The sequence below is a fragment of the Simochromis diagramma genome, unplaced genomic scaffold, assembly GCF_900408965.1.
Source record: "Simochromis diagramma unplaced genomic scaffold, fSimDia1.1 OVJJ01000565.1, whole genome shotgun sequence".
Classification (NCBI taxonomy): Eukaryota; Metazoa; Chordata; class Actinopteri; order Cichliformes; family Cichlidae; genus Simochromis; species Simochromis diagramma.
The window spans coordinates 2,103,697-2,174,862 of NW_024387304.1; the positions used below are offsets into that span (position 1 = coordinate 2,103,697).

Sequence of the window (71,166 nt, forward strand, 5' to 3'; positions counted from 1 at the left end):
TCAGACTTTTTGATTACATGCTGATCACCTACAGACCCCCTGTTTAAAAATTGTTCTAATCTTCGATGTCCATTTAACGATCCTAGCCATGTGCTGAGATCTGATTGGTACGTCCCAGATTGTACAACAACAAAATATCAATATCAACAACAAACATGTGTAACAAATTTCAGTTTGTTCATTATTTCGCTGGGAAAAAAGGATTTAAATTAATATACTGAAACAAAAAACACACAAAAAGCATGAAACAGTATAAAAATCTTTCTGTCAAAGGTTTTTGATAATATTACTGTCGCGTGTATGTACAGTTTGTGCGTGACCACACACACGCTCAGTGGGTACGTTGGAACGTGATGACGTCGCATGTCTGTAGGTCGACGCAGGGTTAGTGGAGTTGTTTGGGCTGTGAGAGGAGAGATCCGTAGCTGGCAGTGCTGGGAGGGTTTCAATTGATGTTGTTGCTTCTGGGCCGCACGATTCCGTTGTCATTCGCCCAGAGTCACTACTTGCTGCCAATCCTCACTGTCGAGGCTCGTTGTAGCCAGATCCGTGTTAATAAAACTCAGAGCGATAGCCAGCATTACACACAGCACCGTCTTCGTGAGCTCAAGCAACCAAAATATAGGAACCATGCCCGAAAGGAGGCCCTTCGTACGGCTACCTACTGACGTTTACCCCGTCAACTATGGTTTGTCTTTGAAGCCTGACCTGATTGACTTCACGTTTGAAGGCAAGCTGGAGGCTTTGGTGGAGGTATGTTGACCACGACACCCCCGTAGATACACAAATGGATTTATCTGTGCATGGCGGGGATCTCGTTATGTAATCTGACCAGCTAACGTTACCAGTTGCTAGCTAATTACGACAAATTGTTAGCCACTAGCCCACTAGCTGTCATTATTGCACGCGTTAGCTAATGTAAGCTGCAACGTGTTAAATGTTCTGACGGGCTCAATTTGGCCGAATTAAACCAATGGATGAAAAAGAAACAACCACGTTATGTTTCTGTGACTAACAGTAAGCTGATCCGGACTAGCTAGCACAACAGTCCCGTGCCGCAGAGTTGCACTCTCATGTTAGCCTAGCTACCTGTTAGCCATCTGCCAGTGGCAGGCAGTGCGCTAAGTTGAGGAGCTTGGTGAATACCAGCGACGGTAACCTCTCGTAGTAACATCCCATTGCTTTTGAGACTAATACTTAATAAGTGGCGATTCGTGAATTTGGTAAAGCGCTATCTAGCACCCAGCCAATATTCACTAGTGTTTGCTAAATCATGGCAACATCGTGTAGCCCCCTCCCACCCCAGTCCCACTAATACGGTTGAACTAGGTGAAGTTGTACATTAACATAAACCGTGAGGACAGTAAAATGACAAAGTTTTAAGTCCTTTCGGTACGTTTGCTACTGTATCTTGTGCTCACTTGTATCTATCGATAAAATGGCTGTACTTTGTAGACTGGATACTATGTAGGACGGAAAAAGCGACTCTGTTTATTTAACTTGTGTATAAATGGTCCCATTGTCCAGACACCTGTTAGTTGAGTGTGCTAACACCTGCGCCTGGTTGTAAACAGTTACTTAACGCACATTTTCACAGCAATCAAGTCAGATCACAGACGCTGTCTAAACATGCACCATTTCCAAGATTAACCTTATATGCTTTATGATATGCTTACACCACTAATGGTAGTGTAAAGTGCTTCATTGTCAGGAAGAGTCATCTGTTAAAAAGATTAACAAGACACTGGTAAACCTTTGGTACAAAAGAGAACCTGGAAAAACAACACAACACATTTTTACATGATGTAATAGCCAACCATTAATTGTGCGCAAATTCTATAAGGTGTTGTTGCACAAGCGAAGCACAGGTACAGTTTTTTCCATGAAGAATCCTCGACAACTTGGGTTTTTATGCAAACTGATTAACTGTGACATGATTTGCCCATTAAAATTAGACTCCAAATGCCTTTAAAGAGTTTGCTTTTTTTTAATTGGTAAAATGACCAGTTCAGATTTGGTAGACAAACAAACTTGTACACAATTACTGTATGCTCTCAGCTTCCATGTATCTTAAATAACATTGCCACAAACTGTGAATGTTTGTGGTTTTCCCTCTATGTTGGGGATTAACGTCTGCTTTTTGCACACAACTCAGAGTCCCCTAGTTGTGTTTTTGTTTTCATTTCCCTTCACTAACTATTGTTTCCCTTCAACGCTGTATTTTTTATCTGTACATTAGATTTGCTGTGTTTGCAATCTAAACAGGTTCAATTTGAATTCACAATCACTGGTATGGTTTGGTCCATTGATGTAGTTCCAAAATTAAACTTGAACTCTTCCTGATACTTGGATGCAGCTGCTGTGATTTACTGAAAATGTAGAAATTAAGGCACAGCAAAGAGTCTTAAGTTGACGTGTTTTATGTCAATATTTACAGGTTACACAAGCTACAAATCAGATTGTGATGAACTGTGCTGACATCGACATCATCACAGCTTCCTTTGTACCACAGGGAGGAGAAGGTGGGGGTCAGACTCAGTGAAACCTTGTTTTTGCTTTTATAAATGGCATTGTTGTGAATAGCATTGTCACTTCTAGCCATCTTATTTGATTTCAGGATTGAAAATTCTTAATAGCATCATTCCCCAAAGCCAACAGCGTCAGTTCTCAACATGTTCTGATCTTCTTTTTAAAATTTGTCCCTTTTAGAAATTAATGCGACGGGATTTAACTACCAAAATGAGGATGAGAAAGTCACCCTTTCATTTCCTAGTGCTCTACAGAAAGGTAAGAAGAGACTGTTGGCTGTCCCTGCTTCTGAAGCAACCGTCTGTATGACTGTTAAGAACAACAAGGACGATCATGCAGATGATCATTACTGTTATTATTCACCTCCCCTGTGGTGATGGCTGTACAAACAGTGTGTCTCTCTCTGTGCACGTCACCCCAGGCTTCGGCACATTGAAGATCGACTTTGTCGGGGAGCTGAACGACAAAATGAAAGGATTCTATAGAAGTAAATATACATCTCCTACTGGAGAGATTCGCTATGCTGCTGTCACACAGTTTGAGGTGAGTGAGTGGCCTCAATGAAGAATACTTGAAGTCGTGTGTATTGCTTAACACTTTAGTTGCCTGTGTTGCAAAACAGAGGCATGCAAGTCACGTGGCTGTTTTTGCTATTCAGAGTGGTATCTCACAGTTTGTTCTATTTGATACGCTCTAGTTTTGCTTGTCAGAAGTTGGCCAATTAAGCACAGACACTGACCAGGACACCTTTATCAGAACCCACTGTGCAGGAAATCAGGCTGTAATTTACATGTAGGCTTTTCTTCTGCAGCGGGTGCAGCTGGAAGATAAAGAGGATCTTTCTTTATACAGATGCATTTTCGCAGATTATTAAATGTTTCTTTTTCACCTCAAAGTAAATGCTGTAAAAATGTCCTATACACTCAAAGTATTTTGTGCGTGCTAAGTTTTTCTGTATTTGCTGGTGATAATTTCTGCTAAACACAGTCACTGATCGAGTGAGACAACTATTGAAAAGCTCACTCAAGTGTGCTTTTCCTTGTTCTCATGTTGGGCTTAAGATTTTTCAGGAAGCAGTTCTTGCACCACTTACAATAACTTAACAAGTTGTCATCAACTCTATTTTCTTCACTTCACATAATTCTCACCTGTTCCTCTGCATGTGAGTTCGTGAGGAGCTACACTCACAATTAAAGAGAAAGAAAAAGCTGAAAAAGTGAAAATTTTCACACTCGGCTGAAGTGAAACAAGTGCAAAAAAAGCTATGCAGATCTAATTTCCTATTATTCAGCGTACCTATCTTGCTTCTGTTTGGATTTATTTTCAAAGAAATACTTATAGTGTATACGATATGCTTTAAGAAGATGGGATAGCTTAAGTAAAGGCCAGGGTCTCATTTGTGATTAAAATGATGACTCCAGTCAGCTGTTCACAAAAAGGGAGCAGTGAAAGTTGAGCTTGAGAGCGAAGTTCGACCACACTCGCTCAAATGCATCCATGCTTGTATACTTACGTCAGTCACTCCAACTGGCCAAGCTTGTTGGTTTGGGAAACATAGAACTGTCATTTATCTAAAAGAAGCATATGCCATAGGTATGTTTCTGTACATCAGGAAACAGGTTACATGACCACGCCAAAAATGTTCAGTTGAATTGTTTCCTGCTAAAAATAAGTGTAGGACCGAATGGAAAAATGAAGGCGTGTATAGATAATTATGTATGTTGGTTCAAGTTTCTATTTGTGACAGTTACTGGTAAACTTAATGTAAACATTAAGTTTACCAGAAGTGAAGTCTGTTGCAGCTGGTGTCACACAAAAAGACCAGAAGGTGGAATATGAGAGGCTGTGTGTGATCTGAAGGTAAACACAGCCTGGCCTCGTCTGGACCCAACACCTCGTCTCACAATCTGTCCTTTTCCCCTCTGCCCCTCACACCCCTGTTTCTCCAGGCCACGGATGCTCGCAGAGCTTTCCCCTGTTGGGATGAGCCAGCTATCAAAGCCACCTTTGACATCACTTTGATAGTTCCCAAGGACCGAGTAGCCTTGTCAAATATGGTACGTGTCATATGTCCACTCCTCCCTCCGAGGAAGTGACGACCCCACAGTGACCAAGTCACTCTCTGCTGCCAGGGTTCCTTTATGCATGTCTGTGTTTTCCCTCCTTTCTTTTCCCTCTCTTTTTTCTGTGTAGCTTACATAACAGAGGGCAGACAGTCACTGTGTACTCTTCCTCTGGCTAAATATGAACAGCTCTGTCTGAAGTCTAACTACTGTATACATACAGTTTTGTCACTATAAGGAAATTTTAGTAAGTATCATGTGTTTATTTTGTATACTGTTTTCTGCTATTTTAACTGATCGACTTTACAGCCTAAATTAATCAGACAGCATCATCTGGCTCTGATTATTTAAAACGCAGCGCCCCTCCAGGCTGACGCGGTCCATCTGAGCAGTGACCGTGAAGTTAAATTTGGCTCTTTCTGACAATTTAATACGAATGACATTAATGCACTCTTTCTTTAATAATGACATTTTTATGGCTTCTTTTAGTAGAAAGGGTAAAAAATAGTTATAAATAAATGGAAAGAAAAAGAAAGACAACTGTAATCATAGGACCCCGGATAATGGTATTAATTGAAAGACTAAAACTGTCATGCATATGAATTATGAACTGCGCACAGACATAGGCTACTCCATCTCGGGACCTTTTTGTGTTTACATGCCTGCTGCAGTTTATTTTCTGCTTTGACCTCTAAAGTTGTGAGAACAATGTTATTTCTGCAGTCGCTGTCAACTCTTGCAAAATGTGTCCTACTCAGTATTTATTTAAGACGATCGTTTATTTGTGAACTTGGCAATAGAATAGAATAGAACAGAATAGAATAACCCTTTATTGTCTTTGTACGTGTACAAAGAAATTGTAGAGTGTTAGGGTTACTTTTGGTATAAACCAAAGGGTTTTGATTTATACAGTCAGTTACTCGTTTGCTTCTATATTTTGTCAATCAGCTGGTTAAACGGAGTCATTTTCAGTACACACTTCAGCCATATTCACTTCTGAGAATATTTAGTTTTTTAATTGTGGATCGATCTTCTCTCCAGAATGTCATTGATCGAAAGCCACACCCAGATGATGAAAACCTTGTCGAAGTCAAGTTTGCCACCACGCCCATCATGTCCACATACCTTGTAGCTTTTGTCATTGGTGAATATGACTATGTGGAAAGCCAGTCATCAGATGGTGTAATGGTACGCGTCTATACACCGGTTGGAAAGGCTGAACAAGGGAAATTTGCCCTGGAGGTAAGGCTGTTGTTGAAACATACCACATTTACAGAGCTGAACCCAACCTGTCGCTTTATTCACTGCATAATTTCTTTACCTTGAAGTAAAAAGTTTGTCCGTAAGCAGAATGAGAAAACAGACAAATTAACCAGCGTTTATATGACGTGGATCTGCTGGATGGTTACTGACACAGAATCAAACACAAGTGCTTTTCCTTTTTATTTTATTTTATCTTTTATTTTCTGTCATCTTTTTATTGCAGGTTGCAACTAAGACCTTACCTTTCTACAATGACTACTTCAGTGTTCCTTATCCGCTGCCTAAAATTGATCTTATAGCTATTGCTGATTTCGCTGCTGGTGAGTAGCTCTAGGTTCTTACATGTGGAAGTTTGGAAATGGTTAAAGTCAAACTGAAACACTTTCTTCCTCCTCCCATTCAGGTGCCATGGAGAACTGGGGCCTTGTTACCTACAGGTAAGCTTTACAAAACACAATAAGATATTTTAACTTGGCTAAATTCAGAGTGAGTGTGTCCATAGTATTTATAATGAATAGGCATGTAATAATAGTATAACTACAAGCAGTTTCCACCCAGGATATAATTTCTAGAGGCTGTGGCTCAGATGGGAGATTTTCCATCTCTCTGTTTTCTGTCATTGTAAATGTAATGTCTTTGGGTCTTGGGCTGTTAATTAGAATAAACAAGCACTTGGAAAATGTTTCTGTGAAGTCTATGAAATTGTGGTTTGCAGCCTGCTCTGACATTTATAAACTATGTGATTAAACATGAGTGTAATCAGGCTTTAACAGTTGTTAGACTCATTGAGAAAATGGCACATTTTTCTTTATGGATGACGGCCCTAATGGCTTTTTAATTGCTTTGTGCTTAGCTGAATGTGCCACCACCTGTTAGGTATTCAGCTGCTATCTGATTAGCACAGAGCCGCATTCATCTAGCATCCTCAAATAGATTGAAGTGCCTTGATAAACTGCACAGAAGGCGATGGGACTGTAGACAGATGAGCGAGGGCAAAGGTTGCAGACGAATCGTCGACCTTCAGCCGTCTTTGTATTAACCTCGAGTTTCTGCTGTTTTCAGGGAGACAGCATTGCTTATTGACCCGAAGAACTCCTGCTCATCCTCCAGGCAGTGGGTGGCACTGGTGGTTGGACATGAACTTGCCCACCAGTGGTTTGGAAATTTGGTCACCATGGTAAAAAAAAAAGCTATAAACTGACACCAGTTACACACACGCAGAACAGAAAATTATGTATTCCTGTTTGAAAAACATTTGTTAAAAGCGTAACAAATGTAGTAATAACAAAACAAAAACACGAACTGGACGATATTTTATAAACTAAGTTGAAGAAGACAAAATGTAAATCTCTGGAGAAATCAGTCAATCTTATTTATTTGGTCTTAATCTCTAAACTGTCCTCAGGTGTTTGGTTACACAGTCCTTCAATTCACGGCATTAAGAAAATGTCTCGATGCTGCACTCTCCATAAGAATGTGAAACTCATATCAAGTATTTGATTTGTATCTCAAAATATTAGAAAAAGTAGTGCCTGACTTATTTTTTTTTGTCATGCTCTTTATGCATACTGTATAAATAGATATGCATATGACTAAAATATCTGTATATGTAATGTGTTTATAATACATTAAGTCATTTTTACACCATTATATAATATTATCATTTATTTTTCTCATATCTTTATTGTAATTTTCTTTTATACAACAAAAAACAGATATTTAATGAACATAGCTGTCACAATGATACAAAAAAAATCTTGCAAGTAATAGGGACAAGATTCCCCCTTTTTTCATGAATAACCTCCGCCTCCAGTCCGTATGTTCATCTATGGCTTCCAGATATTCAGAAAGTCCCGTTGTTTGCCCTTGGCAGTGTATATATAGGCTACGTTCACACTGAAGACGAAAGCGCATCAAATCCGATTTTTCTGACCCTATGCGACCCATATCCGATCATGACAGTGTGAACGGCACAAATCCGATATTTTCAAATCCGATCTGGGTCACTTCCATATGTGGTACTGAATCCGATACATATCTGACGTTTTAGAAAGCGACTGCTGTGTGAACGGTCAGGTCGCATTAAATCCGTCTTTTACGTCACTGACACAAGACAGACGCCAATTATCAGCGCCGGAGAAGACATGGTGAACGCTTCCTGGCCATCCAGTGTAGATGTCAGTGAAACTGTTGGGAAGACAACGTTGGAGAAACGTGAACATTTTATTTGTACTGTATAATCTGCAGATTCTGACAGAAATCTGCAGCTATCCTTTGAAGCACCGCTCCTCTCTAAAACAGCAATAAGGATCATTATTAGATTATTTACATTATTATGTAAATAACAAAATAACTTAAAGCAAAAATTGGGAAACGTAAAGTCTGAAGTCTTTATATTAAGGGCCATCAGTCCAACAATACTGTTCGGTCTGGGTCTAAACAGAGCTCGTTGTGTGTGACGTCTTCTTTTGCGCATGCGGGCCGCTTTGAGGGTTCACACTAGAGCGCGTTTGCTGTCACATTTTATTTGTAGTGTGAACGAGCAGACAAAAAAATTGGATTTGATCAAAAAATCAGAATTGAGCATTAAGACCTGCAGTGTGAACGTAGCCTTACTCTTTCCAAGCCTGGAGAATCTGGAATTTCCTTCTTTCAGAGTCCCATGGAAGGTGCATCCATACTCCAACATAGTGCATTGGCTTTTCTGGCTTGAAGTAGTCCACAGTCTAGTAATTTGGTCTGCTTCTTTTATTGAGCTACATACTACCCTGCTTGAGCTCTTCTTGTTACAGGTTGTGGTTATCTTCATTTTTACCTGCTCTAACAAAGGAATTTCCCGTGATAGGTGGATAAATTGATAGATATCCAAACGTATGTTAGCCTTTAATGTAGGTAATGTAGCTTTGGGGTGCAGTTTGAAGATGATCTTTTTTAACTCGAGTTGCAACGATGTGAAGGAACTTTGTCCATAATGGAAAACAAACGAGTAAATGTTTCCTTTTTTACCTTTGGGAAACTCGTCGTGCTTCAGGAACGACTGTAATTTGTTTGGTTGTGCTCCATTAGTTTTGAAGGACTTGGAGGACGGTCTCGTCTTAGTGCCTGTCTGTGTTTGTGTGCAGGAATGGTGGACCCATCTGTGGCTCAATGAGGGGTTTGCATCCTGGATTGAGTATCTGTGTGTGGACCACTGCTTCCCAGAATATGACATCTGGACTCAGTTTGTCTCGGCCGACTACACCCGCGCTCTGGATCTGGACGCGCTGGACAGCAGCCATCCCATAGAGGTGAGCTTTGAAATCCAACTTTTTGTCTCTTTGGAGGAAAAAAGTGATTTTATTGATACCATATCACGAGGGTGTAAGCCCACCTTAACATCTGGATTTCACATTCACAACCCACATAATCTTTTCCAGGGCTCTAGACTAACTTTTTGCCCATGGGCGTACCGGTACGCCTAACTTTAAAAAGTTAGGCGTACCGGTACAAAAGTTAGGCGCACACAAATTTTATAATAATTTATATAATATAATGTGTTTTTCTGGATACACTGTGCTTTTTCAGCATTCAAAGATTGATGACACCGTGTCAGAGCACTGGCTATGAATTTCAGAAGGATCAGGCCTTAACTTAACAGAAAAGTTAGCAATAGTTCTTTTCCTATTACAGCTACATCCACGTCTGTCGTGCCTAGGCTGCTCACTAGGGCTGGGTATCATCACTGATTTCTATAATCCATTCGATTCCTGTTTTCAAAGTCCCGATTCGATTCAACTTAGCCTCAGACAGTCAGAAATATTATAATTCTGATCATTTATCAGCACTGACTTCATCAGAATTGTGAACATCACAGCAGATGCCTTTGTGTGAAAGTAACTGAGAATAAAACAGAAAAACATGAAGGAGATTTTCCTGGTCTGGCTTTTTATAGCAGATAACCTTAAAAATATTCTACAATGTTCTGCATATAAAGTTTAAATTTCTTCAGTATTGAACAACAGAAAAAATAGGCTTTCTTGTCCGAGGTCATTTAAGTGAAAAAAGAAAAAGAAAAAGACAGCAGCCGACAGCGCTGTAAACAACGGTAGACTGGTGGGTAATAAGCGAATGAATAATACAGAAAACAGAGATTGGAGACGGAAACTGTTCTTGAAGTACAGAGAGAGAGAGAGAGAGAGCTAGCTGTGCACGGAGTGTGATTTTAATAGTCGTGGAAGCAAAACAGCAAAATTCATGACGACATTGATCAAATGTGAAGCGCAGTTTGCTGCTTCTTTTGCTGCTGGCTCGGTGAATTTTGGTTGGAGAGACAAAACCTGCAGCTCAGAATCAGCGCAAAAAGACGTAAACACAGCGCGGACCGGACGCATCAGAACCGCTGAGCTCCGACAGCGTGTCCGTCTGCGGGCCGTAGACGGACACGCTGTCGGGTGAGAGAGCCGAGAAAGACAAAGCTGATTCTGATGCGTCGGTCCGCTCTGTGTTTACGTCTTTGTGTGGAGTCCGTGTACATGCTCTCATTTGCTGTTTGGTTGTTGTTGAAATGGTTTTGTGAGCTTTAATCTGAGAATCTGGCGTTTCTGGCAAAACACAGTTATATTTAAAAGTCGATTCAGGATTTAATGAATCGATATCGCTTTATTCAAGCTACTCACCTCCCACTTCCACCTGCACTTTCAACTGGACCACGGCCAATCAGAGAGGTCCCGCCCCTGACTATCTCTGATTGGTTTAGTCCACGATAGGGGCAAAATGTGTGTCTGTTGTTGACCACAGGGAAGGTTGCAGATTTTTTTTTTTTTTTTTTTTTTGCTACCCGAACAGTTGGTCACACAGGTGCAACCAAATATTTTTTTTTAGTCGCACCACTGAAAAATTTGGTCGCACTCTAGAGCCCTGTTTTCTTAATTACTGAGTGTGTTGAAGGACAGATAAAATTAGATATATTAAGGTCGGTGTGTGTTGCTGTGTATGGCCTTCTGTCAGCTTTGTAACACCCACTTATGGTTTTGTGTTTTGCTCTCAAGGTGAATGTGGGCCATCCATCAGAGGTCGATGAAATCTTTGATGCCATCTCCTACAGCAAAGGAGCATCCGTGATTCGCATGTTGCACAACTACATCGGAGATGAGGTTTGTTGTCTGATGTGGTATCTGTCGTCGTTTCCAGTCTGATGTTTAATATTTATGAATGTACTTGTCTTTCTCTTTCGTTGAAGGACTTTAGGAAAGGAATGAACGCCTATCTTTTGAAGTTCCAACATAAAAATGCATCAACAGGTGAGCGCACATGCAGGAAATACTTTCCCTTTACGTGAAGTTGTTGTGTGGAGTCACTCTTTTGACTTCTTCCTGTCTCCCACAGAGGACCTATGGGACTGTTTGGAACAGGCCAGTGGGAAACCCATTGCTGCAGTGATGGGCTCATGGACCAAGCAAATGGGCTTCCCCATAATAGCCGTCGACCAGGAACAGGTGAGCTGTTTAATCTGATTGTTTGACTCAGGTCATGCACTTATATTTGTTGAAGTTGATTTTGAAACTGGCCTAAACCAACACAGTGACATGAATACATTCATTCTACACCTACAGTTTTCTAGTTGAGCGTTTGGTTCTTTTCTGCTGTGACATTCATGCGTGCCTTGACTGTGATATTCATGATATTATTTTTAGCAAGGTGATGACTGCGTCCTCAAGATATCGCAGAAGAAGTTCTGTGCCAGTGGACCACATAATGGTGAGTGTTTGTCACGGACATTGCCTGGTAAAAATGTGGATTTACCAAATCCATTAGATGCAGTGGTTAACAGATTCGGTTAGCAAGCGTAAGGTCACTGGTTCAATTCCAACCCCTTCAGGGTTGTGTCAGGAAGTGTATCTGGCTCAAAAATGTGCTGAATAAGAAAATGTGTAGCTGCTTGTTGTGGGAATCCCTTGTAACAAGGGAACAGCTGAAAGTAGCTAGCTAGCTAAATGTAGACCTAAGGTTGTTTTTTAATGAGCTAAAAATAGAAAAACACTTTGAATCTAATCCTCCTGTGGTGGCTCCATCATTTGTCTGCTGAACAGAAGAAAACTGCCCCAGCTGGATGGTCCCCATTAGTATTTGTACCAGTGAGGACCCCAAATGCACCAAGCTCAAGGTTCTGCTGGACAGACAGGAGACCACCATCACTCTGAATAGTGTTGGCCCAGACCAGTGGATCAAGGTGAGGTCCCTAAGCAATAATATCCTGCACTGAAAATGATGCCACCACCAAAACGGTAAAATACTTCAGCCAAAAAGTTACAACCCCAGATTTTGCAGCAGATGATACATGTTTACAGCCATGTGCAAAAAATCAGATTTGACCTCTGCCGGTTTCAGTCTTCATGACAAGTGTACAGGGGTTACCCTGCATTTTAGCTTCAATAACGCTTCAAAATAGGGGTGTGGCTACTTTGGCTAGCACATGGATCCTGACACAGTCTGCTAGATTTCTTTGGTAATTTAAGTTTTGTGGTGTTGGTATCATTTTAAGCATTTTAATGACAAATTCTATGATATACTCTGGGGTTATTGTACTAATGGCCCATCTAAAAGTCTAATATTTTATCTTTACATAACCTTCTGTATACGTATATAAAGATATCTGAAGCAGTAGTATTAATTTTCCTGTAGGCCAGAGTGCATTCCAAGATATGCGTAGTAAGACCTGAGTGAAGATGTCATTTGCGTTGTTTGTAAATTGCTCGATTGTCATTTCGACCCTTGCAACAGCTGCAGACTGAGTTTAAGAATTAACGAGAGAAGATGCGTCAGTCTGTCGTCTTTTCATTAAAAGTAACTTTTAAAGTTGAAATAAAGTTAACAGACTGAGCTCCTTATTGTCAGCTGGAAGGACGAGCTGTAAGCATGTAAGCATCACAGAGTCAATTAACACCTTTTCTGTGAACCCAGTTCACTCTCAAAGGAACAGGTTAAGCAGCTATATTTATTCTTTTGTGTGGTCATTAAAATAATGACCACGGTGTAAATTGGCAAGGACAACGATGGACTTGTTTAGCTGCTTATAAATGTGACTTGCAAATTAGTGCAGCTGTCGAGTCTGTTTAACAGTTCCTCAGGAAGTAAGCATGGGAAATGTTTTTAAATGGGTCAGTGCTTCACAGTTGATGCAAACAATATGTTGAAATCCCATTACTGCTAGATCTGACTAAAGGTATCCAGTGCAGTTTAGAGTCAGTAGTGATGGAAGTAGTGGAGAATAGTGATTGGAGGCCTGCTGTTCACTATTGTCTCATTTTTATTCACCTAAAAAATAATTCACTCATCACAGCAAGCTTATTGTTGATTAATCTCTTGAATGTTAGCATTTATTCTGATAGTGTTTAAGGCTCAGCACTCAGTGTAAAGGGTAAAAATGGTAAGAGCCCAAATTTCCCACAGTCTGACTCAGACTTGTCTTTCTGCTGTTTTCCAGATCAACCCCGGCACTGTGGGCTTCTATCGCATCCAGTACAGCTCGTCCATGCTGGAGAGTTTGCTCCCAGGCATCAGAGACCTCAGCCTGCAGCCTGTGGACCGACTGGGACTGCAGAATGACCTCTTCTCCCTTGTAAGCCACACACACAGCTGGGAAACAAAACAATTAAAGAATAGTATTTCCTTTATTTTGTTCACAGCAGAATGTAATTGGCTGCAAAGCTAACTGCTTGTGAATGTAGAAAGGAAATCCACTCCCTTCCAGAGTAAACAGCCACCTGATTTACAGTACAAGGGAGCAGGAAGAGTGAAAAGAAAATGTGGGACATGAACGTGGAAAAAAACAGATAGTCAAACAAGTACAACTGTTTCTTATTAGTAGATTTATGTATTACACGATCTGAAATTATAATGGAAGTGTTGCATCAAAGAGTGGACCTGACTAATTGGGAATAATGAGCAGATCTAGCTAATGAAGCTCGTTTTTTTCTGCTTTGTGTCTCTTTTTTAAAGCGGCGCATTTATTGTGTCTTTAATCAAGCACAACAGTTTTCAGCTAGAAAGAGAGACAAAAATGTTTTCTAATGACCGGTTTTGTAACACTATCAACTTCCTTTAGGTGACGCAGCATGTCTCTGTATGCCTCCATAGATATTTAATTTAAAATTGTGAATGGCTGATGATGTATCTTTCTATTAATTATTGTGAACACTTCTGAACACAATGTTTTTAGAGGTCAGTGACAGAAGCAGATTTTTCCAGAGCTACATGACCCTCATGTTGAGCTTCTAAACACTAAAGCTGGTATAAAGTAAATTTGTGATTGACTCTCGGTATCATTACCTTGAATATAAATATAAATATCTCTGACCCTGGATTGAAATTAATACTGAGCTAATGTGTTGCATTACTGTAAATTTCACCACATTACTGGAAACTAATCAGTTTATCTTGCACTAAACCTAGTGCCTAGTACAGTATTTCCTACAACCTTTGAATAACATAATTAAACTTTAATTTGTTTGCGAGACATTTGACAAAAGCGTAACTTGAGCAGCACCGCATGTTTAAAAACTGCAAAATGCACAAAGATCGACAGATTGTCACTTCCTGAGCAGTCCTTACTTTGAATAACATTACAGCCTCCTGTTTTTTAAACATCTTTCTCCACCTCTGAGTCCCACGTTACCATTTTTCTCTCTTTGGGAAATACAGCAGCTATACATTTAGCTAGCAGATTCCTTTTTTGGTAACTTACATCGAAACATTGTCTGTTTGGTATTTGTTGAGCAAAATGAAATGACCTGCTATCTAAGATATTATTCTGTTTGTGCTCATGAAAAGTGCTTTTTAGATGTATCAGCTCACAGAGATGTGTTGAAGCTATAAGCTGGCCTTGGGATGTCATTACTTTCCTATTACTGAGCCAGTATCACCATGTTGTTACTGGGAGCAACACCAGGCTGCAAAATGAACTCTTTGATAGTAATATACATTAATCTGGCTATGAGATCTAAATAGTCATTACTGAAGGTGCTGGAACATGGTTCCAGATTCTTCTGGGCCACTTTAACCCCCAGCTATCACATTTTATGTGATTTGATTCCAACCTGACTTGGTTTTGTTGTAACAAGTTAAACGCACTGGCAAACTCTTCATTCGTCCTCTGCTTCCTTCCCACTGGCTCAACACAAAGTGGTTTTGGATTAATATCAGACCTTTATGCTTCCTTCTTCACTCCTACACAATCTGCAGCTTTATCAAAGGATTGGAATTTTCCTGAACTTTATTGCAGGCAAATTAGATGTTGACACTGTGTGATAGGAGTAATGTTCACAAGATCAAACGGCGGCTAATCATAAATCTGTTCAGTTGTTCTCCTTTGAAAGCGAACAACTCAACAGGTTTTGTCCGTCGTCATTAAACTAAAACCTTATTGTTTTGCACGTTAAAACAAGCTCATGTGGACGTGATGGCCGTATGGTGACAAAAAGTGCTCGTTTGTTCATATTTCTTCTCTTTTTGGAAACATATTCTAACCCTGAGCTCAAACATGCCAAGAAACTAACCTGACACACAGTCACTTTACTGGAAGAGCATTTCTTCTGACCCTGAGGCAGTTCAGGAAATGGATCCACGTTTCTTAGAAAAAAATCCATTCTTCGTTTTCTATGAAATGCTTTATTGTTAGTGTTAGTACCATTGTTGCACAACTTTTCCTTTGCACCTGCAGTTTGAGACTTCAGATGTGGTTATAAAGTTAATTTTCGTACAGAAACCCTTCACCTTGAAAAACTATAACATCCACCATGAAGCACAAGGCTTTCATCCTGCCGGGATGTTTTCGTTTCTAATTGATTTGTGGCCTCAGTCTCGTGCAGGGATGATCAGCACAGTGGAGGTGCTGAAGCTGATGGAAGCCTTTGTCAATGAGCCCAACTACACAGTGTGGAGTGACCTGAGCTGCAACCTGGGAGTGTTGTCTTCTCTGCTGTCCCACACCGACTTCCACGAGGAAATCCAGGAGTTCATCCGGGACCTCTTTACTCCCATTGGCCTCAAGCTCGGCTGGGACAGTAAACCGGGGGAAGGTGAGAAGGCGTTGTAGAGAGATTGCATTCAAGGTGTTCACATCTTCCTTAGAGCCGCTCCATTCCTTTCTTGTTATTAATATTAAAATTGAGAGGAGTCTTGTGCAGGAGGAATGTAGAGAGTAGGAAAGTAAAATATTTGACCTTTATTTTCAAACTTGAAAACGTTTTGGTACAAAAAAATGCTTTTCTTTTTTTTAGGCCATGAGAGCTACCCTGTTATCAGATGAGCTTTTCGGTTACTTGAACTGAACCATATATAACTCGTAACTGTTTGTTTCCACTGTTTCTGCTTTGGAGACAGGTCGGATAAGATGACTGACTGAAATTAGTGTGAAAAAGCTCTGTCCATGAGTAATGGAGTAACCTAAGGGCTATTTTTGTGTGCTACAGGTCACCTGGATGCTCTGTTGAGAAGCCTGGTTCTGGGGAAACTGGGTAAGGCAGGACACAAACCCACACTGGAAGAGGCCCGGCGGAGATTCAAGGATCACGTGGATGGCAAGCAGGTTTTACCTGCGGACCTGAGAAGTCCGGTAAGTTGAGCTTGTGCAGGCACTTTGGCAACGAACAGTGTCAGATGGTATTCACACTGATCAGTATGTTTTGCTTCAATTTGCTAAAAAATAAATCAGATTAATAAAACAAAAAAGTTCAGATTTTAAAATGTGGACATTAGGCTGCAGTCGGGTCTTGCTTGAGCTGAAGATCTTCTTCCATCATTATTTTTTCTTTTTTTAGTATGTTAGGCTTGTTTATTCAGTGAAATAGCCTGCGGACACACACTATGTAAGTCTGTAGTAGTTGGCAGTTACAGTCAGTCATTTGCACACTGACTGTGGCAAGAACTAGTAAAAAAACCAAAATCTATCTATAAATGAGCCTTCCTCTGTTTTTGTAGTTCATATGTTGTGCTTATATCTAACTCCATATTATGCTGACTCTACTAGAATAACTATTTGACAGTTCAACTTTGAGCCTTATTTATCTCATACTGGGCGTTGGTGCGGCCCCTCAGAGCTCTATATTATGAAGGAAACTCAACACAGATGTGCTTTCTTTGAGCGAGTGAGCTCGACAAAACCTAAAACCCATTTGGAGATGATGGTTATCAACAAGCTGTTAAGAAGAGCTTCATAATTCAGGCTCTCTGCGCCTCGTATTAAAAGGGGCTTTTGTTATTTTAAAGTCTGTAACTCTGGAAATCTCTTTAGCTTGGTATGGCTTAACAACTTGGGCAAATAAAAGGTATCCCCCAGCAGAGAAGCTATATGCCACTTAAACATGCATATTACATTTTTGAAACACATGTTTTTATACTTTATTTTAATCTGCTGCTGTCTCTTACACATTAGGCATTATAGCAGAACATACACAGAGAAAACTGTCAATCAATAAAATAAATGTACTTGAAACATGCTGTAAATCAAAGAATTAGTGAAACTGGGCTCTTCCAGCCAACTTTGAACTGAAACTCTGAACATAACTTGCTCCTAACAAGGTTACATGTTCAGCATAAGTTACCATGAGGATTTAACCAGGTAAAAACAGAGCCGCTCTCCTCACACAGACAACTGGCTTTAATCTGGTTTTATAGTGGACTCCCCAGCATGTCAGCATGAAACGAGCAGTCTTAATTTTAGTCCACAGTGCTCATGATGACCTTTTATTAGCAACGTCTATTCTCTGTGACATCATACAGAGCCAACGGTATTTTTTTTTAAAAAACGCTGTTTGTCGTGAGCATGCACTGTACGTATAAAGCATCTTACAGTACAGGAGGTGTGTTCTGTAAGGAGAGGAAAACTGTATGTTTGACCTCCAAGACGACGCCACTGTCACTGGCGAGGTTTGATTGTGAAGATTTGGGTAGAATTTCAATAAAGTGCTGGTCACATGACCTTAGGTCACCTGATCTTTGGTAAAAACGTCACTTTATAAGGGGTAAGATTGTAGGTGCTTATCTCAGACTGGATCAGAAGCTTTCATTTGTGTGCAAAGTGATTAGAAGATACATGCCGATGGGAAAAAAACCTTGAAGGCCCAACAAATACAGTATAGCAGCATCACCATACTACAGTGTAATTCAGTTAAACGTTATTAAAGGATAATGTCGAAGTATCTTTTTGCCCACAGGTGTATCTAACAGTATTGAAGCATGGAGATAGTGCTACACTGGACACGATGCTGAAGGTAAAACTACATCATGTCTCCATCTTACACTGTGAAGCTTTGAGTGACGTACTCGGTGTCATTTAGCACCAATAATTCCAAAGGAGTTGGATCTGAGTGACTGTAGTTGGGTACTCACGGTCACATTGTGTCTTTGTCACTACTCCCTCAGCTCCACAAGCAAGCAGACATGCAAGAGGAGAAGAATCGAATCGAGCGAGTTCTCGGAGCCATCTCTGCCCCTGATCTCATCCAGAAAGTGCTCAACTTTGCCCTCTCGGTACATAAGACCGTTTAATTGCCGGCTCTCAAGCGTAGTTTTATTTCTCAGGATACAGAAAAAGAAAGGAATGGCGTTTACTTGCAATCATGGTCAAATAAAAAGACCCGGGGGTGTTTTTGTTCCGTAAGCTTTTTCATATGTAACCCTGAGTCGTGTTTTTAGTGTGACTCAACTTATAGATTAGAGTGAGTAAAATTTGGAGCATTGGCTTTAGAAAAGTGTTGCATTTGGCTTTAAGTCCCTGTCAGTGCTGAAGTTACTGTCAGCTCAAAACTAAAGGACGTTACAGTTAAAGCTGCTTTACATAAAAACTGACGGTGAACCGATAAAATTGGATGTTGTGCTTTCTTGTTACAGCTTTAAAGGAGTTGTAGAAAAGTCTGATGATTCTCCAGCTGCAGTGTGATGGAGGCCAACATGGCTTCTGTCAAATACCACAACAGCTCATTTAGTTCTCTCTGCATGTTCCCGTCCCAACAGGAAGACGTTCGTCCCCAGGACACGGTTTCAGTAATCGGGGGAGTGGCAGGAAGCAGTAAACAAGGACGGAAAGCTGCCTGGAAGTTTGTCAAGGATAACTGGGAGGAACTTTATAACCGCTACCAGGGAGGATTTCTCATATCAAGGCTTATCAAGGTAAAGAAAGGGCCTGAGGTTTACAGTTTCCTGAGGTTTTCTGGTTATTTCACTGTAAAATACACACACAGACACACACGCGTCTATGTTTTTATGTTTTATTTCATAACTTGGAGTTTGTGTTCGGTCAGGCTACAAATATTTGAATCAGAATCAAAATGTCTTTATTGTCATTGTCACAGGTACAACAAAATTAAAAATGGTCCCCGGTCAGTGCGTCCGTTTTATTTGTTTGTAGTCTGCTCACATTTGTCTTATTCGTGTGTCTTTGCAGCTCACAGTCGATGGATTTGCTATTGATAAAATGGCTGTGGAAGTCAAGGTGAGCGCTCCCTCTTGTGGGATTTAATTAAATTATATTAATTTTCCAAGTTAGGAAATGAATGGTACAGGGAATGGTTCTTGTGCATTGCTTTTCTACTCAGTGTTTTAGCTGTACTTCTACTGTGTGGTGAAATAAACAAAGAGAAAAAAACCCAACAGGATTGATGATTGATGATTGGATCCTTGCCGCTGATGACCAATCCAGCTTTTTAGGTTAGACTTTGACCCAAAAAGGCTGATAGGTGATTAAAATATTAAATTCCTGTCCTGAAGTCAGGGTCTGTGGCTCTGAGTATGAGGCAAAAATTCAGATTTTGAGAAAACAGTGTGGGTTACTCCATGTGATATTTCCCACCCCATCATATTTCCATCTAACTTTAACAAACAAAGCATCCTTTGGTGTCTTTGGTAGTTGCTTATTAGTTGCTTATTTGCTCTAAGTGGAATTGTAGTTGAAATCGATGCACGCCCACTTCACTCTGCCAGCTGATACTTTACTCGTTGCCTGCTTGTCTCTGCCTGTTTGCCCTGAGCAACTTAAACCCTACTGCTACGAATACGCAAGCATTTTCCCAGTCCAGATTTCTAAATGAGGAAACTGGAAGTCTTATGGAAAATGTTGGCACATGAGAGAAATGCAGATAGAATTCCAAAAGGAGGTTGTAAAAGTGGTTCATGAAGAAATCGAAACTCCATTTTATATAAAATGTTATTCTTTGTAGGAGGTTCTGTTCTGCTTTATTATCTAGATTCTGCAGTGTGATTTTAAATTCAGTTTATTAATCTGATGTGGTGTTATTGTTACTGATATGATGCAACAGGGGTTAAGGGTTTCCTTCCTTTCTGTCCCTGCAGAGTTTCTTTGAGAGTCACCCGGCGCCAGCGGCCGAGCGTACCGTGCAGCAGTGCTGTGAGAACATCCTCCTCAATGCCGCCTGGCTTAAGCGTGACGCAGAAGACATCCACCAGTATCTACTCCAGCGCAAAGCACCCCCCGTCTGAACTACCAACCCTGTCGCCCCCACTCCCTACCCCCACCCCCAACTACAGACCAGAGCGGGAGACCAGAGGGTACTTTGCAGCAGGCTTCATTTCTCTAAAGAAACTGCAAGAAACAAGAAGACAAAGCCAAGAATTTAACAGTGTGTTGGAAACACAGACTCTTTTTACGTTAACAAGCAAAATTCTGTTTAGACAGACCAGGAATGTAGTTTTATCCCCATTCTGCCCATCAGCAGATGACCCATCTGTTAGTCAGCACGCAATTTTTAAGTCTCACAAGCACCTCGACCCTCGAAATGATCGCCAACCCTGCTAACGGTCACATGACCAGCCCGTAAACACCCCTTTATCCACTTTGGCTCGTAGCTGAGAAAACTGTGAACCCTGTCCTCCTTTTTCCTGCTGTCGGCCATTCTGAATGCATGAAGTGTCTGAGGTTTGTTTTTTCTTCTTTTTCCTCCCTGCATTTGCTGCTTTAATTATACCACTTAGTCCTCCTTGCTGTGATACTTTCCCACATCCTTGTTTCTCTCACACGTTCCTCCTGGTCTTCCTTCACTTTTGGGCGCTGTGATTGGGTAAACTAAAAAAACCAACCTGGGCAGAATGGGGTTAATAACCATAGTGTGTGTTGTAGTTTCCAACAGCACTGATTCTACATTGCTAATAAATGGTTAGGACGAGGTGAGCAACGCTAGCATGGTACTACATTATAAATTGTATAATGCAAGCATTATTTTATTTTTAAATTGTTTTGTTTTTGTTGCCAGTATTCCTAGCAAAGAATTAAATGGAAAGGTTCATGGATACCTGTTTCCACTCCCCCCAGGAAGAAAAAACAAACAAACCTCAAGCTTGTTTGTGTTGAGCAGAGGTTGTGTAGTTAAAATCATCCAGATTCTTTATCCTTCTCCCACAATGAAATGACGGTCCAGGCGTGTTTTTATAAAAGCGATGCAGTTATATATTTAAATGTTGCGATAATCCTGTTATGTGAGGACAAGGAAAGAAAAAGATCACAACACTACTTACCGGGGCCTTTTCTTTCTGAAGTAAAATCCTGAAACGCCTCTCCGTAGGGTTGAGAATCCAGCGAGACCCAGTTCGGACTTTTGCGGGCGCGACACATCAACGTTGACCCTGCCGTCGACCTCGGAAGCCTTAAACCGGTCGACCGGTTTTGCAGTAAATATTCAGCACTGAAGCGGTGATCATAGGGGACTTCCTCATAAACATCAAATGGATCTAATGTGACAGATTACACAGACTTGTTGAACGAGTATATCTATTATAGAATTTACAATTTGATGTGTTTTTTTGGAAACATACCAACGAGTCGTCTAACCTGTTGTCGAGACCCCGCCCCCTCCCTTGGAACATTTGTTTTTTGGGTTTTTTTTGTTTTGTTTTGTTTTGTTTTTTTGTTAAAAAATACAGTTGGTGTTCATTAAAGTGGAAAAGGATTATAAAAACTAATGATGTGAAATCAGTACATGTTGAGTTTTATGAGTGAGGGGGTGAGTGTATGTAAGAATATCATTTTTAGCTCGTGCAGCTCCTGTTCCTGTTAACCCTAGCCAGTTTGTTTCTTTTCTTTCCTAGTTTGAATTTATAGCATTGTATCAAATCAAACGCACTGAATAATTAATTTCCTTTTTTGAAAAGGGGGCCGTTAAAAAGGGGACTCACTGAATGTGTGTGCCTGCTCACAATGTGGCTGAGCATCTTTCTTGAGCACAACTCAAACATGTGTCGCTGAAGTCATTTGTCACAGGAAATTAAAGAGAAAACATATATACAAAAATGAAACATGTCCAGCTTTGGATGATCCAGGGAGCTGTCAGTTCACTGGTAACTCAAGCTGAAATATGAGAATTGCTTTCCAAATTTTCCACAACACTTACTCAGGTGCTCAGCAATAGATCTGCAAAATCTGAAGCCGGTGGTATGAACAGATACTTTTCAGCTTACGAGTAAGCTTGTTTCTTAGAAGCAAATTACAACCAGACAAAGAATGCGCACCAACTGCTTAACTCCCTGAAACTAGATTTATTAAAGGTTAATTCTGATAGAAAGTTAAAATCACATTTTGGTTTTTAGTAAAAAATACCTGTGTTCACTGAACATGCAGATGTTTAAATTACTCTGATTGTAGTTGAACATGAGGAGCAAATGTAAATATACAGTTTATTAAAGTAACTGGTGTCTGTCCATTAAGGACAATGTTCAGGGGCTTTTACAAAAAAAGGCTTTCTGGGAAGCTTATTGTAGTAACATTCATCATTCATCAGCAGAGCTTGGTTATCATCCAGGCACTAGAAACCTAAATGACAAAAGGACGTATGATGGCAAAGCCGCGAGATACAGAGGTAGAGCAATATGGGATAGAGACTAGCAGAGTAGAGCCTATACATAGCTGTTCTACATTTTTATGGCATTTTAAACTATATAAATATTGTCTGCATATTTTAAGCCCTTTGACATCAAGGTTGAAAGGTTGTACACTATTCAAAAGCACCAGACCTACTGAGTCTCAGTGCAAAGCATTTTAAGTGTCTTCCACTTACCTAGTCATAGGGTGAAAGGCAGGGTACACCCCAGACAAGCTGCAACTGCATCGCAGGGCTGACAGATATTTAACCGCTGGTGCTGATTACTGCACCACTGTACCACCCTTTTTATTTGCAAATTTATTCTTTCAGTTTCTTAAGTTTCTATACTCTCTGTTTTCCATACTTATGGCTGTGGGTCATTATCCCATATAGCATAAAAGAAATACACCCTATGTGTTTAATATGTTTAAGGAAAAAGAATATATTGCATATGTATGGCCTTAAAGTGACCTAAAGCACTACCTGAAATAAAAATGAGTAATTTAATCTGGCCTCATTATCTGTTTGTCATTCAGCTGAGTCCCAGTTTAAAGAGAAAAAAAAGGTTCGCTGTCTAGGACTAAATCCATGTGTGGAAACGGGCCCATTTTGAACCTGTGCATTTGCCACATTTTCTAAAAAATACTTGATGGAGCTTTTTTGGCTACTGATGAGCGTCACCTTCACAACGGCCGGTAGGTGGCGTGAGTGCGCGCTTTGCTGTTTGTGTAGCTGAAGGAAAAGGAAATGATGAAGTGAACTTTGCTGCTCAGTTGAAGATGCTGCTCAGGAAATGACAGCTGTGTAAGTAAACTAAGTGCACTGTTAACTGATCCATGAATATCTTTATATTAATCTATTCGTAACTTGATCTTTAGGCCTCCAGCTTATGTAAACTCCTGAACGTGTTTGGCTAAAGCTAAACAGGCTACGTGCAACGGTAGCTGCGTGATAGCTAGCTGCTTTAAGAACTTGCTAACCTGTTCAGTAAGTCAAGTAGCAATGTGTTTTTGTGGACTGTTTCTGAATGATACAGTTGGAGGTAACTGGCATAGTCTTTAACAGTACGTCTGTTTTCATTAAAACATTTTTACTGCTGGGGTTGTACAGGTTGAAACTGCTATTCTTAGCTGTTAGCGACGTAGCATGCGGCAGGTTCAGGTTCAGCCGTTACAAAAAGCTCTTTGTTTAATTTATCAGACGTATTAATGTCAAAATCCCTGAAACCTTTTAAGGCTGCCCCCTCCCAGTCTTGGTGTTTATTTGTTAATAAAAATGTAGTTAATGGTTAAAGTTGGTTGATTGGTGTCAGAGGTGAAATGGGGAGCAGGTGGTTATTTTTAACCGTGCCGAGAGGCTCTCAATCGAAAACTCTCCGACTTCTTTAGTCATGTTTCACTGAGCTGTGAGGAGGCGGCAGACGGTTACCGCGTTACTTTCTCCGTATGTTTCTCCCGAGTATATTCAGTTTTTGGCACCAAAACTACAGGCGTCCTTTCTGTTCTGGAAACCAGTTTGTCATGTCTTTTAATGAATGGAAGAACTGAGGTGGGTTGACCGGCATGCTTTGCTGTCGTGTTTTTGTAGTTTGGACTTCTCATAGTCATTCTATAGTCTTTATTTTTGTTTTATGCGTAGCAATTGTATTTTACGTGTACACTACCTCACATCGGGTGTTAGGTTGTACTTTAATGGATAATTGTTTGTCTTACACATTTTTCCTGAAATCAGCAAATCCCATAAAAATGGCAAACATTCCTTAATTAATCTCGCTAACAGCTGTGGATTTATCTTGTCCGTGTATTCGATGAATCTCCTTTAATAGGACAGTGGTGGAATAACAAAGTGAATATTTGCTGTGATGGCTCTGTTACAGTAGGTAACTTATTAACTGTACATAATAAAATGAGATGAAGCAGACTGTGTATTGTTAGATACGCTTCGACGGGCTTTGTAGTGTAGGACTAATTGATTATTTGCTTTGCCTAAAAACAGGTTAGGGTGATGGGATGTCAGTAAGAACCTGCAAAACGTTCAGGGCCAGAAACATGTTAATCAATCTACATGTTGTATTAAATGGAAAGTGACTACTGAGTAACATCCTGCTAACAAAATGAGACGTTTCCTGTCAAACAAACCATGTAATGATTAACTTTGACACCCTGCACCACAAGATGGTATTTTTAAAACGTCTGGAAGGCAGCTATTTTTTTTCCCATAAGTGCTATTAAAAACCTAAGATTTTAGTCACACCTAACTTATTCTTAAAACTCTAACAACTAAAAGAGATGTGAATAACTGTGTACAAGGGTTATCAGAATATGGCTGTTGACTTATTAACTATCAAAAATTTAGGTCCTAGCCTTATATTATGTAAAAATACAATGCTTTTGACATATCTTTACTTATTCAAGTGGGACATTTTTGGGGGGCTAAATCAACCTTCCTCTTTATTTTGTTTATCCAGTTTGGGGTTGCAGGGGCGGGGGGCTATCCCAATTGTTATGGAGCAAAGCAAAAGGTATACCGTGGACAGGTTGCCAGTCTGTCGAAGGGCCAGCACTTAAGACAATCTGTTAGCCTGACAAGCCTGTCTTTGGACTTTGGGAGGAAGATGGAGCATCCCAGAGAGAACCCATACAGACGCAGGAAGAACATGCAAAAGCCACACAGAACAACCAAGGCAGGATTTTAACTCGGGACATTGTTCCTGTGAGGAGACGGTTCTAACCACTGCATTGCAACCTGCATTTCATTAATGTTTTCTCTGTTTAATAATTGCTCAGTCCATGCTTTCTTGTCAGCCAAGGTGGTTCCCAAATCCTGCTTCCTGTCTCATTTCAAAAATGGTGTGGCAAGATGGCAGCTGGTGGTGTTGAAGCACAGGCCCCGTGCTCTCAGTGTGATGGTTAGCCTAGCGCCTATCCTTGGCTTCACTGACAGTCCTCGGCTATTTTATATGCAAAGAGACGCTTTCCTTGTTGCCCAGGCTTCAAACATTATGGGATTGTGGGAAAACAACTTTCCAATATCTCTCCCTGAAACTGAAATATTGGTGTGTTTGCAATGTAGGCAATTTTGGGGTGCTTCTTTATTATTTTGGTGCTTATTTGGACTTTTTTTAAGTACTGTGGGCTTCCCATTGTAATACACATTATTAAATTGACAAGCACGGAGTACGTGAGTTCCCTTCAGGAGTGTGCTTGACCTTTCCACTTACAGAGTTTGAGATAACTGGGTTCAAGGGGTATTGAGTTAGTGAATTCCTGAATCCAGATGGGGGTTTGACCCAGTAACCATGTTTTATTTTGTTGCCAGAGAACACTCTGGCTTGCAAGCCAAGGAAAGAACAAAAAACCTGAATCATGGGCAGTCCCCTACAACTTCACCACTGTACCACCTTTGGCTGATTTAGCTGTAAAGGCAGCTTTCATCATGGCGGAGAAATGACTGTAACATAGAGCTGAGCTAAACATCCCATTGTGCCAGCAGTTGTCGTATTCAGGCTTTTGAAGCAGGCAGTTTTCTGTGTGGTAACCTTATTACAGAACTGCAATCATAATGTGTTTTACTTGACTAAATTGTGTGATGGATACAACTTTTCTGTTTTGGGCTTTATATGTATGTGTGTGTGAGAAGCCTTACTTGACACTGACTTACAGACACTGTGATTCTACATATTTTAATGTATGTTTTTCTCTTTTTTTGAATTTCGTGACTCAGGCAGCTGTTTAAATGGCACACATCTCCAGCTTATGCGTCCACTTTTTGCTTCCCTATCCTTTCAAAACTAACTAATGGGGGCTCTCTTTTATGATGCTTTGTGGTCTCACTTCCCCCTCCCCATTTTGCTAATGGGTAAATCAGTTAACCCATGCATAAAGCACTGTTGATCTCTTCCCGCTGAGCCTACATTAAAACTGCCTTTATTCAGTCAGTTTCTGCTGCCTGCCTATTGAAGACGGTTTGTATAGCTCCTCTCTGTTCAGCTCCCCTCTGCTGCTGATTTACAAACAGCTGGCTGTGACAGCAGTTGGAGTTGGTTGTACTGACTTCTGTAGTTCTGAGCAGCAGTTTAGCCTTTGCCTCTGTTTGAATGTAGCCTCCTGATCTGTGTGTTGTTCATTTTTTTTTCTTCTCAGGCTGTCTGATGACTGACTGACAGATGCCTTCACCATGAAGCTGAGTTGCAGCGCGCTGGTCGTCGCCCTCCTGCTGTCCCAGGCCAGAAGCTTCCTGAGCCCCTCAGAGGATGACAGCTTCCCTGAAGAATGGGTGCTGCTCCATGTGGTTCAGGGCCACATTGGGGCCGGAAACTACAGCTACCTACGCCTCAACCACGACGGCAGAATCATCCTCCACATGCAAAGCCTCAAGGGAGACGCAGACCTGTACGTGTCAGATAAAACCCTGCACCCGAGCTTCGACACCTACAAGCTGCAATCAGCCACCTGCGGACAAGATGTGGTGGTGGTCCCCGGGGACTTCACAAGGCCTGTGGGCATCGGCATTTATGGCCACCCGTCTCACCAGGAGAGTGAGTTTGAAATGCGAGTGTTCTACGATCAGACTGTGTCCCAAGACCCATTTGATAAGGGCTCTTACAACTCAGAAGGTGTACATAAGGAAAAGAAATCTGCTCATGCTACAGAGGACGACTTCCAGGAGGAAGAGTCCATCTTTTGGACTATTCTGATCGGACTTCTGAAGATTATACTTGAGATTTTGTTTTGAAAATCACTGTTCATTGCTGTGACAGCAGGAGGATATTCTGCCATGGTACATTAGATTCCTTTCATTTTGTGAGGGTGAAAAAAATGTTGCACCAAACCCCAGGGAGATTTCTGACATTTAAACAATCAAACCTACAGACTTGGTAAACAGCAAAGTCAGATTTACAGCACGGAATTCACCAGCGAAGCCTGACCAGTCAGAAAATGTTTCACAAAGTGTATTTGGTTTTAGCTACACTAAAAGAACACAAGGGAACTTGTTCTGGAGTCTTGAAAGGTATATATGGAATAAGAAGTTTCTTTATGCACATAAGTCAGTCGCTAGAACCATTCTTCCTTTTCCATTGCCCAAAGTCATAAAATTATTAAAAATATCAAAGAGAAACTGCAGTGAAGACACACAGGTTCTAAATTTGAGCTGCTTTGAGGCTTCAGCACTTTGGGATACTCCCATGCTATGCTTCAAAGAGAAAGTGTTAACTCTTATACTGTCACACTTGGGAGAGACATCGAAATGCTTCCTTTATTTCATGCCTCCACACGTCTGGTCGGTCTGATCTTGTAAAATGTTCTTAGAATTTCTGTTTTTAGGAAGTTACAAAGCATTGTTTATCACAGCAATCAGAAGCAGGGTTCCCGACACAGTGTTATTCCCACCGTGTAGGAAAAATGATGGTGTGTGTGCAGGATTCTTAGGGGGAGTTTGTGAACTAAATTAACTCGATGGTTAATAGCAGTTTGCAGGATCTTTACTTCAGCTGCTACTTTGAAGCTGTATAATCTCTTCTTTTAAACTTAATTTTACCCAAAGCAAAGTTTTCTGTTTGATTATAATTAGTTTTTTTCCCCCCACATTCGCACATGCAGCAGACTTTGGAAAATGAGAGAACCTCTGTGTGTTTTTGTTTTTTTTCCTCGGTGCACAGAGGATCTTTGTCCAAAACTGCCAAACTGTGCCCAACACCATAACCAACAGTATCACAAAGTTTTGAGGCCTAATTTTCACTTAATGCCACTGTTAAGTTAAATGCGTATGTGCTGCTCTGGTGTGGTTACATTGTCCGACTTGACCAGCTGTCACTAATTCTTATACCATGATCTATATGTCTAGTCTTTGTGCACAGATTCAAACCGTAGGTCAAAAACTGGCTGGGCTTCACCTCTCTGACGAGTGATCTTTCAGCTAAGCAGCTTCTCCTAAAATCCACCACACTTGACTTCCAAGCTAATAATACTTATTTGATTAGTGTTAAACCAAACCCCTTAATTTGAAGTCTACTGAGGTCACACTGTGCACAGGGTTGTTTCCTTATTGCTCAAAGGTGGAGGGATCACGTTAAATGCATCCAAAGTCATCGGTTAGCCTCGTAGTAGCTTCAGCTTAACATTTCTTTCTACAAGACGACTACAATTTGTGCACATTCAAAGTGTAGTCAAAGCTGGTGTAGAGCTGCAGGAGTGACACAGTAAGGTTTACCAACATTTGTTGTTTCCTTTCTGTATCAAGATTGAAATGATAAACTAGCCCCCTCAGCCTGTGAATGAATGAACACCACCTGTCTGTCTTAACACAGCTCAGCACCATGTGAGTTCTGTGGTCAAATATACTGAGCAATACAGTCAATTTGAGAACAGAACAGATTTTCCTTAAAGCAGATCATTCAAAGTTTTTTTGCTGTTTAAGGATATGTTTCATTGATTTGGACTCACACAGGGAACATGTGTTTGTGATGAGATTTCTACCAATCTGTTAACATGAGTAGCAGCATTGTATTTAGTTTGATCGCTCACTTTTGTTGTTTTTGCCTGTTGGACAAACTCCTCATTTAAACATCACCTCCAGCGCTGGAGTTCAGTTCTGAGTAGAACTTTGTTACCCTCTGAGCAGAAATGTTCAACAGTGCCTTCAGATCGATCCTCTGAACATCTGTGGAGCTTTCTTGTTCCCAGAGGCGATCTAGTCAGGTTTCACAATAAAATTAGAAATTGTTTTAAAAACTTGTCACAGTGACTGTGTTTCTTAAGTCATTTAAACATTTTTTTATTTATTCTAACTTTTACATCAGAAATGCCAGTAATTGTTTTATAGCATAAGCTACTTTAACATAGGTACACAGTCCAGTGTTGCATATCACCTCAGGTTGGCAACCCTGCATTTAGGGGACTGGTTTTATTAAATTAAATGTTTATGTATCAGCTGAGTCTCAAAAGGATGACATAGGTTCACAGACATTCTGGTCAGTGTGGGCAGACCCACTTTATCTTCTCTCTATAAATCACGATCTAGGCTAACGGTGGACTTACTCTGGTTATTCTGTGGGTCCTTGAGGAAATAGAGGGGATTTCCCCCCATTGCAGCTACACTAACTTCAACCCTTTGTAAAGTTTTGTGTTGTAAACTCAGATTTAATCCAAACGCTCAGTACATGTTGGAAACAAAGCTTTAATACATCTCCTCACAGGTCTGCACTATATATTTACAGGAGTACAAACCAGTGAACAGCTGCTCAGCGTATTACTCAAATGTTCAGCTCCTCGTTTCAAACCAGTCAGAGTCATGAGCATATAAGCTGACCGCCACAAGTTTGTTTACATGTTTGAAACCAATAAGAAAAAATAAACCGCGGGTCAGAGAGTAGAGTCTCCCAGTCCTGTGTCATCAGCTTCATGTGAGTCTAGGGGCCAGCTCGATGCCGTTGATCCTTAGCACCGTCTGCGGCTGGATAATGATCCTTTTGCGCTGGAACCGGTGTCTCTTCCAGAAACGCATGTGGACTTTGGGCCAGGACTCTGTCTTTTCGATTACGGTGGCCTCGACTCTGACCAGCTCCTTCCCCAGAAGAGGCCTACCAATCAGGGTGAAGTCCTCAGCTCCAACCAAAAGCACCTTCTCCATGCGGATACGCTCCCCGCACTCCGCCTCGATGTGGTTCTCGATCAGGATCAAGTCTTCACCGGTGACCTTCCACTGGCGTCCGGCGAAGTGCACCACCGCGAAGAGCCGGCCGAAGTCCCGAAGGTTGATCCGCTGGTTTACGGTGCTCACCACAGCAGCGTGTCGGCTCTGCTCTTCTTCCGCCGAGTACGGGCTCGGCTGCTCCGGCCACGGAGGCCTGGAGAGCGAGGTCCAGGGCATCAAGTCTCCACTAGCAGAGCTCTGTGTTCGGATGGCAGCGGGGGACAGGACATGGTGTCTGGGTAGTAACGTTCTGCATGTCCTCCACAATCCGGCGTACGCCATGCTCGCCGACATCTTGACAGGAAGTCGCCTGGTTCCAACTGCGCAAGCGTCACGTTACAGTCACCTGACACTTCTGCCTTCAAAAGCATCCTTTAAAAACTGGAAAAAGGAAACTTTTCTGGCCCAGAGACAAACATAGCTTAACGCTATATTTTTCATATTATTAATTTAATTTGATAATCACTTTAAACAATTTTCAGATGGACGCTAATTAATTCTATTATAGAAAGATTTGGTTTCCGCGTACCTCGTATTTTACCAAACAGACCCCTCAAGATAGTTAATTCATTGTCTTGCCCTTTTATGCATCATGTTTTAGAAAGTTTACACGTTTATTTATTTCTCTGTTTTCTTGTTTTTACCTTTCCCACATATTTCATAATAAGAAAATTATTCAAAAACACTCCACATCACCGTTTATAATTTTTAACTGCTGTTAACTGCTTAGACTAGAGGGAAACTCTAAATATATGAAAAAGTAACCGTTTACCTCAACTTCTAGCACCAAAGGAACCATAACAATTATTTCATACAGTGAAAGAAAATTTTCATCAAACACGAAATATATCAAATGCTCTACATCTTACGAAATATGAAAATTAGATCAACTGAACTGAAAATGTAAATCGTGACATTGACGTAGTCTAAACATTACACGTCCCATTTAATCAAACACGTTTCAGGACTGAGTTTTGTTAGTACCCATATGACCTTGTTAAAGCTGGAATTTACGGCAGCGCTTTAATGCACCGCTGTTGTGCTCCATTTTGTGTCGCTCTGCTTGTTTCCGGGTTTCCGAGAAGAGAGCGATAAAACGGTGTCAGCAGGGAGTATGGCTCTGCTGGCAGGTCAGGAGGGCAGGTAAAGTTTTCTATAGCTACCCAAAACTGATAAAAAGTGGTTCTCAGACGCGCCCAGCACTTTGTTTAATGCACTATTTATCTCAAAGACCTCTTGCGGACAGAGTTTGCAGGCAGCCGGACTGCGCTGACATTGACAGCTGGAAAGTAAACAGCTCGGTGCAAAGCAGCTAACTGCGGCTAGCTCCAGTGAACCCACCGCTAGCCGATCTGTTGAAACCATCGACAGCTAGCTAGCTAACCTGCTAGTGTCGCTGGTAACTTACGCCAGCACAGCTCACCAGCACCCTCCCATCATTTTTTTTGGAAGGGGGGGGTCAGACTCTCTCCTACGAAGGATTTCTACATCGACACTTCCCATTCATGTTGTTTAGGAGGACGAGACTAGCAAACATCCGCTTGTTCGAGCCAGGGTGAGTAAATTCGTAATGCTAACCAAGTTTAAGTTAGCCTCTGCCAGGTATGTATGCTCACTCTCCCTTTACCTGGGAGCGGCTACACAACCTGCCTAGGCCTTTGGATCATGTGTGTGACGAACGTTTATGTCACTGTTTTCATGTTTCTCTTAGCTGGAGGTCTGTCCAACAAAAACCATGTTTATGCAGTGGTGTGCAGAGGTATAAGGAATTATGTACTTATACGAAGGCATCAAATGTCACACTATAAAAAATCATCACTATATCGGTATTTAAATAGACGACTTTTGTCATTTCATACCCAAGTAGGGTAAACATTTCTCAAACACTGCAAGTAATGGAACTATCCGGTACACGGAAATATAAATGGTTATTTGAAAACCAAAATAGATGCCAGTTTTCGACTAATCGATTATTAGTTTCTGCCTCGTGTATTCATTAAGCTCAACGCAATAAAAATTTAAATTTCTACATAGTGTGCAAATGTGTCTTCCATCCCTGGTTTTATGGTAGTTATCTGGTCTCTACATGTTGAAAAAAAGCTGACAGTAGAAAACGTTGTTTTTTTTATTCTAAAGAATGTCTTGAGCACACAATTGAGGTTCTGTTTTAGTTATATGGGGCCATCTCCACCCCCCTAAAGCCTAGAAACACACACAGTGTTACAGGCCTGTAAGCTCAGCGTACTTCCTTAACCACAAAAGCATCCTACTTCCTCATACAGCCCTCCCTCTCTGGCTCTGTTTCTCTGTACATCGCCAGACTGTTAATGTGGGGAAACTTCTTGCCATCAAATGGCTGTTTACCAACTGTTTGGGTGAACAGTTTAATGGTGAGCAAATCTCAGCCTCATGACCTACTTAAGAGCTCATTTTTACTTGGATCTTGAATGGACAGGATTAGTTAGATTATGGGGTCAAAGGTCAGGACCTGTTGCTTTTGCCAGGGCATGACTGCCAACCATATGAGCATTTTTACTGCCTGGGTAATATTTGATTATCATATCTTATTTAAACCACAGCCTTTTTAGTATTTCTGAAGTCTTATACCAACAATCTGAGGTCTTCTTGGCTCTATACAGTGGGTTGTCACTTAAAGAACTGCAAAGAATTGTTAAAAGCATAAACAACAGTTACTAGTTCCAGTTTCTTAAATCAGAGATTTAAGATATAAAGATTAAATCAGAGATTTTGTGATATCTCATAATAAAGTAAATATGTGACGATGGATCCTTGAGTTGTGTAATAGCCATTAGCACACCTTTCTTGCTGGTTTAATTAAATCACCGTCACTGAAATAGGTCTATTTGAGACTACAGTTACTCTACACACCAGACAGGTCTTGAAATATTTGCTGACCCCCTACTCTCAGTTTTCGTAAATCTGCTGCTGTGCGGTTCGCTTTAACCCACGTCACTGCCTGACTAGCGAGCTTGCTAGGTAAGATTCCTTTGGTTTCCCTCGGTGAAAACCTGTCTCAGCTCTAAACCATGCTGCCCGAGGACTGGAGCATAAAAGAGGTGAGGGCGGGGCGAGGAGCCAACTGCCTGCATGAGGCAACAATGAGCCCAGACAGCTAACTGGTTTGGGGAGATCCAATGACCTCAGACACTCTTTGTGTGAAAAGCTTTGACATTTAGAGCAGTTTCAGTACAGGTGTATTATATGCAGGATGGACACAGTTTAATATAATATAATTAGCTATAATGTAAACTCAGTACAAATATTTTGGTAGTCTTTCCAATACTGGAAAATGATGTCCATCATATAAATTCATGTGTGATTACAGGATTTAAAAAAAAAAAAATCTATATAAATGAATAGGGGTCAAACAGAGCTGTACTTATCTCGCTAAACTGACTGTATAACAAGTTTTATATTTAGTGCACCTTCTCGCAAAGATGGGCAAAGTGCTATTCTAATTTCATAGTGGATGAAAACGCACTGTCCTGTATTTCTTCAGGTCATTATTGATCAATAATGCCTTGAATAACCTCGAAACGGCTAAATTATTAAGTAATCAACCTTTTTACTCTAAAACGGCCCCAGATTACAAGACTTGTGTCAGGAGTCAGTCTAATTCAAACAAATGTCAAGTGACCAATGTGATTTAAGTTAGTGGCCAGAGCTTATTGTATAGATAAAAACTCCAGTGTATTCCATTGTGTTACAGACTTGTGTCACCCTGTATTTACACCAACTAGTTCCTAGTTGGATTTCAGTGCCACTGTATTGGGAGATGAGACTGAACAGATGTTGAAGTTGGAGCCACTAAACATTGAACAACTTTTATTTCAACTGAAATTACTGCAATAGAAAATAGAGGGAAGACTTTGAAACCAATTGAGTCTGTGCACTAACGGGAAGTGGCAGTGGTTAAACTGGCTATTTCATTAGCATTTGAGACACCTAGATACACTTATTACTTGTTAGATTTTGTTTCACAGGGATATTGTCTATGACCAAATCAATAACTTAGTCATTGTCTGCATTATAGCTACCTGAAGCCATGTTTCTGGAGACGGACAAGTGAGGCTCCAGTCCAAGAAAAAAATATGTGAAATTGATCAGTCATCTGTCATGGCTGATCAGCTAAAAAACAAACAAACAGGCCTATTCCAGTCAGCAGTTGACATCTCTAGTTCCCTCTGCAGGAAATGTGTGCAGGGAACAGGACGTTTTGATTAACTTGATTCTCTTACCCTTTTTCCACCAAAGGGACATAGTTCCAAATTAAGTTCAGGGGAGATCATTAGATTTCACAAAAGTACCCAAGTCATTAGCAAGACTAGAACTTAACTGCATGCTGAGGTTGCAATGCAGCCATTTGGTTCATGTTACAGAGCTCATGACTGAATAAACATGGTGCAATAAAAGTTATTTTAGAAGTACATATTTCCAAACACTTACCCTTACTTACATTTATTTAAAATTACTTGAATAGGGTTGGGGGTTGCCACCTCAGCATGCAGTCAAGTTCTATAGAGTCTTGCTAATGACCTACTAATTTTGTACAGGTGTGTTGCAGCAGGGACACATTTGAGTTTTAGGACACCGGCCCTCGAGGTCTGGCGTTTGACACCCCTACTTTAGACCCACAGCTGAAAACCTTTTTGTTCTGTGGGTGGAGTAAGCCCTGAGATGATTTTTTTTTTAAAAAATTTTTTTAGGGTAATATTCAGAGTAAAGTTGAGGCGTTGGATTCTGTCTGTAGAGACACGTCTAAAGCGAGTCTACCTACCTAGTTCGAGGGACCCTCTTAGGAAACTGCCTACTGAGCATCATCCCTAAGAGCGACTAGCTTCAGGGGCTTTTATCTATTCGCAGTAACACAACACGATCACCAGCTGCTTGTTGGCATAACGTCAACTACAGTCATGACAACAAAACGGAAGATGCTTTGTTCAGTGATGCCGTTTGCTGTGTCTTGGCTTTCTTCATCCTAACTATAGAATTGGAAATGCAGACTTTTAGAAACTGTGTCATGCCTGACAGCTATGTCCAGTCTACACTAATAGAAAGTTGTGTATTACCAACATGAGAAGTTCTGTTTCGTTACAATTAGGTGTAGGTGTGTGTGTTTTTTATATAATCAGAAAAATCTTACAACTGGTTCAGTTCTGTCCTACAAATAGGTGGAGTCAGTTTCATCACCTTAAGCCTTATAAAACTGATGACGCTTTAAAATGAGTAATCATGTTGTGACACTTCATGTTGGATTTACCTGAGGGCACCCTCCATTGTTGCACAGTTAAGGATTTACAAAAGATTACAAGTGAAATTTGAAAGACAGAACAACTCTTGTCATTTCATCCTTTATCTCAAGCATCATGCTTCATAACAGTCTTGTCAACTGTACTGTGCAAACTGTCCCAATTCCCATGGGAGTAATCCAGGTCGCAGTTACATTTAACAGTGACACGAGCACAAAGTGTAGAACATTGAAAGGAAACCATATGAAAACACTCAGCTCTTCACATTAAAATGAACATTCTCCTGTTGTTAGCTCTGCCTGGATGCTGGTTAAATGCATTGTTCTTATTTTGGATGTGAAACAAGTAGTTGATCAGTAGAAGGAAAAACCAAAACACAGGATTGATTAAATGTTTAATTATTCTTTGGATTAAAGATTGTTCTGAGGATCTGGTGCTTGCTCTTCTCTCCTTTTTGATATTTGATTAGCTTTCAGTTTTGAACTGAAAGAAACACATTCAGCACCACTTAGCCAAACCCGTTAAGAGTTGCTGCAGCTATTGAGAGGATTTTAGTGAAACTTTGGGGTTTACAAACTAAACTTGTTTTAAAGTCTGGTTCATTGTTCAGATAGAGGAACCAAAATGCCTGGAAGGGTTGTGGGTTGGCAGGCTGTCGTTGTTTAGCAGAGCTTTTCATACAGACATCTACATAATGTAGTTGTTTAGTGTCATTGGGAGCAGTGTCAAAATGTAACAGCCAGTAATGTGGGCTGCTCTTGTTTGTGTTTGTGCTGTTCTTGGTCCACTAGCATAGCTCCTGCTGTGCTAAGAACATAGGATGTTTAACATACAACGAACTAAAATGCAGTGGTGTTCAAAACAGGTAAAATTATCCACTGCAATCATGGTGAGTGTTCCTTGTGGCTTTTTTATTTTATTTTATTAAGCACACATTCTTTGATTTAAAAGTTGGTTTGAGTTAAAGTCTGTGGGATCCATGACACCCGCTGTGCAGTGCCTCATGAACGGCATAACATTGACATTACACCTGCTGTTGCTAGCCGCCATTTCTGCCCGTTACGCACCTCTAGATTTTTGTAGCCTACAACATGTGCCGCATCTGCTACAGGTGGGTTGAAGATATTTGTATATGACTGCATTGGTTTTAGAGCCTTTTAATGATATATCAGTAAAGCAGCTCAGTGATGAACAGATTATACAGGGGGAAATGTTGCAACAGTTTGTGGAAGAAACTTTTGGGGGGAAAAGTTATAATTTCTTTGCTTCTGGTTTTGGCTGCTTCTTCTCCCCTAACAGCGCTGATATGGACCTTTTGTCTCAGTAGTGACATCTCACCATGCAAAAGAAAACACTGGGAGCCGCAAATACTTTTTGAGATCTAAAATGAAGATAACACTGTATATATATTGTTTTTTACCTTTATGCTTTGTGTGAACAACTAAGGTGTGTTGCTTATGAAATCCATGAAGTGCTACAGAGAAAATTACATTTTATTTATGTCATTAACACATTTTGAACTCTTAAAGAAATATAACAAAAGGAAAGACACCCAGCTGAACTAAAATGATCCAGCAAACAAAAACTGTTGTGAGCCGCCACCCTTATATCGCCTTTGGGCTTTTGGAGCCTTGACCTGACTTTTAAAAAATAATTGGAAAAAAAGCACTATGCTGCTAAAAAATGAAAAATAGATATTTGCAAAATTCTGTCTAAATATGTATTTTACCTGGTTAATGTGTGTGGCGGGGCGTGGTCTGCAGCACCGCTGTAGGGGAGGCGGACGCACCTGAGCGGCACCCGCAATCACGCCTCGCCGCCTTAACGCCTGCGCTCTCTCTGCTGTTGTGTTGGTGTGTGTCGGGCTGTGCGCTTTAACACCGGCTGTATGCTACAGCAACCGTGTGTGAAAAGTGGTCAATAAAGAGATGCTGAAAAGCATGGTTCATGCAAACATCGTCGGGTCTGCTGTGGTATGTTTACAATGGGGCTTCTGCTCCTGAACCTCTGCGCACAGCGTCTGCAAATCGGGGCCGTATGAAGTGACTTTCATCTTTACGCAGGACTGTAAGCTGTCCTCTGTGAGGCGTGAGCGTGTTTGTTTTTAACATGGTTCACGCTGGAGAACAGCTGCTGACATAATGTGGATCCGAAGGTCCATAATTGGCCTACCTGGGGTTGAAAGTCTCGGTAAATGCACGGCGTTTCGGCGGGTACACCGGCTTCCGCGAGTGTGACGCTTATTTTGAGCGATGAAAAAAATAATAGAATATAATTGTATTTTTATATTTCAATATCACAATAATCTTCCAATTTAGAACTACAAGGTAAAAAAAGAACTAACATAAATAAAATACACTTCAGCTAAATACTTCCCAAACCACGCGGAGCCGCAGGTTGCCGACCCCTGACCTAAGGGCTCCATGCAAATTTATCTGTATAGCCTCTGCATTGTTTGAATTCCCTTATACCTTCTCTCTTCGTTGCCAAAGAGCTTTATAAAGAGATACTGATGAAAGACGACAAATCCTGCATAAGTTCCTTAACCCTCTATACCTTAGTAGGCTTCTATTTCAATACTTGAGTTTCCTTTAAATTCTACAAAAAGAGACATTTGATGAACATTCAAAACACCTGCATTTACCAACAAATTTACATTACATTTACATTTTCATCATTTGTCTCCTCCTCATCTTCATCTGCCTCCTCTGCCATTAGACATGCAAGCCTCTTGTCTCCAGACAGCTGACAGTCACTTACTTCAAAAACCAAAATTCACTAGCACTGAACAAAACCAGCAGTGTTTACTCACAGGCAAGTTCGGGGTATCCTCAACAACTCGTCTCATAAGTGAGCTTCGCTGGCCCATATTGGACTTTATTTGAAAAGACAAGCAGACAAGGACACTTCATACACAATGAAGTTTTAACATTTTATAAAATATTTGAGATAGATAGATATAGATATAGATAGATATAGATATATAGATATATATTAGGGGTGCAACGATATTCGTATCGATATTGAACCGTTCGATACAGTGCTTTCGGTTCGGTACGCATATGTATCGAACAATACAACATTTGTAATTTATTTTATCAATCTTCCTTCTGACGATGCTGTCTGTGTTGAGCGCTCAGTGAATCTGTGTTCGACTACTCCGCCTAGGCTGCACTGTCGAGCGCAGATCCACTGAGCGCTCAACACAGACAGCATAGTCAGAAGGAAGAGCGCAGGGCAAGCTAGCGAGACAGAAGTTAAGCTCTACTTGCAACATTCAGATCTGGTGTTTGGAATTATTTTGGTTTTCATGTGACGTATGACCGTGAAGGTAAGCGAGTCATGGACTAAAGTAAAACAGTATGTTGGATGTGCCATGCAATGCTCAATTACATTGGTGTGAACTAGTGTGTTAGCGCAGTTAGCTCGTTAACGTGTTTGCCGTCTAGCCCCATGCACGGAGCGATCGGCGGTAGCTCGTTAACGGAGATTTGCCGTGTTGTGGCGTTAAGGTCATTTTAACGAGATTAACCTGAAAGCACTAGTGGGAACACAACGAATATGACTGCACATTTACGCCGACATCATCCTAGTGCAAAGACAAAAACAACAAGCATGCTACTAACTTTAGCCGAGTCATTTAGACAGCTGTTAGCACATGATTCTCCTTATGCTGCTGAGAATATAGCCCAGAAGAAGCGGATAGTATAGCTTTTATTTTGGAAAGAGCCATTTCTCTGTAATAAACTCTCTTTTCCAAAGATGAGTGATTCCTCAATCAGATACAGGGCTTGCAATATCGCTAGCCCGACGTCCCGGAGCTAGCGATTTTTTTCAGTCGGGCTACCAAAATCTCTCTTCCCTGCCCGTTGGGCTATTGTAGGAAAAATATATGTCAATGCTTTTGCATTCTTTCAGAAATGTAGCTGGGTAATTATGTCATTGGCATCGGTGAGCCACTGTCAATATGTGACATATTGAAGTCGCGTTTGAATTTGCGCTTGTTTTTTTGCTTTCACTTTGCAATCGTGCGAACTGTGTATAGAGAGCGACAGCACTGATTGTGAGTGATGATAATTTGTACACCAATTCCTCTGACATCGTCTTATTAATCGTTAGCTTACTATGCAAACATGACAAGTGAAATCTCCCGCAGCAAGCTTAAACATGTGAGAGGTTGATCGCGCAGAGAATCGCTGAGCTTATGTGAGTGAGCGTGTAAAAGCATTTCAGTTCTGCTGAGCCAAATAAGACAGGTCAGGGTGAAGAAGTGACAGCCAAAGAAAAGCTTACCACAAAACGGAGAAGTTATGACAAATCAGACTATAAGGCAAAAAGAAAGTGCAGCTTTATGGTTTCATGGACAAAAAAATTTCTGTGGCTGTGATATGACGAGCTAAATAACCAGGGCTGCACATAAGTGGTCCGCAGGTGCGCATTCGCTGTCAAAATAAAAAACACGCACAAGGGTTAGGGTTAAATTTAAAAACTGTACTTTTGAGTTAAAATATATATTTATAATTTTAATAAATGACAAATTAAAAATGCATGAACATTTTTTTGTATCGAAAAAATATCGAACCGTGACACCAAAGTATCGAACCGAACCGTGAATTTTGTGTATCGTTGCACTATATATATATATATAAAAAAATTCCTAATTTATTTTTAAGTGTTAATATTAATTAAATGCATAAAAATATAATGTGTATATACAATAATATCTTATATACACGGACAGCAGTAGAAGGTTTCCAGTAATCCATGGCTGTTAAGGGGAAATACGGCATATCCAGCTGTTGCTGTTAAATGGTACAGAAGGTTAAAAGGTTCTTGGTCCATGGGAAAGCTCCTGTGGTGTGTGTGTGTGTGTGTGTGTGTGTGTTCTTAATTTCTTGAAACTAGGGTTACATCATATCCTAGACAGGACCTTTTTTTTTTTTTTTTTTTTTTTTACTACTACACTGGTGCGACAGTATGTGCAGTTTTACCCTTAGTGCCAGTTAAACCTTTGCTTCATCAGACAAAACTACACAGCTGTGGCTAGTATAATGTGAACACAGTGAAGCTGGAGGATGAACGCAAATTTTTTCCCACTCATTAAAAGTTAATGTAAGGGTTCCTGACAGTTAGGGTCAAAGGATGCTGTAAATGGACCAAATTTCAGTCAGGAGATCAACTGAGATAATCCATCCACCATACGAAGTTGGTCTGCATGGGCTGGGCTGCAGTTACACCGCGAGGTTTTAAAAACTGAGCTTTAAAACGTGGTGCTGATGAGTAGTGGTAATGAAAACCAAGAGAGACTGACAGTGATCACTGACTTTTATTAGGGGCGTGTTCAGATTAAATAGAACAAGATACAAAACTTGTGTTTTAAAACAGAAAAGCCTTAATAAATGCAGAGTAGAAGCAGGGCTCATACGTCATCACTTAACAACCGAATTGGCTTTCAGTTTTATCAGTTGAGATATTCTGTCATTTTCAGGAGCCAGCGTATTGTTCCAGCAGAGACGGTGAAGTCACGGGCCTTTACCCCACACAGAACGGTGCCAACGCAGAGTCAGGATGCCTATTCCTCCCCCTCCTCCTCCTCCAGGACCCCCACCCCCTCCAACCTTCCATGAGGTCAGTGACCTGATCAAATATTCATCACAACACACTGCACTGAAAACTGACAAGTTATACACTTCCTTGTAGCAGATCTCTAATTTGACCTGAGATGTTTATATGTGCTGTGAGAAATTTGTTTATATTAAAACATGGTGCAAATGTGCACAAGACGTGCTTGTCCCTGAAACGTTTTTGAATTGTTAAGCCATGGGCAAAGTCAGATATAGAAGCTAAATTACCAAAAGCTGCTACTAAACTATATCTTTGTTTTAAGTCTGCATTGCGAGCTCAAGCTTTCTGTTCTAACTAAAGGAGCCGGAAGTTTGTTTGCAAAGTTTTTAACTGTCTCCACAGGCAAACACAGCTCCTCCCAAACTGAGCTCATCTGAGGCAAAAGGCAGGGGAGCACTGCTGTCAGACATCCACAAAGGCGCCAAGCTAAAGAAGGTCGGCCAGGTCAATGACCGGAGTGCTCCTGTTATAGAGAGTAAGTTTGTTTTATACACAAACTCAAATCCCAGCTGATGTACTGCCTGTGAGTTGATTCAAAATGTCCTGTAAAAGAATCGTTCTTTGTGTCTCTGTGTTAGCCCTGCAACAGACTCCCAGCCTGGGTTAAGGTTAGAGTAGTGACCCTGACGCCAGGATGGATGTCCTAAAATTATGTTGTATTTATATACTGCCAAATCACAACAATAGTCACCTGGGGTGCTTAATATTGTACCAAACACTCGCTGACAGTGGGCAGAAAAAACTCCGTGACAGGAAGAAAACTCTGCCATCTGCTACGATAAGGTGGGGTGGTGGAAGTGGGGGTGGGGGGCACAGGACAAAAGACACATTGTGAAAATGCAAAGTAGGGTATAAACAAATAGATGTTGGGGGGGAAAAGGTGAATGACAGCGCATGTTTGTTTTCAATAAGTCGTCTTGCTGTATGTCAGTAATGATGTGTGGTTTAAGAGTTCCCTTTATTTTTTCCATTGTTGGTGGTATATATTTTAGAACTTTATGTAAAATATGTTTAAGTGGAAAAAGGAACCTGAACTTGACCTTTAAAATGTTAAATTACAGAAGTTTTTTTTCTTACTCTGCAGTGTAACAGCTTATTCCCATCAGTTTTCCATGATAAAGTCCCAGTTTTCTCTAAATATTTGAATATTAAAATGTATTTCTGTTTGCCCCCCCCAGAATCTGGAGGTGGTGGTGGAGGTGGTGGAGGTGGCGGTTTTGGAGGTGGAGGCCCAAAGGGAATGGGCGGCCTTTTCCAAGGAGGTGTGCCAAAGTTACGCCCAATTGGAGGTAAAACATTTATGCTATTTAGCACATACGTGTTTGTCCCAGCTTACTGTATTTGGATCATTTTGTCAAAGAGCCGTTATCATTAGTGTGAGTAAATAAGAAGGAGAAGAGAGGACACCTGAAGTCAAACCTCTGTCATGCACATTACATCTGTCAGCAGATTATTCCAGAATAAGAAACGGCACATAAAGAGAGAGAATAAAGCTCCTTTGGCTTTTCTCCCGAGCTTGTACTTCTTATTTTTCTGTCCATCATTTTGTGGTTATAGAAATAAATAATTTGCACTGCTACAAATTCACAATGCTTGGACCATTAATAATGAATGAAAGTCTAAAACTTACTATTTTAGTTGAATGTTAAATTATTGAACTGTTACACTTCATCTGCAGCAAATAGCTTCAACCTTTAACTTCTCCTGCTGCTTGTTTGAGATTTTTATAATGGAAGATCTTAGCAGTCAAAGGTGTAGCTCCGTGGAGAAACGTTTCCAACTAGTGTTAATGTAACCATAAGCTGGTCAAACTTGGTTACCCACCCCCCTCACTAATTAAGCAATAATGTACAGTAGAGCTGGGCGATATGAGATTTTTTTTCATATCACGATATGTTTTTTTCATTTCAGGCGATAACGATATATATCACGATATAAGCCAAATAACTATATTTGTAAGATTTAAATGTGCCGTTGCTCACAAGTAAAATGTGAAATAATCAGCAGCTTGTTTTTATTTAAATATTTATTTCCCATAATAAGTTCAACAGGGTAGATGTGCTTAAGGAACATGAGACTTTTTCAGATAAATAAAGGCAAATATTGCAAACTACACAAAAGGCAGCCGCTAAAGCGTTTAAGTTTCAAAATAGAACAAACGAAACAGACTACTAAATTGTCAATTCCACTTAGAAACAAAATATTAATTATAAAAATAAATCTTAGTTTGTTTTACAGAAGCACAGACAAAACTGACTAACTTTTGTCAATATCAAATAATCTGAGAACTAAAAGGAAATTCTCAATCTCTCCTTGTTGTATAGCTTAGCTTTTCAAGCAGTTGTAACAGTTACTTTAGTCTGACAAAAGCTGAATGACGAATTAGTGCTTCCAGTCAGAGACTGAGGCTACGTCCACACGTACACGGGTATTTTTGAAAACGGAGATTTTCCGTTTTCGTTTTAAAAAAATAATCCCGTCCACACATAAAAGCAGAAATGAAGGAAAACGCTGCTATGAACATGCCAAAGCAGCAGGTGGCGCTAGATTCCTAACCAAGCAGAAATGTTGGCCAATCAGAAGTCTAGAAACCTCGGTGGGAAAAAGTAAACAAGGATGGGGCATAGAAGCAGAACCGAGTCGTATGTGTAGACGGACAGTAACTGTGTGTATATGTAAGCATTTAAACACTGCAGAGAGTACAATTAACAGTAACAGTATTGTAGAAATTCATTTCACCGAAACAATAACGTGGCGCACAGTGTGACGCATGCACCAGTTTATTGTATTTCCAGACTTGCTTTCGGCACAATTTACAGTGCACGCTACTCTGTTTTTTGTCAGACTTGAAATAGCCGAAATACCTTCACCCTACGGAACTTCTTTGGCTCTTCCGTTCGACAATCTCTCCGGCATTGGAACCATCATCTGTTTTCTCTTCGGTTGATTTTTCTAGTTGGCACACTCATTTCCTCCATTACCCGCTGGCTGCTTCCCAAACAAACACATGTGCGGCTTGGCACTTGTGCTGTACGTAACAAGTCACGCGACGTGACGCTGCGGCTGTGATTGGTTCGGCTCTGCGCTACTTAATTTGGATTGGCTGACCTTCTTTTTCCTTTTTTTTTTTTTTTTTTTTTTTAAGAGGACAAGAGCGGCGAGGTCTATCGCGATAGCTTAATTTCTCTATCGAGTAAAAGTTATATCGCGATACATATCGTTATCGTTCTATCGCCCAGCTCTAATGTACAGCAACAACACCACAAGACTGTACTGTACAGTTTAGCGAGAGGTTGGTATATAAAGCAGTATTATCGACGAATCAGTCAGCAACAGGTCTGACATGTGACTGATTTGTGCAAAAATCTTCTGATTGTAGTATTTAACTCGTCCACATAGGGCTCGGCGATATATCAAATATATTCAATGTATCGTGAGATTTTCCCACGCATGTTGGTTAAAATGGCTTTATTGTAACCATCAAGTATAAGTTACCATGGAAATATTAAGCTGTCTGCGTGTAATTCACTCTGAGTTATTTTTTTCCCACATGCTGCGAATGCATCATTAATCCCCAACCAGGAAAAATTTCTACCTGGCACACTGCATTGAGCGTGCGTGTTTATATATTACCTGATAGAGAAAAATACGGTGACAGCGGGAGTTTCAGAGCGAGAGTATGAGACTCACTGGGAGTGTTAAGTCATTCCCAATTCCTTATTATTTTGCTTCCAAAACAATAATACTTGCTTCCAAGAAACCAGAGGTTTTTTTTCCCAGTGCTCTTTAGCTGTAGTTCTCGAGGCTTTCATTGGACATTGGCTACTGTTTCTTTTTTTTACTGTGTTTTTTTTTTTGGTCTACGCATAATAGACATAACTTGGCAATTGATCAATTTTAAATTGTTCCTTGAAGCACTTTCTTCCTACCAGCCTGTTGCAAAAACACATAACCTTTTTAAAAGTTTCAGTATTCAATTAAAGAATTAGTCCATTGTCAAATTGTTTATCAAAGCTGCTTTGATGAAAGGTTGTAATGTTCCCGTTTGTATATAAATAAAGGAGCATCTGTTGGGTTTCAGGTGTTGAGATTAGTTATAATGAAGCCATAACTTTAATTCTATGAGTGGTGGGGGAAAACTAAATAAAATTATAGAAAATAATGTGATGAATTCATAATGAAACGGTTTTTCTTAAAGCTGTAGCCCATGCCAGTGCTTTTAAAAGTGCTGCACTTAAACACTGCCTCTCTGTCTTCCACACAGACGGTCCTGCTGGTGGTTCACTGGGCAGATCTGCGCTACGGCCCCCGGGGTCCCGGTCAGCGGCTCCTCGTCCTCCCACAGGCCGGTCCACCTCACCGTCACCCCCCAACAAGCCCTCTCCACCAGAACATTCACGCTCACACCGCCCCTCGCTGCCTGACATATCCCACTCCTCCAGCGGTAGCAGTGGGATGAAGCACAGCACCTCTGCACCACCGCCTCCACCACCCTTTAACAGAGGTGGCCGTGGAAATGCCCCACCTACCCCAAGCCAGAAAGCATCTCTTGCACCTTCCTCATCCTCTTACAGCAGAGAGAAACCCCTTCCACCAACACCTGGAAGAGGCCCAGCCCCGCCCAGCAACGTAAAACCTCTGTCCTCCAGCAGACCACCTACTGGAGGCTCTTCTGCTCCTCCTCCTCCCCCGCCATACAGACCACACACATCTGGTGGTGTCTCTAATGGGCCATCCCACGGCGATGGAGGTGGAGCTCCAGAGCTTCCCCAGAGGAATAACTCCCTTCATAAAAAACACACATCAGGAGGCAGCAACCAAGGACGCAGCCATGCCCCACCACCACCTCCATCATTATCATCGTCATCCTCTTCTCAGCAGTCTAACAGACCACCTCCACCTGTCAGAGATCCACCTGGACGCAGAACAGGTACGTCCCAGAAATCTGTCAAAAGTGCAATATTGCCACTCACCACAATTTTTTATTTATTTTTATCCTGTGATTGAAATTCTCTCGTTCATTCTCAATCATCTCTAATTTGACCTTCATGAAACCTAACCTCCATTGTTAACCTAATCCCTTAATCAGCTCATTGTTTGAATGCCCAGATTTACTTCATATATACAATAAAGATATGGCTGAGCGCAAACTCCTGATTGTGAACGTTGAAGAAGACCTCATTATTCTTTATTTTGAGGAGAAATGTTTATAATGAAGGCAAAGCAAGCCCTGGCTCATTATCTCTGAACCTTTAAGGTACAATCCAGGATAACGCTGCAACGTTTTCTACACATGACGAGCTTCTATCCTCTGAATCTGAAAGTAGTGCAGAACGATACAAAAAATGTGCTTCGTCTTGTTCTGTGTGATGTATAAGTCTTTCTTTTGGCTGCAGCATTTCATCAAGTTCCTGCACCGATTCTTGACAGTAGTATAATATTTCTTATAATTACAGCTGCTTTTGCATTTGGGGAAATGGCCTTTTTTTTCCCCCCTTATTTTGTCAACAAGTGACGACATGAGGATATTTTAATATGCGGAGCAGATATGCTGTTTTTTGGTATTTGTAAGTATGCTAAGTTGGGTGGATGCCATGTGGATGACACATCTTAGATGCTTCTGATGTTCAAAAAACAAAACTTAAAAAAACTGGGGGATTTGGGACAGCCACACCTACAAAGTGCCCTAGTTACAGATGAAGTTCTCCACGTCTGACGTGTCAAATGATGATTTTGTTTCCGCTTCAGGAAAGATTTATGGCACACTGGGAACAGTAATAATTTGAATTCAAAGCAAATGCACGAAACAGGAAGGCACTTGTTAGCTTGAGTTCTGGCTTGTGATTGAACGGTGAAACGATTTGCTACAAGGTCTCCTGGTTTCTCTGCATTCCTGTAGCCCTGTGGAATATTCCAGCATTCCTGCTCACCTTGTGTTTTCCCCCACACACACTCTTAATATTAAGTTGCACAGACTTGTTTCAATCTTACTGTTCGTTGGTACTGAAGTCTCTATATTTTAAAAGTCAGTATGAAAACAGATGTTTGGGGGGGTTTTTTTCCACTGATGCAGTGACAGGAACTCGAAATGTGTCATGTGGCATATTCTAAGTTGCTTTGTTACAAACAGTAGCATTTTTAAGAAACTATATCATATCTGGTTTCATGATTGGTTATGAAACCAGCTGAAAGAAAGATGTTTGTAACGTGATGTTTCGCTCTGTTCTGCACAACATGCATGCACGTTTTTACTGACTGCTGAGTAACACTTGACTATATAAGTCTGTACTAAATGTAAAACAGTCATGGTCAGTACTTTCATTTCATATTTCTGTTTTAGCCCCTGTGTACAAACTTTGTACCCTTACAAGTTTTATCTTATCATGGTGGGGGGACCCCGGCAACTGATACATTAGACACACACAGACTTGACCAGATTCATTAAGATCACTGCCGTTCATCTGACCCTCAGTATGAATTCGTGATCACTTGTTTGTGTGTGTATGTTGTCCATGCAGCTCCCCAGGTGCCCACCCCTGGGTCTCGTAATGGCAATCGGGATGCCCCTCCTCCCCCACCCCCTTACCGTGGCCATAGCTCAGACTCCAGAGGCAATAAACCACCACCTCCTCCTTCCTCTTCCTCCATCTCATCTTCCTCCTCACGAACCCCAGCTGGACCCCCTCCTCCACCCCCGCCAGTCCGGAATGGTTACTCCTCCAGCTCCTCCTCCAAGTCCATCATAGGTGAGTGCGAAAAGACTGCTTCGGCAACATCTCCTTCATATTCCACTGTTGACAACTGCTAAATAACATCAGTTTTTAAAATCCTACTGAATCTAGTTCAGTTAGATCAAAAGGTACCACAGTTCACAGCAGGCAGAAACAAAGGGATACAGGATTTCACCATTTATCAAGTTAAAATATTTATAATGAACTTAGCAAAATGATAAGAAAAGGATAACATCCCTAAAATTGTGAATTCAAAACTGTTATGTATAAATGTCTCTCTCCAGACATTGTTTAAATCCTAAAAAGATGAGCTATAACCATCCCAGTTTTACGTGTGAAATCTTATTTACATGACTTTGCTCACAGGTTAGACCTAAAATGGCTTAAATGTAGCTCATTACCTTTTTGCCTGGTTTTGTATGTGTGGAGGTATTCAAATTGAACCCTGACACCTCCATCCACACCCATCCTCTCTTTGAATTTTCTGCTACAGTCTCTTTGCATAGCAGCACTGGTGCACACAGACAATGTGTGTGTTCTGTTAGGCAGGAGTGGAAAACCCAGTGCTCCATTTGTAAATCAGCTAAGAACACAGAGAGGGTACTGTACATGCTTCAGAAAATCAACCATAACTGGAGCACGGTGGACAACAGCCCAGTGCTTGCTGTTTAAACCAAACTGTGATCACAAACAAAGAGTTTACACGAATCCACACTTGCCACTATTGCAGACCCACACAAACACAGGAAATGGCAAATGAAGGCTAGTGCAACAAAATGCACTGTGAGATGGAAAGAAATGAAGATGGATGAACAGGAGGCTGAACCAGGTTATCATACTGCTGATAATCTAGTACTAATCTTGGATAAACAAGCCCAACCTGTTATAAGTAAATTGGTTATCCATGGTGTTACGACAATGTTGGTAGGAATACATTGTGATTAAGAGAGCATAACTACAAAGCTAGTTTATGTTTATCTCACGGTCTTACGTGGCTGCCGCAACACAAAATGTGGCCTTGTAAGGGATTGTGAAGTTGGTTTTCCCAATAAAAAAAATTAAGACTGGAAGTCTGAAACTCACCAGAGTCACTAGAAGAAAAGATTTTGTGAGGCCTAGTAAAATAAAAGTGTTCATATCCTTATGGGGTTGGAAGGACAGTTTTGTCACATGCACTCAAAAACTGTCATTTATAATCAACAGTATGGTTGAAATGTTGAACACCTGGTGATGGGGTTGGTAGGGTTAGTAACCTGCTAACTAGATCTTACTTCCAGGGGATTTGTGCCAAAGAGTCTTTTTGCCGGGAGGACGAACGGCAGCCGCTAGTGTTTTATACCTGTGTAAATGTGTCTGGCCTACTGCTATACAGGGAGTGCAGAATTATTAGGCAAGTTGTATTTTTGAGGAATAATTTTATTATTGAACAACAACCATGTTCTCAATGAACCCAAAAAACTCATTAATATCAAAGCTGAATGTTTTTGGAAGTAGTTTTTAGTTTGTTTTTAGTTTTAGCTATTTTAGGGGGATATCTGTGTGTGCAGGTGACTATTACTGTGCATAATTATTAGGCAACTTAACAAAAAACAAATATATACCCATTTCAATTATTTGTTTTTACCTGTGACACCAATATAACATCTCCACATTCACAAATATACATTTCTGACATTCAAAAACAAAACAAAAACAAATCAGTGACCAATATAGCCACCTTTCTTTGCAAGGACACTCAAAAGCCTGCCATCCATGGATTCTGTCAGTGTTTTGATCTGTTCACCATCAACATTGCGTGCAGCAGCAACCACAGCCTCCCAGACAAGGTTCAGAGAGGTGTACTGTTTTCCCTCCTTGTAAATCTCACATTTGATGATGGACCACAGGTTCTCAATGGGGTTCAGATCAGGTGAACAAGGAGGCCATGTCATTAGTTTTTCTTCTTTTATACCCTTTCTTGCCAGCCACGCTGTGGAGTACTTGGACGTGTGTGATGGAGCATTGTCCTGCATGAAAATCATGTTTTTCTTGAAGGATGCAGACTTCTTCCTGTACCACTGCTTGAAGAAGGTGTCTTCCAGAAACTGGCAGTAGGACTGGGAGTTGAGCTTGACTCCATCCTCAACCCGAAAAGGCCCCACAAGCTCATCTTTGATGATACCAGCCCAAACCAGTACTCCACCTCCACCTTGCTGGCGTCTGAGTCGGACTGGAGCTCTCTGCCCTTTACCAATCCAGCCACGGGCCCATCCATCTGGCCCATCAAGACTCACTCTCATTTCATCAGTCCATAAAACCTTAGAAAAACCAGTCTTGAGATGTTTCTTGGCCCAGTCTTGACGTTTCAGCTTGTGTGTCTTGTTCAGTGGTGGTCGTCTTTCAGCCTTTCTTACCTTGGCCATGTCTCTGAGTATTGCACACCTTGTGCTTTTGGGCACTCCAGTGATGTTGCAGCTCTGAAATATGGCCAAACTGGTGGCAAGTGGCATCTTGGCAGCTGCACGCTTGACTTTTCTCAGTTCATGGGCAGTTATTTTGCGCCTTGGTTTTTCCACACGCTTCTTGCGACCCTGTTGACTATTTTGAATGAAACGCTTGATTGTTCGATGATCACGCTTCAGAAGCTTTGCAATTTTGAGACTGCTGCATCCCTCTGCAAGATATCTCACTATTTTTGACTTTTCTGAGCCTGTCAAGTCCTTCTTTTGACCCATTTTGCCAAAGGAAAGGACGTTGCCTAATAATTATGCACACCTGATATAGGGTGTTGATGTCATTAGACCACACCCCTTCTCATTACAGAGATGCACATCACCTAATATGCTTAATTGGTAGTAGGCTTTCGAGCCTATACAGCTTGGAGTAAGACAACATGCATGAAGAGGATGATGTGGACAAAATACTCATTTGCCTAATAATTCTGCACTCCCTGTAATGTTGAACTAGGACGGTGGTTTCTGTTAAAGTTAAGTATAAGTGAATGATAACTTTTTGGTAATTAAATTTAAATGATACTTAATTACAGTAACTGTGTAACTCCCATTTCATCCCCATTCTGTTTTAATGGAACGGTTGATAGTGAGGCAGATGAGGACCAAAGTTCCTTATCTGAGGCATTGTATGGTTTTTGTCGAGGGAGGTGCCGATGATTTCTCTTGAGATGGTGTCCTTATGCAGGCAGTAGGAGATGGAGAGGAAGAGGAGAGAATGTTAAATTGCCTTATTGCTCCATAAATGGCTTTTAAGTGGACTTTGGATGTTTACCCCTTCCTTTGATCCCTGAAAAGCTCGGATAATGTTTGAAAAAACATCTCTCTTAATTTCAGTAACTTTGGGCACCACCAGTACATCTGTGCAGTGAGTAAACTGAACTTGAGCTATATCTCTGAGTGTCAACACTACATCCCCAAGTGTTGGTACCTATCTGAATGTGGGGTTCGATCTGACTGCTCTTTTAAACAGGAGATGAAATGCTGAGGCTTATATAAATAGCTACCACTTTTTCTGCTGCTTAACTACTCAAATTTGTTTATGATCTTGATGCGATGGAGGTGACGGTGACGAATCGCCGTTGATAGTCAAATCTCCACTGACACTATGCAAACTACCTTTTTGGTTTCCTGATGTGTGGACAAATCAGGAAACCAAAAAGGTAGTTATGGGTGGTTCCTAGATTACTACTGAGGCTTTGTGTACTTACTGTGTCAAACTTAAGAATTAAAAATGATGATAAAACCAAATCACTATTTATGTGATTTGTATAAAGGGAGAATTGAGGCTGCAGACCATGGGATTTATAGCCTAAGATAGTTTGTCATCCTGTCCCTCAGCAACTCTTTCAAACTTGAGTAAAAAATGTCATAAGAGAGCATAAACAGTCATTGCTTGCATGTCAGGTGATTAGGGAATAAATGTAAATTCTCGACATGCCAACCACTACAAGAAGTAAATCATCAACCTGTAGGAAAGACCTTTTTTGTGCACAGGTTGACAGAACTGGGAGCTGAGACAAAGTACGACTTATTTTATCATTTGACAAACCAAAGAATACCATTTATTTTTGTTGTCTAGGCTTGATGGTTGGAGTTTGTGGCTGTAGGGAAGGCAAAGATGTTGTACGGGTGATCTGTAGTGGCTGTAATCTAAAAACTGAGATGTGACTGAGCTCTGTTGATAATACAAAGGCAGGGACCAATGACTACAGACTGAGAAGAATGAATAGGGTAAAAACTTTCATGCTCATCAGCTAATTGTTTGAAAGAGGGGTTGAAAGATTTTTTTGGTTTTGTTTTTTATTTATTTTTTGATATTTTAAAAAAACAAAAGCAAACTTCTGCCTGGTGGTTTAAAGTACTCCCTCTGTCAATGTATGTAGTGGTAATCTGTTCCTTAGCAGAGCTTAATATGATGTGAATATAACCTCAAAGGAGCTACAAAACATTTCATATTACACAATGTCATTATTTTTTTAACAAAAACTAAGCCATATTGCAGATGCAGTGTTTTTTTTGTCTGTTTTTTAAACTAAGTGTACCCCTAATAATTCTATAGGAATGGAAAGGGTAAGGCTTATCAAATGTACTTCATTAACTGATCACCAGCCAGTGTGAGCTCACCAGTAGAAGCAAATGTTTTGCAGCTTGCTTGCCTGCAGCATTCAGGTATGTGGTGACACAAGGCCAAGGAGGAAAGACGTAAATAATGATTGAGGAACAAATGTTGCTGCCTCGAAATGTCTGGCAATGGTTATAAATCATTTGAAGTCCATAATTCTACAGTGAACAAGGTTGGGATACATTCAACACCAGTACCAATCTTCCCAGGAGTGGACATGAGTGGACAAAATTGCAACAAATCCGAGAGCGACACGTCAGACGCTACAAGCCTCAGAGCTACAAAATGTTAAAGTTCATGAACATACAGTTAGAAAAAGACAACAAGTGTGAGTGGTCTAGAAGGCATAATAAAGCCCCTTCTTTAAAATAACATGGCATGGGTTTTTCTAGGAGAAACATTACGAGAAACATAACAATAATTTCAATAGTTTAGACACAAATTATTGTATTATCCTGTTAAATGAACACTATATATTAACAGTAAGAACAAGCAGGACTGATGGTCTTTGCTGCCTAGTGCCAGCATTAATGATAGAGTTAGTGGCTTTGGCTAATTAATGTTAACTTTTACAAAAAGAGAGAAAAGACGGTACATAGATTTAGAAACGCTCTTATATAGATGAAACTCACGTGAAAAACATGTTTGTCTTTTATTCTTTTTGCACTGTGCTTATCTCTGTTTCAGTGCTATGTTTGCTGTTTCACATGTTTAAAGGTTTAAAAAACATAGCTGCCGTCTGTGGGTAATTGCTAAGAATGAAATAATCTTAATTCATTAACAGTAACGTTTATGATGATCAGGTTAAAATTTGATGATGATGGCTGTTTAATACCTCAGTATTTTTAAAATAAGAGCTTTACTGACCTCGCAAAAGTTCTCATAAACACCGGGGTGTCAGCCTTTAACATGTTCACTAAGTCTGTTATGCTGTTATTCACATCTGTTATGTTGTGTGTCAGCTGAAGGAGAAGATGATGTTACTCTGGGTGTATCAGTACTGTTGCAAATGAGTATGCAAGCAGTAAAAAAATCCATTAAAGCATTTGTTACTACACTTTGGTTTAGGACATGATCTCTTAGCCACAGAAGTTTGAGATTTAACTTTTTCATTTTGCGTTTGTAGTAGTCACAAGTTTTAAGCAATTTAAACTGTCCACCGCCTTTTCTTTGTAAAACAAATGCAATTAATATTTAAACCTTGTGACTTGATGTGTCGGCACATTTTAAAACGTTTATGTTTATTCTCCTTCCTCCTACAGATGATTTTGAATCCAAGTTCAACTTCCACCCTATTGAAGACCTTCCACCTCCAGAGGAGTACAGGCCTATCAACAAGGTCTACCCCAGCAAGACCAACACGGGTATGAGTAACACTGTGAAGCACATTTCTCTCTCCCTCCACTTGACTTGTTTTGTCAGGAATAATAAGACACTGCATTCTCATGGAGAATATAGTGTTATTGTCAGACACGGTCACTTTATTTACCCAGATCTCATGTGCTAAACACTTAGAACAGCAGTAAAACAACAAGGAATAAACAAGAAGAAAAGGTTATGATCTGTGTGGTATGACTGAAGCATGACCCACAGTGTAAATGTAACACAATGCCAGCTCCCCTTAAGATTCAGTTAAGTCGTGGACAATTGTTTTATTGCCATATAAACTGCTCTGTTTGTGTTATGTGTCAGGATGCAGCCATATAGGAAGCTGGGTTTCATGAAAAATTACCCTGAGCTGCTGTGTGTGTGTGTTGTTTAGACACTATCCTAACAGTTTGGTTTACATGCGTCTTTTAGAGCTGTTGGCACGTGCTCCACATGCTATGGAGTTGCTCTGGAAAGTGTCTTCCCTATAAATTCAGTGTTATTATAGCAGCATTAACATAATTAATAATTACTAGAAACTAGTTCTTCTTCTCTGCCTATAAAATAAGTATATAATATGCACACACCTAAGTGTAAAAGCACTAATTAACAGGCAATGGTAATTTGCAGTGTAGGAAACAAATTGTCTTCTTAAAATATTGATGTGATGTCTTTATGATGGTAGTATCCTGCCACAAGTAGAAATGCTAACATTATATTATACACATATTCAGTGACTCACACAAGCTGCAAATGTATTCTTGTTTTTTTACAACATGCCAAAAGAGAAAGGTATAACGCAACATTGACCTTTGTGTCACAGTAAAGGTTTACCACCAACTTAATCACAGCTTACCTACTTCCTTATAATGACTACTTGAGTTTTGTGAAACTAAATATTAACCTGTCGAGTTGGTGAGGGGGGAGTTTAAGTCTTAGGAGCCATGATGTTTCCAGGTTGGCTCAAACGCAGGATTATCATCTCAGCTAAGAGATTTATTGGAGACAGTCTTTGCATTTCTAAAGTTATCAACGCTGAATTCACAAATCAATTTCATGAAAATGGAAACGAGGGCAACAGTTTTAGCTTCTTCAGTGACCTACCAGTGTATAATAAACATTAGCAAACTGCTGTTGATAACGCCATGCAGTTCAGTTAGTAACACAAGGATGTCATTTGTAAAACCATGTCAAAAGTACAGCTGTAGATGATGCCTTCCACCTTTGGCTTCTGGGTAACAAGGAAAAGAAGTACCTTCACAGAGCTCCCTGGTTGACAGAGCTAACTTAAGATTTTGATCTCGAAAATTACAGCTTATTAACTCAAAATTTTGAAATTTCTAGTCTACTGTGGTTGAAAATAGTTCTCTGTGAGTTGTAAAATAATAGCGGACCTTCTGTCAGGGCTTAAGGTTTTAAAGATTTATTCATTGAACTGTTTGTTTGGTTTTGAACTTCTGTCACTTTTCCAGCTTTCTTCTCAAAATGTACAATTTATGCCCTTTAGACCAGTGTGAGGACTGAGCTGTAGTTAACTTTGTCTCTCCACCTTCTTTCCTCAGCCGTAAGAGGAGCTCCTCCAGCGCCACCAGTGGGCAGGTGAACAGACCTCAGTTCGGGACTTGAACTGTGTCGTTGAGGAGGAAGTGGTGAAGCACTCGAATCATAAACACACTACATCACAAACATACACTAACATTGAGCCACCAGCTGGAAGCATCAAGGTGAACACAAAGGAAACACTACTACACCACGCAGGTTTGACACTACTCAGCGGTCACTTTCAGTCTTTGCACGAGAGAACAAAAACCACTGACTGGGACCACTTTGATGACGACTCTGCTGACTGAATGCAGAGGCTTCTGTTTGACGCTACATATCGGGACCAAACTCCGAACACTTCCAAATCTCTGCATTCCATCTTTTTTTATGCTTATTCAGAATAATAATAAGAATAGTTGTGATTTTTCAGAATAACATTTTCTTTTTTCTGTTATGTTATTGCTTTTTGGTGTCAGCATTAATTTGTAGGGAATATGAGCAGATAAACTCAAGTTTTTCCCTAAAAATTTGTACTGCCACACATGTGGGGCTTATTGTCGGTTTGTTAATTAGTATTTGTCTTGAATAGCCATTCCATCAGTGCCAGGTAAAGGTGTGCTTGAGTCGGTGTGCCAAATGCAGGTGGAGTCTCACGAACGGTTCACCATGATAGCAGTCGCCACACACTTGTTCTGACATTTATAATTCTTTGATTGTAGTCTTGCCTGTTTTTGTAACTCTGTCCTGTATCTGGGGTTGTTCATATTTGCATCTTCAGATGATGTTGCACAGCAGCTAAACTGCTTAACCGAGACACTGTGCATGACCCTGACATACGCACCTTCAACATCAGGACTACATCATGTTGATGCAACATAAAACTGATTTGCCCCTGATGGTTCTGACAGGTTTCCTTCACATAGCCAGCATATTTCTTCAGGCTCACTGTGGGTTCTGTGTGGGCCACATTTTAGTCCAACACTAATTATTTGTTTACTGGACCAAGGTTTGCAGACCATTTTTGGAGGAGTTTACAAGGGATCATCTCTGTTTTCGCAGGAATCTTCTTCAAGGGAAGTTGGTCTGAAAGCTCAGCTCTGCTCTGATTCATGATTTGCTGCTGGTGGCCCTTTCGAAGAAGGACCTTATAGCCAGAGAAAGATAATGTGTTGTTGAATTGCTATGCAAGCAGCAGTTTGTAGAGATTGTAGATGGTAGCAGCTAACCAAAAACAAAAATCTTAAAAAAAAAAAAATGCAGGAACACTTAAGTGCCAGAGAATTGTTGGAATATATATGGAGGTCCTCTCTTTTCTCCCTTTGAAAGCATCAAGCTTCACTTTAAAACACTAATGACATCATTTTCTACAGTGCACAGCACAAAAAGTGAACAAAAAGATCCTGGCTCAGGTCAGACTGTCCATTCTCAGTGATGCAGCGCCTCCTGCTGGTATTTGCCTTACACAAATCTGTTGTCACTCATCGGTACCAGTGATTAGTTTTTTGATGATGATGACGACGACATATATTGGGGGAAGATGATGACAACGGAGTAAATAAGAAACAAGTCTATTTGAAAATGCAATAAATATTGTATATTTACTTTAAGGAATATGGTAATCATAGTTATTGATCTATTTTTATGTTGTAAAAAGCTTGTACTATAGGAAAAGACATGATTAAGAGTTCTAACAATGTTCCAGTGGGTGAGCTTTGGTCTGACAGACTGGATTCTTTGTTGCACTTCTCTGGACATTTGGCCATAAAGGTGAATGAGCTGAATTGATGTATGCGAGGTTTTACCAATGAGCCAACATTTTTGGGGTCTGGTTTTCAAAAAATCAGATCGGCAGGTAATTTAGTGAAGGTGATAAGTGCTCTGCCTCTGCTTCTTTTTCTGGATCATGTTCACCTTGATACACAGATGACCCCTCTACTTATCTCATGTTCTCACTTTGTCCACTCTGAAAAGCAAAAACCCTGTGGTCATTCACGTTATCAGCCATGTTTTTATCATTTGAAATAATTTCAAATAAATATATTCCTGTTGGGAAAGGGTACCTGATTCATTGTGTCTGTTTCTTTATGCTCAGTTTCTGTATTTGTAGCTTTTCTTCCACTTGCACAATGTTTTACTAAATTGGCAAAACTCTGTACTGACAGCTCTTTCATGCAGTGGACGCTTGGCTGGTATCGTTTCTCTAAACATTATATACAGCTTAAATCTCATTTAGATAACGTTATCTAGATTTCAAGAGCAATAATTAACTGTGCAGTTATTAAGCGTATGGTTTTGTGAAGAGTAACTTTGCCACCACGAACCTGCTAAGGCTTATGGAGAACGTGTAACATTAAACTGTTTGAGACTTGAAAGTGGAATATTTGTTGTGAACATAGTTGTAGTAGATCCTTGACGTTACACTGCCACCTTCTGAGGTCCTCCTCCAATGTCTATGAGACTTTGTCCTTAAGTCCTGTTGTTCATCAGAGTATGTATGTGTTCTTAGAGCCTGTCAAAATCGGAGTATACTCCGCTTGCACTTGCTTCCACTCTAACTTACTCAGATGTGACGCCCACGTCCTCGCAACGGCGGGAAACCTGGTAAAACGTGATCTGTTAGTCCCACCCACTTTAGCGAACGGCGGGAAGGTAAGACGTGCAGAGGCAGCTAAGAGGATGAATATGAGGACTGTTTTAAGCTGACATTTTCATTCCAGGTAAGTCTTTATTGTCAGTGATTTGTTCTCGTTAAAAACAAATTTGGGTTGACTCTTATGAGTAAACCTTGAGGTGTCTGGGATACTTTAATGTGCCTTTCTAGTCATATCTAGATCGTAACTGTCAGTGCAGCTGGGCTCGACCTACCAAAGCCTGAATGTGCAGATATTTTGTAGCGTGTCATACAACAGCTCAAGTTTCTTGTAGTGCAGCTATCCCATCTGCTGGGTAAACTCTGTGGCTTCAAGAAACAAAATCAGTCAGGTGATGGTTTGAAGATATTTTTTCTTATTATCAAGATATCCCACATAATAGAGCTGTGTGAGGAAATATAAAATACCTTAAACTTTTACCTTAAATTCTTTAATGAGACTTCACTTGCAACTAACATGGACAGTATACTGTGTGGGAATTATGTACATGTCATACAAATGATTAAAGAGAGTAGCTGTTAATGGCGTTTGTAATGTGGACTGTATGGAACCGCCTTTCGCTGAGGAACAGGCTACTCTAATAACATTGGACCAGCAATTCTTACGGATTGCGTTACAATTATACCAATATTCACGGCAACAGTGACACGTGATGGTTGTTTCCCGAGAGGACGAACCTCCACCCAAAAAAGTATAAACATGTGTCCTAGCACTTCAAAGCGACTGCAGAAAGGACTTCTACTAGGAGGTGTTTGATATCATAAACCAGAATGTGCTCAAGACACAGTGGCACTCACTCTGTATATTCGCAACGAAGATATACACATGAAACGCCACTGCGTTGTTCTTACGCATGCGTAGCAACACACACTTCCCTGTCAACCATTTGACAGCCGCCCATTGGTCCTCTCAACTAACCCGCCTCCATTAGATGTAAATGTTTCGCGGGAACATTGAAGACGTGAAATAACCTAATCTGTTCTCGTGAGAAGGTTCTGGGTATCACTCCAACTGAGCCCGTATTGAAGTAAAGTTTTCGTATCCTGGTTGAACAAATTTAACTATGTTCGAAAAAACGCTCTTTTTGGCTTTAATTTTCGCGTTGCTTCACACCGGTAAGTGCATTTAAAAGTACGCCACTTTGGAAGCTACACGGACACGGTTATTTTTCTGTTTTGAGCCTAATGTAGCAACACTACTTTGGGTTTCACGAACCCTTTAAAAGAGTATTACTGCGTTTTAATTGATCTGTGTGCTATTTAAACTCTCCCACCTCACTCGACTCGTTGAAAGCTAAGGCTAACAGAGCAACAGGTGCCTGTGCGCTGTTTAGCTAACTGCTTTTACAGTTTTGAACTTAGTTTTTCTTTTGAACTGAGACCTGATGTGTATATACAGTGTAGTAAACCCAGCATAACGCCACAAATGTCAATTTTAAGGCGCTAAACAATTGTTTAGCAAACGCTAAACGATTGTTGTTATTGTGTTGTGGCTACCTAGGTTGCTTGTATTAGCAGTTTAGGATTTAGAAACTCTTCTTTCTAAATTTGGTGAAATCTTTATGTCTAGCTTCTCTCTTTTAACTTGGAAGATTTTATACTAATTGTATATTTGATGTGGTACACAGTGCAATAAATACCCAAGTAAGCAAGTTCTTGATTGTTTTGCATTCCTCACATTTCACGAGTGAACTGCCGCAGGTTTGTCATTCGTATGGTTTACTCACAAGTGTGTGAAATAAACGTGATATAAAGAGTCTGGCACAAAACAAACAAAAGTCTCTGAAATGATCCTCGTTTAGAAAAGGAAAAGATTATGAGGAACGTGCTGTGTACAATGATAGAAAACTGTTAGGAAGTTTGTAAACTCTGTCAACAAAAAAGCTATTTGAGGTCTTGGGCTGTGATTCAAAATATTGCTTTTGACAACTTGTATAATCAAATAACACACAGGTGTCAAACTCGGGTCCACGGGCCAAATTTAGCCCGCAGCCTAATAGACCCTGTGCACGAGAAAATGCTAACTTCCTGGTTTGAGACGGGATGTGGGGTTGTACATTTTCGGTAGCTTTACTTTGCGGTCAATCGCTACTGCGAAGATATCCTCCAAAATCATGTCCAAAACTCGAAAATGGAAAGATCGCATTAAGTTGCAAAGAGCAGAAGGTGGGAACACTCACCACTGTTGTGTCATAAAAAATCTAATGATCAATTTTGATGTTTAAAGAGTTTAGATCGATCAGTTGTTTACATCACTCAACACAAGCAGAACTGCATCACTGCAGCAGAAGACACATCGTCCACATTCAGAAGCACATCTCTGTATAGTGACTGGTCTCATGATTCAAACAGGCAAATGTTCAGCATTCAAACTACAGGTGAAGAATAGTCAAACCAGATGTTTCCCCCGTTATGTCGTTATCAGCTAGTCAAGTACACACCTACACAGCATGTCAACAAACCATGAAAAAAGCCACACAAAAAATGAATGATTGCTGGTAAGGGTTTCTATACATTAGTATTTACGAAAGGTATGTTGTGACTTACCTTCAAAATTACAGTGGTCCCTCGCTATAACACGGTTCACCTTTCACCTCGCTGTTTCGCAGATTTTTTAGTGCAAGTTTGCATGCTTATTTTTACTTCACATTGTGTCCTGCGTCCTGATCGCTGCAGACGATCTCCTCCGTGACGTCTCTCCTGTACAGTACAGAATCGCTGCATCGATCGCTAGCAGTGTGACTCTGAAGTGCAGTACTGTATGTCCACGATGTCCACGAAACGTTTTGCATCGTCAAAAAATAAAATTGGCTACTTGATTTCACCTATCGCTGTTTATTTTTAGAACATAACCAATAACTAATACACGAGGGACAGCTGAGAAATGTAACATTTGAATCCCTTTTCTCTTTTGCTCTGAGGCGCGGGGGAGAAAATATCGACAAGTCGATGAACATCATTTACAGATATATTGGGTAAATGCCCAAGACATCTATAGAAACGTAAATCGCCGCTTGATTCATTCATTTGCTTAACTTGTTTTGGACCGTAAACCAAGCGCGAATAGGACACTGGAAACAAAGCTCCCCACAGGAGTTTCTGCACCGGAAGTAGCATATGCTAACGTGCACATAGTCTATTACATTTGGCCCGCGAAGCCATACCAAATTCCTATCAGAGCTGGCCTACTGGTATTATACAGCTAATATATATATCGTTTAGTATTAAGCTTTGCTTGTTCCATATTCAGTTTTTCAGCAAAACTTGTTTGAGTCCATAAGAAAAGATTCATTCTTATATCTGGAGGAAGATTTTTTATTTATTTATTTTTTTAATAATTATTAATGTTAGCCCGCGACGTTGTTCCAGTTTTGAATTTTGGCCCACTGTGTATTTGAGTTTGACACCCCTGCAATAATGCAATAATCAAATGTGACAGCTTTCACCATTAGTTCAATGTGCAGCCCTGACTTCGGTTAGCTTACTGAAAATGCCAGAATCTCTTTTTTCCCCCTTTTTTTTAAAAGGGAAAAGTTAAATTTTTACAGTCCCTATTCTTATAGTTTGCATGACTTCCTGAACGAATCCAATAGTGTGTTTAAATGAAATGCTTGGTATGTACAACTTGCACTGTCTGGGTAAACAGATTAACAGATAGCTGTATATTTCTTGTTTAGCTTGGTGACCCCCACTTTAACCATATGTACCTGCATGAACTTGAAAGTGGAGACAATGTATGTGCAGTCTTTGTTCATGTTAAAACTGTTTGTTTCTCCAGGAAAATTTCAGACTTCGAGCTCTACTCAGGAAATCGAGTCGTGTCAAACGGTGATGATCTCACTTTTCAGTGTGAAATCCCCCCGAGAACCAACTTGAAGGGCCGCTCTCTGGTTCTGAAACGAGTCGATGGAAATACAAGTTACACCACACGTGTCATCTACACCTGTCGAAATGGAAAGGAAGATCTTGATTCACAGCCGGAACAATACAGAAACCGGGTGAACTTGATCAATGAAGACCTGAGAGGATTCATGACTGTACAGATCCGATCAGTCCAGCAGTCTGATAGCGGAAAGTACAAATGGTTTATCCCAAATTCAAAAGTCACCTGTTTTTTTGATGTTGTTGGTAAGTTGGTTCATGAGCTTGTTCATTATTTGATATTACTGGTATTACTTAATAAATGTTGGAATTGTATATGGTTAGGTAAGTAAGAAACAGAATTAAAACAACTTGATGGTTTTTACCTCATTTGAAACAGTGACAGAGAAGCAAAACGTTACTAAGGAGAATGACACCAGCACAACAGCAACAGAGGAAATGCCAGATACAGGTAAGACTGGCACAATGAGGTCATCGGTTTGTTTTTAAGTATACGTATACCTTACAAACACTTTGCTTTTCCCTTTAGATCCTGCACCAGAGAACCGTCGTCATTATTATGCCCTCATTCCCGTCTTTGCTCTTTTCATAGCTACTGTTTTCCTGATGCTCTTCAAGAACAGTGAGTTAAACAGCATTACATTTTTAATTTAGCCATCACCAACTTTTGCATTCAGGCTTTTGAATTGGTACGCTCAGTCAAGTTGATTCATAGATCTGGTTTCTCAGCTGAAGTCCATTGGTCAAACGAGGACCACGGGAGGATTCATTATTTGTTTTTCAGCACAGGCTGTACAGGCTGAGCTCCGTTATGGTGCAAAGCTATTTTAAACAACCAGCACTCGTTTGTTTCCCCTAATAAATGCACCCCTAACAAACAGCTACTGAACGACAAGTCACAAAAAGTGATGTAAAGGTGTGGAATGATATTTATGTCATAACAAATGCACAAGCGCATTTAAATTCCATGCATGTAAATTCAACAAACCGTGCAGACAGTCTGCATTGCACACACTGCTATAGTTTCACACTCAGCCAGTAGCTCCCTGCACTCAGAGGCAAATCCTGCTCAAACGAATAAATGTACTTTTACCGTCTGGAGGCGGAGACCAATGTAGCACACAGTGCTAATGTGATTGGTCACTTTGATGCACACTTCAGGTTACTGTGTTAAACTGAGGTACGCTGTGGCAGCGACAGAAACGCTGTTTTAAACCGTACTTTTTAACATTTTGAAAACATAGCAGTGGCAAAACTGTCACTGTATTACTTTAATGCTGAAGAAAGCAGAGGATTCAAAAGTAAGTTCTCTTGTACAGTATTACATAGCTTAAAACTTATAACGAGGACCAGGAAAGAAAGTGTGCATCAGAATGTGGCAACTATAAGTTTGGCCAAAATAAAGATGTTTAAACCAATCAACATAAAGTTGCTCAGTCTGCAGGAAACACATGTAACTGCACGTTTCAAAGCGTGCCCTTGAAGTCTTTAATAAGTCTTTAAGATGAGTTTCAGCATTAAAGTGAAGCCCGTCATAAATCAGTACAACAGAAGTAACTGCTGTAGCTAAACTAGCAAACTGCGCTTTCAAAACATCAACACATCCTCACAACTGATATGTAGCACAGATCAACTCTTTGCTTTATTCATAAAATATAACTATAAAAATGCAAATACTTCTCTAATCATATGTCGCAGAATTAGATTCATATAAAATATACATCAACTAATTAATTGTGGTGTGATTTTTAGCTTCAGTGAATTAGTCCCATCAGTGGTGTACACTTTAATGACTGAACACTTATATGGAGTTTGAAGTATATTTTAATGCAGAATATTTGTACTTTTACTTCAGTAAAAATGTACTTTTACAGAATGCACATGTACTGTAGTATTACTTTTTCATATAAGTATAGGATTTAGGATGGGTACTTCTTCCACAGCTGTAAACAGCAGATAACACCTAGCATGCAGCAGCTACAAGCATAGTGTGTTATAGTTATATGACCTTTTAGATTTATACAGCATGATGGCAACAACCTGAACTGTTCATCAGACACTAGTTCAGACCAATGAGCTACTTACCAAAGACAGTGTGTCACATCCTGCTCTGTCTGTGGTCACGGAGTGTGGAGCTCTGGAGCCAGATGTGTACAGCTGTTTCACTGAGTGAAGTACACTCACCGGCAACAACATAAACACATTTTATAAAATTACGTTTACTCGACTTTTTCCTGTTGTTGTTTTTTTTTAATAGCAATGATGTGTGCTTCTCATTGTGATTTTTAAAAGCTGTGTAATACTGTACAACAGATTAATGGGGCAGCAGTGCAGAGGCTTCAGAACTAACCTTAGAATTAAATTAACATTAAATAGTCCAGTGACAGTTGTCAGTGTTTCCACTGATGTACAACAAACAGTAACTGCTGATGATTAATTCAGCAACCTTTATTTTTCAACTTCTAAACAAATACAGTTTATAACAGCTTTTCTGTCCCTGTCAGTGTAACTCAGTTTAACACAGTAACCTCAAGTGTCGATCAAAGTGACCAATCACATTAGGACCCCGTCTACCTTTGTCTGCCTCCAGACAGCAAAAGTAAGTTTAAAAGCATAAGCAGGATTTCTCTCCGAGCGCAGGAAGCTCTCTGCGCTGTGAAACTGTAGCAGCACATTCAAACCAGACGCTCTTGCGTGTGCGTTGGCTTCTTTGTGAGTTCTGCGCATGATGAGATAAATATCGTTCATATTAAGGTTGTACCCCCTCACTGATACCATTTCTAATTTCCATCTCTTATAAAATTATAGTATGCTAAATTGTGCTCATTTTCTGAGTGCTCATAGTTTACTTTCATTTTGTTTAAAAAAATCAAATTAATTAATTTGATTTTTTTAATCTCTTTGAAGTTCCAAATTTCACACTGTACCTTTAATCAAACACTATTGCTATCCATAATAAGCATATACTGTTAAACAGACGATATGGATATAAAACAGATGGGAGCTAGTGTTTTCTAAATTGCACATTCAGCTCAACACATAAATGGCACTCTGGCCATCAGCCGGGCTTTCTGAAAATCCACCCATGTGAAGTGTTGTTGGTCTCCAGGTGGGTGCGTCTGGTTAACTTTCCAGATGGTTCGGCTATGATGGTTATGTTGCAGCTTCAGTTTAAAGTGACTCTACAAAGTCTTGAATCACTCATATTTATTTGTACGTTAGTTCCAATGAGACAGACTTTCTTGCCTTCTTACTTATGTGTTTAGTTAATTTTATTATCGTTTTTTTTAATTTATTTTTTGTGGTCTTGAGCACCAGTTCTTTACTTTTTTGTCTGATCATTGGCTGCTTTTTCACTCATTTTTCAGGCCTGTCCCTATACCTGACCATCTTCAGATAAACTGTTTGTTTTTTGGTTAAATATAATATACCACGTTCTGACTGAGAGATTTCTGAAAAATTCAAACGTGCACCTCTGCTGTCACTTCCCACATAAATAAAGATAAAAAGCTAAACAGCAGGGTGACGTTTGTAGGGTTACTGAAGTTGAGCTAGCTGGTATGTAATGATGTGCTTGGTGGTGCCAGCTACACAGCTATGGTTAGTATAATATAAACACATTAGCACAGTAAAGCTGAAGGATGAACACTAACTTTTCCAATCGATTAGATTAGATAAAACTTTATTAATCCCTCGGGTGGGTTCCTCCAGGAAATTCGGTTTCCAATAGCACAGCACCGACAGAAGTTACAGAATGTGAGCAGAAATATACCATATATATAAATATAGAGTATACACAAGGGATAAATAGAATAAATAGGAATAAGAATGCAAGGAAATTGCACATTTCAAGTATTGTGAGTCTATTGCTCCGTTGGATATTAAGTATTGCACAGTGAAGAGGCACTACAGCTTAGTTGTTCCCTTCTCCTTTGTCCTCCTGTTTCCCCTCCCTCTCCCCTCCAGAGAGGAGTTAAACAGTTTGATGGCGTGTGGAACAAGGAGCTTTTTAAGTCTGTTGGTCTTTGGGAGAAGCAACCTGTCACTGAACAGGCTCCTCTGGTTGTTTATGGCTGTGTGCAGAGGATGCCCATCATTGTCCATAATGTCCAGCAGTTTCTTTAGTGTCCTTTTCTCTGCCACTGTCACCAGAGTGTCCAGCTTCATGCCGACCACAGAGCTAGCCTTCCTGATCAGTTCTTCCAGCCTGGATGAGTCCTTCTTTGCTGTGCTGCTCCCCCAGCACACCACAGCATAGAAAAGTACTCCTGCAACCACCGAACATTAGCATTCACATTGTAGGAACCTGTAAACTAGGGGTAGGGAACTCCAGGCCTCAAGGGCCGGTGCCCTGCAGGTTTAAGATATCACCCTGGGTCAACACCTGAATCAAATGATTAGTTGATTCCCAGGCCTCCAGAGAACTTGAAGACATGTTGAGGAGGCAATTTAGCCATTTGGCGTGTGGATCAAGGATGCATCTAAAACCTGCAGGACACCGGTTCTCGAGGCCTGGAGTTTCTCCCAGTGACCTTGACTTGACCTTGAAGTCAGAAGTCAAGTTTTCTGCACGTACAGTTTGGATGTTTTAGAATCACATGTTTTAGAATCACATGTTAATGCTTGTAGAACAATGAAATTATTTGCTGCCGACTGAAATGGTGAAGCTATTTTTTACCTGGATAAGACGAAACCTTGCTTTTTAATTCAGCCCTCGGTTTAGTGCTTTTGGATAGTACAGCATCATTTCAGTTTCTAACTGGTTTTCTTGTTCTCACAGGGATTTGGAAGACTGAAGAGAAAGACTCTGAGCTGGAAACCCAAGGTAACAAAGCAAAGGAAGGAGATGAAGAGGAACAGCTCAAGAAACCATCAGCAGGAGGAACTGACGGACTGAAAGGATAATCTCATCATCACGGCCAGAGAAAAGAAGCTTTTTTGAATATCCACCATTTGGGCCATTCATCTGATCCTTCTGTCAGGTGCAACTAAATATTTCCTGGAAACGTAGAAAAAAGTAAGATTGTTTTATGAATTATTTGGAAAATCAAATTACTTAATAGTAGGGCTGCCACGATCAGTCGACTAGTCACGATTACGTCAACTATCAAAATCATCGACGGCTAATTTAATAGTCGACACGTCGTTTGAAGCTTTGTAAGATTCCAAAAGACGCAGGAATAAGTAGCAGGATTTAAAAGTGTAATAACGGACTGAAACAGAAGATGGCAGCACTGCATGTACGAGCCATTAAACCTTGAAGAAGAAGCTGTTTCCAAATTCAGGAACTGCATCCTCCTGTGCCCGCATTTGTAGGCCGATTACGTTACAGCCACACGACGAAGACTGTCCAAACTCGAACACTCCGACAAATGCGGCCCAGAAATGCGTCCTTCATTTCCCCAGATTTGAAGGATGGGTCGGGATGGGTCGTGGCCCAACCTATCCCAGAATTCATAGCGCGGCCCTGCTCAGTTTCCAACAATGGTGGCAGGTAGTTAGTTTTAATATTACTCTTATAATTCTTTCTGGGTCACAAAATAAACGTTTAACATATTTTCAGGCGAGAATGTAGCTGTGTAAACCTCAAATATCGGCTCACTTTATCAGGACACCACATATTTTCAAAAGCACTCCGACCAGCTCGATAGCTAGCCGGGGTTCAAGGCTCACTAGAGCCGTGAGAACACCGGACTCCCGGCAAATCGTTTTCAAACCCACCGCCATCTTTCGCTACTCAGGTTAAACATGATATATGAGTCACTTAGATAACTTAAAAATTTTATTTTTGGCTTTTTTCTGTATTTTATTTGTTCCTGAGTAAATCGGTTTGGCTGAGATTAAAGGTTATAGTTTTTACACAGCTGAATAAACGTCAAGCAGACAGCTGATTATCAGAAGTGTGAGATGCTCGAGAATATACTCCGGTGTCCTGTTATATTTTAGATAGCAAGGAGCAGACGGCTGAGTTTATTAAACTCCACCAAAACAATCTGCAAATGTCATTAAAATTTAATAAACTATCATCTTGTCTTTATTGTTAGTTAACACAAAGCTTAAACACTTAAAGCTGTAAGCTAATGATAGTTATAGCATTAGCTGGTGCAATAAGCTGGATGCATGATCTGATTAGTCGACTAATCGCAAAGATAATCGGTGACTAGTCGACTATCAGAATAATCATTTGTGGCAGCCCTACTTAATAGCAATTTGTAGCAGGGATTTAAAAGCCTTCTAAGCCCATGAAAGTGTTCACGGTCCCATTAACTATTTTTAAATCCTGGTGGAAGTGCAACCAAATAAGCTAGAGCAATAATTTTTTGCATATTAAAACAGAGGAGTTGTACTTCCAGATCAGTATTTAACTTGTCCCAGGTTGCAGTTTCCTTCCACTAATGGCTTTGCAAAAAGTGCAAGAAACAACAAAAAATTTATTATTATCCAGACAAAGTTTGCCGATCTGATCAGCTGTTCACAGCACTTCCTGCGTTTGAATAAACTTTATCATGTTGTCAGCAGGAACTATCACCTCATTTTGTGGGAAATGTAGTTTTTTGTTTTGTTTTTTGTTTTTGTTTTTTCAGAAAGTTCATCTTTGACTTTCTGTATAGTTTCTGTGACACTGACACAGTTGGAAATAGTTTATTTTTGAGGCACATGCTGTTGCAGATTGTGCACAAGGTCGATTTTTGTTTTTTGCAGCAGTTTATAAAAATGAGTGTTTGTTAGAAATGAAATTCTGAGGATACAAAATAAATTTCCTGTGGTTCGGAACTATTTTGCAACAGTTTTCACCTCTGAAATCTCTTTTATTAGAAAAATGTGTTTAAAAAAATATAATTTTTAATTTATTTGTAGTTTTTTGCACCTTTTAGCGATTTAAGTCGTTACTATGGACTTAATGCATACATATTATTAAAATTTGCCATACAGTGATTGTAATGTATGTATTGTATGTTTAGCAACTTGAAATCCTCCAAAAACTGACACTATAGCATCAAAAATGTAAAGACTTGTTCTATGATGGGCTTAGAAGGTTAAGCAAAACTTATCTTTCACTAATTTTGTCATTCTAGCTAGCAAACAATCCCCAAGTGGCTAATTTTGCAGTTGCATTTGAAACCCCTGTCACGTGTTTGCACATTAAACGATTTTATCATACCATAATTTATTTATATAGCACTTTAAAAACAACACATGGCCGACCAAAGGCGAGTAAATAAAAATGAGTTTTTAATCTGGATTTAAAAACCAGCACTGATGTAGATTGCCCGATGTGAAGAGGAAGATCGTTCCAAAGCTTTGGGGCCACAATAGAGAACGCTCGGTCTCCAAGTTTCATCCATCATTTAGGGACTCTGAGCAACACCTGCTCAGCTGACCGGAGTGAATGAGGGGCAGCATATATATTCAGGTACCAGACCATTTAAGGATTTAAAACCAGTAAAGGGATTTTAAAATAGATCCTAAATTTAATTGGAAGCCAGCGTAAGCAGACCAGAACCAGAGTAATATGCTTAAATTGTCTTTTACCAGTTAAAAACCGTGCCGCAACATTCTGCACCAGTTCCAGACGTGGCAGAGTGCTCTGGCCAAACCCTATTACTCCAAGCATGAGGTTATGATCGTCTCAAAGAGTATACTTATACACTTATACTGACACTCATTAAGCTCTCACAAGCTCTGAATCACGATGCTCCTGCCTACATCTCTGATCTTTTACAGCCGCACGCTCCCTCTCGCAGCCTGAGATCCTCTAATCAAAAGCTGTTGGTCGTTTTAAGACCAGAGGAGATGTTTTAGAGCGGTGGCCCCCAGGTTGTGGAGTGCTTTGCCTCCATCTTTACATTGCCTTGATTGCATTTATTCTTTTAAACAGCAGCTTAAGACTCTTTCATTTAGATTGGCTTTTAACTAGAGTTGTGCAGTTTGTTCGATTGTGCTGTTTTATGTATATCTGTTTTATATTATTGTGAAGCACTTTGTGGTTCTTATTCTGTTAAGAGTGCTATATAAATAAAGTATCTACAACTAATTGTGTTGAATGTTTGCTCCGTTGTGTTGAAATGTTATTTTGCTACAATTGTGCTCCATGTGCTTTCTAAATTGTTTCTTTCTTTCTAAATTTATTACATTTTTAATGACAAAAATGTAATTTTCTATGCGTCTCTGCCTTTGTCCTGGCGTGTGTGTGTGTGTGTGTGTGTGTGTGTGTGTGTACGTACACTAAGTATTATGTAAGACCCTCCCAGTTTGACCTACCTTACCTTAATTTCAAGTCAGTCTGACTGGATTTCAAAGTAAAAGCCCTTGGAAATGTCTTTGGTGCTCCAAAATCTCATCAGGTTTGTTTAATTATTTTATTTATCTTTCTTAATTCTGAATGACGACATAGGGAAACATGGAGGCACCATCAACTTCAGCTTCATAGTATCTCACCCTACAGTTACTCGGCCACTCTAAATTAACTCTTGCATTGTGAAATATAAAATCAGCCTTTCGAAATGCACAGTGGGAGAAGTGATCTACTTCTGAATAAGAACAAGACCAGAGAAAGTGAGTTCAGTTTGAGGACGATGCCTATAAGACGGTCCATCCTGGGACAGCATGTTGATCTGGTGGAGCACAGGTACCTGGATGTGCACACTGACAATTAGCTGCAGCAGAAGACCAACAAAGAGCCTCTACACACAAAAGGGGCTGAGCACTGAGCAGCCTCTATTTTGTGGAAAAAGTGGAGACCCTGTAATGTGCGGCAAAATTATAGAGATGTTCTTTCCCTCAGTTCAAATGAGTACGGTGCTGAGGTCTGCTGGTGACACCAGAAACAATGAATAATCCAACCAGGAAGGCTCCTCTGTGGAGGATTTTGAAGCTGGATTGGTGAGAACACACTGAACATGCTTTTTTTTTTTTTTTTAAACTTTACTACTAGAAGAATATAATCTATCATATGAGTAATCATTCTAGCTGAGAGTTGTACCTTTTTAGTTTAGCCAAAATCTTTTAAGTGAGTAGGATTTCCGGATGGTAAGTCTGCTATGAGCCGTCCAGCCTAGTGTACTACTAGTAGTATACTACTTTTCCAGAATC

The 71,166-nt window shown here is 40.3% G+C and overlaps 4 protein-coding genes across 7 annotated transcripts; 3 read left to right on the top strand and 1 right to left on the bottom strand.

The window, feature by feature from the left end:
• Positions 1 to 387: 387 nt before the first annotated feature.
• Positions 388 to 23,206, top strand: npepps (aminopeptidase puromycin sensitive). 2 transcript variants are annotated; one of them, XM_040004323.1, is made up of 23 exons: positions 388 to 753; positions 2,438 to 2,522; positions 2,710 to 2,787; positions 2,951 to 3,072; positions 4,479 to 4,586; positions 5,634 to 5,834; positions 6,079 to 6,175; positions 6,259 to 6,292; positions 6,918 to 7,032; positions 8,978 to 9,142; positions 10,883 to 10,987; positions 11,074 to 11,134; positions 11,220 to 11,329; positions 11,528 to 11,591; positions 11,927 to 12,063; positions 13,318 to 13,452; positions 15,691 to 15,910; positions 16,304 to 16,446; positions 18,047 to 18,103; positions 18,255 to 18,362; positions 18,846 to 19,001; positions 19,276 to 19,323; positions 20,181 to 23,206. In XM_040004323.1, the coding sequence occupies exons 1-23, from the start codon at positions 631 to 633 to the stop codon at positions 20,325 to 20,327; spliced, it is 2,619 nt and encodes an 872-aa protein (XP_039860257.1). In that variant the 5' UTR covers positions 388 to 630; the 3' UTR covers positions 20,328 to 23,206. The 2 variants fall into 2 exon arrangements, with proteins under 2 accessions (XP_039860257.1, XP_039860256.1); XM_040004322.1 differs by having other exon boundaries at positions 389 to 753; positions 11,924 to 12,063.
• A 185-nt stretch (positions 23,207 to 23,391) lies between these two features.
• cunh6orf120 (chromosome unknown C6orf120 homolog) lies at positions 23,392 to 29,129 on the top strand. 3 transcript variants are annotated; one of them, XM_040004326.1, is made up of 2 exons: positions 23,392 to 23,503; positions 26,842 to 29,129. In XM_040004326.1, exon 2 carries the CDS (start codon positions 26,876 to 26,878, stop codon positions 27,431 to 27,433), a length of 558 nt encoding a protein of 185 aa, XP_039860260.1. In that variant the 5' UTR covers positions 23,392 to 23,503; positions 26,842 to 26,875; the 3' UTR covers positions 27,434 to 29,129. The 3 variants fall into 3 exon arrangements, with proteins under 3 accessions (XP_039860260.1, XP_039860262.1, XP_039860261.1); XM_040004328.1 differs by lacking the exon at positions 23,392 to 23,503 and adding an exon at positions 23,560 to 23,686; XM_040004327.1 differs by lacking the exon at positions 23,392 to 23,503 and adding an exon at positions 23,798 to 24,247.
• A 726-nt stretch (positions 29,130 to 29,855) lies between these two features.
• Positions 29,856 to 30,731, bottom strand: mrpl21 (mitochondrial ribosomal protein L21). The gene has a single exon (XM_040004325.1). It carries the CDS (start codon positions 30,683 to 30,685, stop codon positions 30,098 to 30,100), a length of 588 nt encoding a protein of 195 aa, XP_039860259.1. The 5' UTR covers positions 30,686 to 30,731; the 3' UTR covers positions 29,856 to 30,097.
• A 693-nt stretch (positions 30,732 to 31,424) lies between these two features.
• Positions 31,425 to 57,598, top strand: wipf2a (WAS/WASL interacting protein family, member 2a). Its single transcript, XM_040004324.1, has 8 exons — positions 31,425 to 31,946; positions 41,150 to 41,289; positions 41,629 to 41,761; positions 42,465 to 42,575; positions 45,551 to 46,216; positions 47,805 to 48,032; positions 53,894 to 53,995; positions 55,562 to 57,598. Exons 2-8 carry the CDS (start codon positions 41,230 to 41,232, stop codon positions 55,600 to 55,602), a joined length of 1,341 nt encoding a protein of 446 aa, XP_039860258.1. The 5' UTR covers positions 31,425 to 31,946; positions 41,150 to 41,229; the 3' UTR covers positions 55,603 to 57,598.
• Positions 57,599 to 71,166: the final 13,568 nt, after the last annotated feature.

What these genes read in the sequence shown, in the direction of transcription:
- mrpl21 (XM_040004325.1), bottom strand. Translation starts at nt 30,685, where the DNA reads ATGTCGGCGAGCATGGCGTACGCCGGATTGTGGAGGACATGCAGAACG.
- wipf2a (XM_040004324.1), top strand. Translation starts at nt 41,230, where the DNA reads ATGCCTATTCCTCCCCCTCCTCCTCCTCCAGGACCCCCACCCCCTCCA. An exon ending in CCCCTCCAACCTTCCATGAG is followed by an intron (nt 41,290 to 41,628) that starts GTCAGTGACCTG and finishes CTGTCTCCACAG; the next exon opens with GCAAACACAGCTCCTCCCAA. An exon ending in CCCCAGCAAGACCAACACGG is followed by an intron (nt 53,996 to 55,561) that starts GTATGAGTAACA and finishes TTCTTTCCTCAG; the next exon opens with CCGTAAGAGGAGCTCCTCCA.
- cunh6orf120 (XM_040004326.1), top strand. Translation starts at nt 26,876, where the DNA reads ATGAAGCTGAGTTGCAGCGCGCTGGTCGTCGCCCTCCTGCTGTCCCAG.
- npepps (XM_040004322.1), top strand. Translation starts at nt 631, where the DNA reads ATGCCCGAAAGGAGGCCCTTCGTACGGCTACCTACTGACGTTTACCCC. An exon ending in TCCTAGTGCTCTACAGAAAG is followed by an intron (nt 2,788 to 2,950) that starts GTAAGAAGAGAC and finishes ACGTCACCCCAG; the next exon opens with GCTTCGGCACATTGAAGATC. An exon ending in AAATGGCTGTGGAAGTCAAG is followed by an intron (nt 19,324 to 20,180) that starts GTGAGCGCTCCC and finishes CTGTCCCTGCAG; the next exon opens with AGTTTCTTTGAGAGTCACCC.